At 44.7% G+C, this 71,169-nt stretch overlaps 1 protein-coding gene across 3 annotated transcripts; it reads right to left on the bottom strand.

Moving 5' to 3' along the window:
• Positions 1 to 37,983: 37,983 nt before the first annotated feature.
• On the bottom strand, positions 37,984 to 67,634 carry LRRC38 (leucine rich repeat containing 38). Of its 3 annotated transcripts, none has more exons than XR_014714451.1 (3): positions 66,870 to 67,594; positions 41,709 to 42,665; positions 37,984 to 38,914 (listed from the first exon to the last, which is right to left on the bottom strand). XR_014714451.1 is itself a non-coding variant. In XM_084651642.1 (3 exons), the coding sequence occupies exons 1-3, from the start codon at positions 67,492 to 67,494 to the stop codon at positions 38,894 to 38,896; spliced, it is 714 nt and encodes a 237-aa protein (XP_084507768.1). In that variant the 5' UTR covers positions 67,495 to 67,634; the 3' UTR covers positions 37,984 to 38,893. The 3 variants fall into 3 exon arrangements, 2 of the variants coding, with proteins under 2 accessions (XP_084507768.1, XP_084507767.1); XM_084651642.1 differs by having other exon boundaries at positions 42,598 to 42,665; positions 66,870 to 67,634; XM_084651641.1 differs by lacking the exon at positions 37,984 to 38,914 and having other exon boundaries at positions 41,437 to 42,665; positions 66,870 to 67,634.
• Positions 67,635 to 71,169: the final 3,535 nt, after the last annotated feature.

Genomic DNA, 71,169 nt, shown 5'->3' with positions numbered 1-71,169 from the left:
GGTTCCTCCCCCCACTCTGAACTCTAGGGTACAGATGTGGGGACCTGCATGAAAAACCTCCTAAGCTTATCTTTACCAGCTTAGGTCAAAACTTCCCCAAGGTACAAAATATTACCCCCGTTATCCTTGGAATGTCCGCTACCACCACCAAACTAATACTGGTTACTGGGGAAGAGCTGTTTGGACGCGTCCTTCCCCCCAAAATACTTCCCAAAACCTTGCACCCCACTTCCTGGACAAGGTTTGGTAAAAAGCCTCACCAATTTGCCTAGGTGACTACAGACCCAGACCCTTGGATCTTAAGAACAATGAACAATCCTCCCAACACTTGCACTCCCCCTTTCCTGGGAAATGTTGGATAAAAAGCCTCACCAATTTGCATAGGTGACCACAGACCCAAACCCTTGGATCTGAGAACAATGAAAAAGCATTCAGTGTTTTACAAGAAGACTTTTAATAAAAAATAGAAGTAAATAGAAATAAAGAAATCCCCCCTGTAAAATCAGGATGGTAGATATCTTACAGGGTAATTAGATTCAAAAACATAGAGAACCCCTCTAGGCAAAACCTTAAGTTACAAAAAAGATACACAGACAGAAATAGTTATTCTATTCAGCACAATTCTTTTCTCAGCCATTTAAAGAAATCATAATCTAACACATACCTAGCTAGATTACTTACTAAAAGTTCTAAGACTCCATTCCTGTTCTGTCCCTGGCCAAGACTACTACAGACAGACACAGAAACCCTTTGTTTCTCTCCCTCCTCCCAGCTTTTGAAAGTATCTTGTCTCCTCATTGGTCATTTTGGTCAGGTGCCAGCGAGGTTACCTTTAGCTTCTTAACCCTTTACAGGTGAGAGGAGCTTTCCCCTGGCCAGGAGGGATTTCAAAGGGGTTTACCCTTCCCTTTATATTTATGACAAGCCCAAAGAGAAACAAGCAATTGACAAGAGGTTGTTAGTGTGGCCAGGAAGTCTCCATTTGGAAGCTATAAATATTCCTTGTAAGTCTCTGAAAAGAGCATCCAAAGGCGTATTTGTTATTAAACAGTGCCTCTAGTCTGAACATTATCACCACCTTATTAGGGGACACAGCCAGATTCTGCCCTCAAAAAGTGCACATGGGACTCCCACTGACTTGTGTCTGAGCAATACCTCCAAACACGTGCACCCAGCGAACCCGATGCTGCTCCCACCAGGGCAATCGCAAAGCTTTCTTTGATTTCAGTACGCCTGAAAAATAAGGCCACTTATTTAGATGGATTAAGATGCCTAAATTTAGGCACCCCATGTTTGACAATGTTGTCCTATATATTTAAATAAATATAATGTTCTTCCTGAAAAACTTAAATGATTAACATGGAAAGAGTATTTTTAAAACTATTCTTTTCCCCTTGATGCTTTTGTATTTCAATAGGGGTGGACAGTCCAACCAGCCTGATCAGTTTCACTGGGTTTCTAGTCACTTTGACTGGTCGTACATTGACACAATCAATGCACGGGGAGGCAGCAGGTCTGAGCCACTAAGCGCCCATAAAGGCTTTAGTAAACATAACACGCACCCTAAACTCATTGTTCAACCTTTACTGAAATGGGTGAGCACTCACACAAATAGCCCCCTTTAAATCAATGGGACTACTTGAGTGAATAACTGCTTACCAAGAGTTGTACAATCTAACCCAAAATGTAGGGTATACAACAGTGTAAACACTCATAATTTTTTTAACCTATACTGTAAATTTACTTTTCAAAGCTTGCCAGTTTGCAGAGGTAGCTGCCATTTTGTGAGACAGAGTTGATGCTGCGTGTTATGAAGAAGAGACACACTGTGCTCTCTCTCTCATTGAGGCTTTATTTTTGTTCTTTCTCGTTTTCCCCCTCAATCTAATACAAGAGCCACACAGGCTGAAAAGGATAAGTTCATGGAAAACATATCACAAAGGAACAACTTGGGGGGGTATTGAGGATTTGCTGTAGAATAACCCTTTAAAATATATACGTATTTCTATACGTAACATGCTGGGCAAGTGTGATCACGTCTGGTCTAGTCCACACGTAGCATTAGAGCCCACTACTTACACCACATAGTGGAGTTACTCCTTCAGCTCATGGGGTAGAGGCTTGTGATTTTGGTGCTGTAAAATCCTAGGTTCTGTTATCCAATGACCCAGGGGATGGGGGGTGGTTGATAGATCTAAGTAAGATACTGGCTGGTTGAAGCCAATATTATTTGCTGTGAAGAAAATTCTATCAGTGTATTCACCATACAGGGAAACTGCTCTTTATTGTTAATTTATTTTTACTCTTTCTATTGCAGTCGCACCTAAGGTCCCCACCCTCTTTGTGCGAGGCAGTGTGCAAACACCACAAACGCCGTCCCTGGGCCAGAAAGCTCCCAATCTGGGGTGGCCTAAATACACGGACAGTGTTTTAGAAATATGTTTGGGCAAGCCAGCCGGGGCTCTCAAATAAGAAGCGTGGACTGGCTGCATAAACATGTACTCTTCTGCCTCCGAGCTGCTCTTGGGTAAATATGTAATTGAGGCTGGTGCCTCAGATGATATTTTGGGTCTAATTTAAGGGGCTGCATATTTGGTCGAGTGGGTCTGGATGACTGTCAGGTAAATGTTACACGCTGTGCATCTTTGGCAGCCGATTCAGTAAGGGCTTGATTTAAGGATAACATGGACCTGACTGTATTTTTTAAGTCATGGGCCGCATTTGGGCTGGGGGATGCGTAAGGGGTCCCCAAGCGGAATACTGCTGGCATTCTCCTGGGGCTCAGAGAGCGTGCACCCCGGAATGGCAGCGGACACCGGCTCACTTATTGCAGCATATCCCCCTCCGACCTCCTGCAGTTCTATTAGCTGGCATGGAGGCTCATGGCCCCATCCTCCCCAGTGCACCTGCTTTAGGAAGACCAGCGTTGCTGCTTGATTAATACAGTGCCTGCACTCCCTGGCCAGACTGTGGTGGCCCCTAAGCTAAGGGACTGATGCAGTACTGTTTCTCCCTGATTGCTGTTGGGTGCCATGTGGCCAGTTACAGACTCCTTCTACTAGCTGAGCTGGGGGAACTTAGCAGTTGAAGACTTGTGGGATTTTTTTGCATCCTGGTCTCCATTCATAGAATCTCAGGGTTGGACGGGACCTCAGGAGGTCATCTAGTCCAACCCCCAGCCCTGCTCAAAGCAGGACCAATCCCCAATTTTTGGCCCAGATCCCTAAATGGCCCTCTCAAGGATTGAACTCACAACCTTGGGTTCAGCAGGCCAATGCTCAAACCACTGAGCTATCCCTCCTCCCATGTACATGTACATGGCTAGCTGATGACAGATTGCCCTAGGTTCATCAGATGTACATCAGCAACTGCATCTTGGAAAGGGTATACTTTGAAGCATGTGTTCTGGGTATTTATGTTCCCTAAGGCAGCGGTTCTCAAACTTTAGCAACCCAGGAACCCCCAAGCCCCTCGCTCAACCCCAGGCCCCACCCTCACTCTACTCCTTCCCTCAAGGCCTCACACCACCTCTTCCTGTCCCCACTCCACCCCTGCCCCTCCTCTTCTCCGCTGCTTTCAACCCCTGTCCCCCGAGTGCACCCCCTCCCTGCTCCTTCTCCTCCCTCCTATAGAGCACTGAACAGCTGTTCCCCAGCGTGCAGGAGACACCGGGAGGGAGAGGAGTTGATCAGGGGGGCTGATAGCCCTGGACACAATTCCACCCCCTCTTCCTTCTCCCTCCCAGCTCCTCCTGCATGCTGCTGAACAGATGTTCCCCGGCGTGCAGGAGGCACTGGGAGGGAGGGAGAGTTGTTAAAGGAGGGAGGGAGAGCAGTTTTTCAGCGGGGCCCCCAGACCCCGCTCACGGACGCCTAGGTGTCCATGGATCCCAGTTTGAGAAACACTGCCCTAGGTGATAGCTCTGTGCTGTGGTGCAGTCTGAGTGATTTAAAAGCCTTTCTGACACCCGTGGCAAAGCCACTTTGCCAGAAGGCTCCAAGTGCAGAGCACTCATTTCTGAAATCAGCTTTGTGCTGGCAAAAGCCTCAGGATGGATGTGGGGATATAGATATTACCCTCCCTAGAGATGTCTTGGGAAAGATGAAGCGATGATTGACATAGGATGTTGGTCTCACAAACAGACTGGAGAATAAGGAAAAAGAAATTTAATTCAGGGGCATTCCTGAGAGACCCAAAACTTACTAGGATCAATTTTTGCCTTCACTTGTGTGGGTGAAACTCCCATTTTGAAGCCTATGAGAGTTTCATCCTTTTAAGGGCGGGCAGTAGTAGGCCTTTCTCCTTTGTCTGCTCAGCTGCAGCGTTTGGACAGCAGAGAGAGTCCAAAGTTTTGAATTGGACAAACAAGGTTCTTACAGAGCTGACAGGTCGGCTTAGCCAGCTTCATGCAGGGTTAACCAGCCTCATGCAGCTAGCAGATCTCTCACAGAACAGCGTGCAGTCCTGGACCCAGGGAAGTCAGGGGGAGTTTTGCCACTGTCATTGACTTCTGTGGGCCAGGATTTCATGCAGAGTACTGGGAAAAGAGAGATGCTGACCCTGGAAATGGAGTTGATGTCTCTCTCAGTATAAGCAATGGTCCTTTTCTCTAAGCTGCAGTGACACTTCGTGCTGGTATCTGCAATGACTAGATCTATGTCAACATCTGTGCAGGAGAAACTGAAGAGAAAGCTCTTAACATTGCAAGAACAGTTTTCCCTTTTCTCACAAATCCTACATTTATTTCAGCATCCAACCTCAGGCCAAAGGTTGGAGGATTATGAATGAGTCACCATGGTGATGATTTAATCACAGAGATGCACTGCACAGATGCACGTGCTCTCACAGGGACACCAACAGAATTCATGGAAAAGCCCCAGCATCAGGAGGACAAGGGGACATTGAGGGGCTCTAGCTTTCATAAATAGCGTTGCCGTCAGAGACTTCTCTTACAGAAGCAGAGGAGAAAACCAAACTCCATGTTGGCACCTAGCAGCATTCTCTCAGGATCTACTAATGGGAACATAGGGCCTAGGATCTGGAACTGGCTGCTCAGACAGCAAGTTTGTGATATTCTTCTAAAAATAATCTCCCAAAGATAGATCTTGAGGCATGAATGGATGTAAGGTAGCCACAAAAGAGGGGAATTTTTCCTAATGCATGAGTGGAACCATCTGTAATTCGAAGCATGGGTGGGCAATGCCATGGAGTAAGTAGGCAGGTGTTTAGGTCCAGCTCCTCAAAAGGTATTTACCTGCCTAACTCCCATTGATTTTAAAGCACATTAGAGTCAGTGGGAGTCTTTCCATTGTTTTCAGTGGGCTTTGGATGAGTGCAACTTCACAATTACTATGCTGTGCATTTTTAAAATTTCCTGTGGGGGCAACACTTCATGGGGTGTTGGCTGGCTACATATGTTCTTTGTTACACTTTGTATTATCACGCTCACACCACCGAATAGCACAAAAGAGAGACAAAAGACTGGGTTAGTACAAGCAAAAAGTCTCACTGATATAATTCAAGGACTGTGTTAAGATCATGCCTGGGAAACAAGAAGAGTGCAAGACCCCTCTCCCCCAAATCAATGAATGGGTGTGGCAGATATTAGCTTTCTTGGTGGACAGAATAATGAGGGGAGGGACTGTTCCACCCATCGCTCCCTTTTGGAGGTCTTTAAAGAAAGACTTAGGGGAGAAAAATTGGCTACTGGAGCAAGCCTAACCCTCATGGCTGCCAGCCCCGCCCTCCCCTAGGCCTCATTTATCCCAGTCCTGAAAGTCATACTGATCAAAGTCAGGGACCCAGAGTACATCTCCACTACCACTGGCTGATGCCTGACCAGCACCTGGGACGCCACTCCCCTCCACACCATGTGCCCTTTTCCTTCCCCACCTTATTTCTTCTCTTTCCCATCCCTCTCCTTTTTCCTTCTGTCTAATAAGAGTCTAGCTTAGCCAACCAAGGCTGCATATTTTGCAACACATCTGTAGTCCTATGTCCAGAAAGAGGCAGCTAAAAGCAACGCCCTGAACAGCCAGGTCTCAGAGTGCTGTACCTGTGTTTTTCCACCAGTGAGACTGCAAGTCAATATCAACACCAGAGCCAGAAGGTGTATTTTCTCTTTGTTGTTCTTCTCTCTTCCCTTTCATGGGTTCGTCTCTTAGGAAATGGGATCAGACCTTAACTACAGCCACGCTCCAGCCCTCTTTACCTCCAAAGAACAGTTATTACCAACAAAAAGTGTCAACCAAGAGGGTTTTTCTTAAAAAAAAAAAAATTAGCCCATGCAGTCCGTCTAAAGCAGTAGAACAGAGGAGAGATGATGACGGATGAAGTGCCACCCAGCACAAAGACTCGAGGACAGTTAGACCTAGAACAATATAGCACAAAGTAGCCTTGGTAGGTCAACAGATAGTGTGGAGAACTAGGTGTGTGTGAGCAAGAGGGGAAACAGAGCAGAAGTAAAGCTTAGGAGGAGAATGGGGGCAGAGATGGGCGAAGAGGGAGAGAGAGAGACACACACAGCAGCAACTAAACCACCAGGAGTAAGGACAAAGCCCTAACAGGTTAATGGGTCTAGATAACAAATATTGACAGGTTTCTAGGAAAGCTCTGAGCTCCTTTCTTTGGGCTCAGTAGTGCCCTGTGTGGCAGTAGCGAGGGAAGGCTTGCAACTCAAGGAGGTGTACTCTGTGTCGTGTAGGTAGTTTGTGGAACCCCAGACATAAGAGAAACACCATTAGCTATGATTGGGAACATTGCTTTCCCCTCAAGACTGTGAAAAGACGACAAGTGTGTGAGGGTGGCTCTGCTGGAGAGAGGTGCGGGGTTCCTCTCACTGTACCGGGCTCCTATTGGCCAATCTCCCCTTGTTCCACCATGTGCAGTGGGGATGCCTACAGGGCAAGTCACACTGGTCTCAGGGCACAGCCATGATAAAAGGAATTATTTGAAGAGCTGCTCTGCTTGCCCTCCATCTAGACAGATGCATGGTTTTGCATTCTAATAAATTTGGAACATTCTGAATACACTTGCCTGATGTCCTAGCTCAGGGCAGAAGCGGATGACTCTGGTCTCCACAGTTGTCAAATGAGAGCCATAAACCAGTGCTACCTTCACTTTTAAAAAAAAACGTGGAGCATGAGCACTTATCCTAACTTGGCAGCGTGACGGCCGATTATTTTAGTTTCATGGTGCCGACTCTCCGCAATTTAAAAAAGGCCATCTCGAGCCTCCCAGGCCTTTTTGATATTTCTCCCTGCAAAGAGGGCTGATATTTTTGTGGTTGTTTTGTTTTAAGCTTGAACTTTTAACACCTCGGAGCTGCCACCAGCATTCTGGGAGACGCTATTTTGATTTTGCTCATTAGCAGCTGTGAAAGAGAAAAAACAACATGTCTCGCCTTTGCTATTAATCAGAACATATTTTCGCCTGTAGCAGTTTCCTGAGCGCGGGTTGTGCGGGCTGCTGACTGAGGTGCCTTTGCAAGTCTTCCCCTATAAATCGAAAATAGCAAGCCCTAGTTGCAGAGTGACCAATGTGCAGGAAAAGAAACCTGTTAATCAGGCTAACAGGCACGAGCTGACAAGGCTGTCTAAAGAACCAAGAATCATTTAGGTGTAAGCAGAGTCAGGATGGGCTCCACCCTGACATCTGGTGGTGAGGTGTGGCAAGTTGTGGAAAAGAACTTCAGGGGCTGATCTCATTTGCATAGGCACACCCACCCCGCCTAGAATGAGGCCATAGCTGCCCAAATGGTCACTTTGGCTGTTGTGGGATCCCCAGTGTCTCTGTTATTGGGGCGGGAAGAATAAATTGTTATTACCCTGATTATGGGAACTGTGCTTGGAACTGTACTTGGCCTTTTGTTATGATGGAGGGACTCACCATCAACTAAGTAGCACTCGCTAGGCAAGGGACATGAGTTCCAAAACTCTGTGAATTGAAAGAGACTTGAGACAGGTATTAGTACCTGGTGGTGTGGGCCCCTTTGTGAGGGTCTGAAGCACCAATTGCACCTCTGTCTCTCTCCACTGTGAAATGTCAGAGCTAATTTTGGGTCTATTAAGAGTCTTGCTACAGGTACTGTGCTGCATTCACTTTGGCCTTATGGTGTACCAGCACTAAGGCTCCCACTACTATGAGCTGAAATCACTGAGCACTGTGTCAAGTAGTGGGGAGCCAGAAGCTCTAGAGTGCAGCAGTGCTGTTTGTGGATAGGCTGGTGGAGTGTTTGTGAGACGGCGAGCTGTGCAGAGCGGAGCCGGTCGTGGTGGAGCAGAGCCGTTCGTGAGACAGCGTAGCGGAGCAGAGCCCTGTGGGGCAGTCAGCTTCAGGACAGGTAAGGTGCCCCTTACCTCTTTCCCCCACACACAGGCACATTTTAGCCAGACTGGGGAGTAACACTCTGCAGATGAACTTTTGAACTCTGGGGCTGAACTTTTTGGACTTTGGGTGATTTGTGGATTGCTGGACTCAAGAACCCGAGGGAAAGGATGTGGCCCAATTTGCTGGGGTGGGTCTTTGCTCATGGTTTGGTTAATGAACACTAGTTGTGGTGTTTCCCCAATTTAATGCTGATGTTGTTTACCTCATGTTATTAAAGATTCTCTGCTACACCGAGACTCTGTGCTTGCGAGAGGGGAAGTATTGCCTCTTTGAGGCGCCCAGGGGGTGTGTAAGATTTTCCCAGGTCACTGGGTGGGGGCTCGAGCCAGTTTTGCATTTGCTTTGATGAGAGGGAACCCCTGTGTACTGAACCCGGCCCTTGCTGCTATCAACTTGGCCTGGCAGAAGGGTTACATAGGATATGCCAATGTTCTGTGCAAAACAGAATTTGGTCAAGTGGTTGAGCAGTGGGACTCATGATCAGAACTCTGCTCCTGACTTGCTTTTGGAAAATGCCCTTGACTCTATGCCTCAGGATATGTCCACACTGCGAGCTGGGGGGGTGATTTCCCCTCCAGCAGACGTACGCTCGCAAGCTCTGATCGAGCTTGCATGCTAAAAATAAGGGTAGCCATGGCAGTGTGAGGGGCTAGCAGCCCCAAATACATGCCTAGCGTCTTGGAGAGGTGTGTACTCAGGCAGCTAGCCCCTCCCACCACTGCAGCTATGCTTTATTTTTAGTGCACGAGCTTAGTCAGAGCTAGCATGGGAATGTCTCCTCAAGCTGGGAATCACACTGCCAGGTCCAAGGGTAGATGTGCTCTTAGTTTAACCATTGATAAAGGGCCACTGAGCAGGCATACCCCCAGCACGTGTGGTGTAGGGGTGATGAAAGGGTTAAGTAGCCCATGCGTAAAGCACAGTTGATCTCTGCCTGAAAATGCAAGATGTTATTCCTGTTTACAGAACTACATTGCCACTTATTTCAGGCTAGATTCTGCCACTTTCATAGTCCCTTATTGACTTCCATAGGCCTACTCCCAGAGAAACGTACAGTCCAAGGCAGGCAAGACCCATACCACAGTACTACAAGAAGGATGTGGAAAAATTGGAAAGCATCAGCAGAGGGCAACAAAAATGATTAGGGTACTGGAACACATGGCTTATGAGGAGAGGCTGAGGGAACTGGGATTGTTTAGTCTGTGGAAGGGAAGAATGAGGGGGGATTTGATAGCTGCTTTCAACTACCTGAAAGGGGGTTCCAAAGAGGATGGATCTAGACTGTTCTCAGTGGTAGCAGATGACAGAACAAGGAGTAATGGTCTCAAGTTGCAGTGGGGGAGGTTTAGGTTGGATATTAGGAAAAACTTTTTCACTAGGAAGGTGGTGAAACACTGGAACGTGTTACCTAGGGAGGTGGTGGAATCTCCTTCCTTAGAGGTTTTTAAGGTCAGGCTTGACAAAGCCCTGGCTGGGATGATTTAGTTGGGGATTTGTCCTGCTTTGAGCAGAGAGTGGGACGAGATGACCTCCTGAGGTCCCTTCCAACCTTGATATTCTATGATTCTATACCTTGCCAACAAGTGTGTTACCACCATTGTGTGCTCAGTGGGCACCGTTATTTGTCTGTGCAGCACATAAGGTCCTTTGCTCCTTGATGGACATTCCTAGGCCATACTGTAGTAACAACACACACTAACAACAACAACACACCACATTTGTATGGTACCTTTCATCCCCAGCATTGCCAAGTGCTTCACAACCTTTTAGAAATGCAGCCTCTTCTGGGGTGGAACATTTTTTTTTTTTTAAAGACAGTGAACAGCAACAACACGCCAGGTAGGAAGAAAGAAGAGTGGATTTAGCTGAAACTGCCGAGGGAATGGAGTGAATTAGGTATTACTCAAATTGGCACCTGGCTACACAGTACTAATCGCCAGCCTCTTGCAGAGAGTGCTATGGTGCTTTCAGAGCCACAGCTGATCAGAATCTCACTAGCACCTCTTACTCACATGGTAGATGGGAGAGTGTCATTTATACAACAGCCTGGGTAAGTACCGAAGCAGATGGAAGAGCACCCCCTACTGACTCCCCAGTATCATGAGCTGCAGTGCTCTGCATTTTCCTTAGGTTTCTTAGCCAAATAAAGATGAAGCCAGGCCCAGCTTTGCTAGTGAGACCGGTTGAGATCACAGCTTCCAATGGCATTGCTGCATTTAAAGCCAAATGACACCTGAAAAGAATAGACTAAGGGGCAGTGTGCTGCCCACTACATGCAAGTGAAACTGCACCATTGGGAGCTCCCCCCCCCCATGCAGGAATAGCAGCAAGACAAGCTCCTATGCAGGCTGAAGGCCATCCCTAGCTCCAGCTAGCAAAACAAGCAGGACCAGGTAAACTGTGTTGAAGTATCCCCCCAGAGAGCTACTTGTGGGAGCGCACTGGAGTCACGAAGCTAAAGGAACGTGGGATGCCTGGCAAGTTCATCAGCATGACTAGAGGACTCTCAGCTTCTGAGCATTTCAGGGGACAGACAGAAGTGTTCAGGCTTGCTTGTGCAGAGCACAGCTGTAGATTTTGATAGCACCCTTCGAGGTCTCTGGAACAGCACATCCTTACCCGAACACCCCTTTGGCAGCACTGGGCTGTGCAACAGTCGTTCAGACTTGGTCTGCCTGTTGGTCTTCCCCTGCTCCACCCAGCTTCCAGTGTCTTTTGGGTACAGTGTCATAGCCCTCCAGCAGGGTCACTGACTGCTCTACCCCTCCCAAAGCGCAAAACAAATGCTTCCCTTTCCTTTGGGGGACGCAATCAGCAAGAGCCTTCTTCCCTACGATGCATACTCCCCGTGTATTTTCCCTTCATATCTCTCCCCAACATAGCAGGAGCTTTCCCTTTTAGCTTCTCCCTGGGAGCCTAACTCCTGCCCCAGATGTTGGAGGGCAGGCTGATTGGGCTTCCTGTAGCCCATTAACCCTTTCCTTCCTTGTGGGAGCTTTGAAAAGCCCTTTGGGATATTGTGATGGGGCATACAAAGCAGAGTTAAATGCAGAAGAGTGATTCTGGGGGGGAGGAAAATCAGCCACCATGAGGCACTCAGCCATCCCTCCTGCACGGTCTTGGGGATTCAAGACGGTTTTATTTCTGTTAAGAAATTAAAACCAGATTGTGGTGCATAAGTAGCCTTCCCAGCCCACAGCCCTTGAACCCATGCACTAAACAATACATCACCGAAATGGAAATCCTGTTCTCTGCAAATGGAATACCTGAGGATGAAGCTATCCGGGGGAGGGGAAACAGAGAGAGTTGCTTTATATAGTGCTTTAACTGCAGGCAGTACATCCCATGCCAAGACATCCAATGTTGGTCCTGATCAGTAGAAGTGCTGAGCACTCACAGCCCCTGTTGAAATCAATGGAAGCGGTGGGTGCTCAGCAGCTGTGAAAAATCAGTTCCTCCCTGTGCTGTCTTTTATTCAGGAAGCCAAAATCAAGGCTACATGTGCCAGAGGAGTTTGTCAACAGTTAGATGAGGGGGTTGATGGTTAAGACTCTTGGGTTCTCCTCTGGTTGCACCTTGGATACACTAGGAAACTTAGAGTAACTCATGCAACTGCAGGTGTTGTAAGACTTACCAATTCATATCTGCATAGCACCATGAGGTCGCAGTTGCAAAGCAGCTATGCAGCATGTGTCCAAATGCATTAGGATTCCACTGTGACATGATGTAGCTTCTGAAATAATAGAGAGGGGACATGATCTGCCTGGATAGCAACCTCCATGCTACCACGAGGTGAAGCTCGACTGCTTGCGTACAATAAGTTTCAGAACCAACACCACACTGAAAAATAAAATACATGGGGTAAGAGGGAGTCTCTGAATTCACTTGTCGATCATTCTTTCCTCTTCAGCAAAAATGGAAGTAGGATTTCTATAGTGAAGCTTTGTAGGAAAAAAATCTATTTTTGTAAAACACAGGAAAACAATGGAGTCTCCCCTCACCTTGCACAGCAACGCCCAGGAATGTGAAGGACATCTTCAAAATAAATGAGTTTCTGGGTATAAAATATCAGAGGTCACAATTTAGCAAACTATCCCAAGTCAGGATACCTGCTCATAGAAGTCAATGGGGCTTAAGCAGATGCTTACAGTTAAGTGTGTGGTTAAGTGCTTTCCTGAATAGGGTTCAGAATCACCAAGCGGAAGTAGTAAGGTGTACGAACAGAACTTTTCCCTAGACTTAGTTTTGAATACGGCCCCTGATCAATGCTGAGATTACCGACCAGGTTGGTAACCAATGCTCACTATGATGTTGCTTTTTGTGATGTGGACAATTGACCTCTAGGAACTAGGTGGAACACATCAACTCATTTCACCCAGGCCACCCAAAGCAATGGTGTTTGGCCAAAAGAAACGATGCACCTTGTTTTGGGGAACCTTGGTTATCTGGCACGCATGGCTTACATAAGATTATCTCAGTTCAGTGACATTAAAAATAGATGGGAAATGTTCACCCTGAACAGAGATGCGCATTGCAGAGTGTTTGGGCAAAATGCAGATTCAGATCCCTTTTCCCCCAAGCAGGTGCCATTTACAGTTGTGGCAATGTGTAGTGGACATTGCATGTTCACAAGAGACATGTCCTTAATTGAAAAGTAGGGTTGGCCACCACAGTGGTTTTATGAGGGAAATAAGGGGATGCAATTACCTGAGCTTCATAACACCCTCCAATGGGCATGGAGAAGTTCAGACAAAATTATAAGAGCGTAGAATTCAGTACAAAGCACTGGAGGTGTCTGACTGCAGAACTGTGGTGTGTGTGTTGGTGGGAGGGGAAAGGGGAGAAGACAGAAGCGCCATTTACGGACTTCAGAATCGGGGGGGCAGGCACCAAGTAGGTTGCAAAATGCCAAATCTACATCAGCCCCCGTTACTTCTGCTAGTGTTCTGAGGCGTGACGCGCGGGTAGCAGGGCTACATCTGAACAACGATGTCTGTACATGTGGCAGCAGAGAAGGCGTTCAAATGCAGCGGATATGCACTACTAGGAAATACCGAAGAGGTTTTCTTTGGAATTTGTCACACAGTGCAACCCTACCTGCCATGACCTGCTGCCATGCAACATGTTTGCTTAAACAAAGGTGGAAGAGGCTAATGGAGTAAAGTAGCAGATACTTAGCGGCTGCATTCAGTGAGCAGCAGAGGAGCTGCTAGCTCTGCGGGGGCTTATTACGTGTTCATTACAAATGAACACGTCCACCGCCAAACCTACTGGAATTCATAACCCAGGACTTGAAAGAACCGAGGTCAGAGAATAATAATAGTGTTTTACATTTCGAGCACACCTTTTACACTGCAGTAACCCAAAGTGGGTTATAAACTCACATTTACACTGGACACATTTTCTGTCTCACTTTTGGGTGGATCATAGCAACTGTTTAACAGCACTCTCCACTATCTGCTGGCCAGTGTTGCTGATTGCGGTATCCATGGATCTAGGAAGGCAGACTATAGGTGTCTGAACTGGAATTTAGCCAGGCTCGAGCTAACCAATACCCCATCTCTTAGCTAAAGTATTACAATCTCTTTAATTACTGCAAGCCCTCTGGACATTGCTTATGTCTCATCGGAGAGAGGGTGGGAGAGTACGAATTCATTTGCTTAGGCAAGAAACTCCAGTCTGGGGATTTACCTTGAGCTATCACAAGTGAAAAGCAGTGCCACCTAGAAGAAGGCAATTATTATAACTATTGTTTATATAATAAAATATAAAGCCACCTGCATCACAACGCTATACACATGCCTAACGAACAACTGGGATCTTACCCTTCCCCTCCCTGCTGTCTGTTACTGTCACTTGTTGCATCATATCTAAAAAGGAGACTGAGATCATGGGGACAGGGACTGTGTCTTCCCAGTTCTATATTCTAGAAAGTGCCCAGCATGCTCTTGGGTGCTAACAATGGCTCAACGGGTGGGGAGGTATTGCTAGCCCTTATTCTGCAAAACACGCTTCTGTTACTGTCCCTGGTCTTCTCATTCCCTGAATTGTTTCTTCTGCCTATTGCATTCTTGTCATAATCCTAGGCAGGGCCTGTCCTGGTACCTTGTCTGTGCAGAGTCTAGCACGACGAGGCTTGGATCCTGGACCGGGACTTCTTGGGGCCATTGAAGTAATAAAACACCAGTCACAATATTAATAGTAGGTTTCAGAGGAACAGCCGTGTTAGTCTGTATCCGCAAAAAGAAAAGGAGGACTTGTGGCACCTGAGAGACTAACCCATTTATTTGAGCATGAGCTTTCGTGAGCTACAGCTCACTTCATCGGATGCATACCGTGGAAACTGCAGCAGACTTTATATACACACAGAGATCATGAAACAATACCTCCTCCCACCCCACTGTCCTGCTGGTAATAGCTTATCTAAAGTGATCATCAAGTTGGGCCATTTCCAGCACAAATCCAGGTTTTCTCACCCTCCACACCCCCCCCCCCCACCACAAACTCAATCTCCTGCTGGTAATAGCCCATCCAAAGTGACAACTCTCTTCACAATGTGTATGATAATCAAGGTGGGCCATTTCCTGCACAAATCCAGGTTCTCTCACCCCCTCACCTCCCTCCAAAAACCACACACACAAACTCACTCTCCTGCTGGTAATAGCTCATCCAAAGTGACCACTCTCCCTACAATGTGCATGGTAATCAAGGTGGGCCATGTCCAGCACAAATCCAGGCTTTCTCACCCCCCCGTTTTTTCCCGGGGACACACACACACATGCAAATAGTAATAGTAAATTGTGCATACATAGATAGGGAGGGGGCTACTAGGGTGAGAGGGCCTCTGTTTGTGGCTTCTTTGGAAGAATTCTTGAGCAAACACTTTCCACATGGGAGCACTGCCAATAAGTCTCAAATAAGATGGCAGATGTTTGCCTGTCCCCTAATAGATTCTATTTTATTTTATGACTTGGGAAGCTGCCAAGCTGTCTGGCGTAAAGCGCTCTGGCTCGTCTGTTCCGCTGAGTAAAGCATTACCATTGCTGCCACGGAGTCTCCTCCTACCCGCGCAACCCCTCGGGGAAGTCACTCCGCAATCAAACGTCCTGGGCCTTCAGAATAGTAATCTGCCACACTCAGAAATAGGCTTACCCTGCGGCTATCACTGGTGTCATGTGAACATCCCTCCCGCCTGTTGTGCCCTTCAGAGGAAAGCCAGCGCTCAGAGCCTGTGTGTGAGGGAGAGAGAGTTAAAGGACATTAACTCTTTGTCTTTCGAAGGGCTGGGACTCCTTCCGATATACCGAGCATCACCCCTGTTCAGGGCCCCTACCTCAAATAAGGTGACAGGGATGTCCTGATGTTAGGGGCTTTGTCTTATGTACACAACTACGACACCCAAAGAAAGTGTCCTGATTTTTCACTTGCTGTCTGATCTCCCTAACCGGAAAGGGCTATCATGTGGTTTCACTGCATTAAGAGGATATTTGTTATATCCTAGCATGTAGGATGCCAATTTTGAATGTCTGGCTGGCTCCCAGAGTAGGGGTGTCTCACCATACGTGGCCCTCCAGGCTCTGAATTGTGGTCATAAAATCATAGGACTGGAAGGGACCTCGAGGGGTCATCTAGTCCAGTCCCCCGGCCCTCAAGGGTGACTGTGTTAAGAGGAAAACATGCCACCGAGTATTAATTGAAGATGTTCTGCCCAGGCCACTCCCATGGCTTTTTAAGCAGAAGTGAATCAGCACCATCAGTGCAGGGAGACAGCAGGGGCTGCTGCTTCCGTGACTGCCTCCCCTGTAGCCTCGGAGCAGGTCTCGTGGGAGCCTGGGAACGCAGCAAGTCCAGCTGCTTGGAAAGTGGATTTTTCCCTCCCACAAAAAAGATGGAGATTGCTCAAAATGATTTGTCCCAAACTAGGGCAAAAAGCCAACATTTTTGAAGTTTTTCACAAAAAAAAAAAAAATTGTTGGGGGGGGGGCGGGGGAGACATTTTGGCTCAGTTGAATGTTTTGTTTTGATACTGACCTTGGTAAAAAAAGCTATAGAAAATGAAGTACATTTTGCTGAACTTGTCTGTGCAGCGCTCCCGCCATCCTGCAGAGCCCTTGACTTTAAGGGGGCTTCCAAGAGCAGCAGCCAGGGAAGCCAGATTAGCACAGTCCCACTTGACCCCTGCTGAGAGGGAGCTGGGGAGAGCAGCAGGAGGAGAGAGGGTGTGCGGCTACCACCCATGCCTACAGAAATGGGGGAGACAGACCCAGGGACGGCCCTGCTGGTTACGCAGGGGTGAGCCCTGCTGCCTGCGGCTCTCCACTAGGCTGGCAGCTCCAGGCAGCATTGCCTGCCTCTCCCGACCCCCACCTGCCTGGCCAGGGGCTCCAGCCCCGGGCTCACCTGGACTGACCCCTGCTTTGGCAGCCCAGGCCTGCCAGTTTGCAGCACTCAAACAGTGCCCCCTGACCACAGCGCCCTGGGTAGTCGCCCACGTCACCCACCCATAAGGCAGCCCCGGGTTAACACTTAAATGAATGCTCACAGAAAGCAGCTCACAATCAACCCAGAGACTGATAATGTTCATAAAAATTCTCAGCAAATTGTTTATTTTTAAAAAAAATCTCAGCCTGTTTACAGGCAGAAGATTGGGCCAACTGTAACTAATTTGATCAGCTCTCTCCAGGAAGCTGAAAACTAGAATCAAACACCCTTTACTTAGATCCTCCTTGAAGTTTTTGGGATTTTTGTTCGTCTTGAATTCTGTGGGGCATGCATTGAATGCATTTGTGTGACAAGGAAATCTTTTAGGTGGTTCCATGTCTACTTAGGTCCTGTAACTGGTTTGAGCTACATGATTTATACAGGTCATTACTGAGCAGGGTCTGAAAAGAAAGGGGAAAACAAGGTCTTTTAAAAAACACCAAAACTGGATAAAAGAATATTAGTAATGACTCAAATGTTTCCGTTTTTAGTTTTCCCCTTTAGGAATTATTTTTAGGCAAACTATTTTGTATCAGTTTAGGTTTTAAAAACAGGAACCAAGATTGTCAAGTGTGACTAATATTCTGGAGGTCTATCTGGTCATTCCTTCTAGGCTCCCAATTGCCAGAGTGGGGAAGCTCAGCACTCCCTGAAGATCAAGTCCTTTAGGGGAACCCAGAATTGGTAGTTAGTTTTGAAAGTCTTAATGAAGGATAGGTTTTTTAAATGTCAATAATATAAATTGTAACAAGGCACCATCAGTGCTAATTAAATCCTTTTGGGGGACCTTACTGGGAATGAATCGGCAGGAGTCAGCACTCAGAGTCAAACGGATGCCTTTTATAATGGCAGTAATGCTTTAGGGTGTATTTTCCACCTGAATTCTTTCCTTACTGCAGAACAAGCCATCCAGGGTGCTGAAAAGTCGAATTCTCCAAGTGACTTTACAAAGGGTAATGAAAATCTTGCTAATTATTATTTAATTAGATTATTGGCATTACTGTAACCTCAGGAATCCTAAGTAACTAGGGCTCCTAGGCACTGCAGAGATGGGCCAGGACCGAATTCTGATCGGCTCAGTCCTAACAGCCAACAGAAAGATGGTCCCTGCCCTAGAGAGGATTAATAATCCCACCCAGTGTAATGACTTCATAGTATAGCAGGTCTTTAGTCAGCCAAACCCAGATTCCAGTCTCCATGCACATCCTGCTTATCTATGGCTTAAAGGAACTTCCACTTTCCTGCTAAACACAGGTGGCACTAGGTGGCGACGTAAGAATTCGCCGTAAAGTGAGGTTCTCAATCAGAAGAGTGACTGTACAACCACCACTTTGGAGACCTGCGCTCAGTCAGACCTGCTGTGTCCAGTGACACTGGTTGGTCAGGGACAGAGTCTTCCGCTGTACCGCACCGAGCGCAATGCTCCCCCCCGCCCACGAGCACTTATGCAATATAATAATAAACATATAGTTGTAGTTTGACCAGTTTGAAGACTAAAGGGTAGCGCCTGCATAACTGAGGGCCTAACCTGGCACGTGGAACCTCTGTTCTGCTGCTAATGGGGTGGGGGGAGGCAGAAAACAGCTTAACCCTCTGATCCCAGTTTGCGGTTGTCAGCTTGTAAAAAAAAAAAATACCCTTCTATTTGTAAGCAGAGCACAGCTGGTAGGAGGTTTAAGAGACGATAAAGATGAAACTTCACAATCCTAGGTGTGCAGTCGCTTTTCATAGCAAAACTGCCCTTCAAACATTACACCGTGCTCTATACACAGTAATTTTGTGTGATTGTGGATGCTAAAGTACTGACTGACATTGTCAAGTTCGTTTAAAGACATTAGGCAAGCTTTGAATAGCATAGCACATAACTGGCAATTTGGCCATAACGGATTCTCTGGCTTCTCGGCTGTTACATTTAAGCAATAATATTTTACCCTAAACATAATTCCAGCACTGAATCAATTACTTTATTAGTACAATTAAATACAGTTACAATCCATTTCTAATTTCCTTGGGGGAAAAACACCCAGGATGGTTGCTCGTCGTGTTACATGAACAATCAGCCTGAAATGTAACTCCAAGCCCTTTCACAGGAATTATTCATAATGAGCTCTCCGTTAAGGTGTAACATTACTTCCTGTTCCCTCTCACTGACACAGGAAGTCTGTGTTGCGAATAACAGCCTCCTGTGGTTGTTATAGAGATGCCTTCAGCTAGGTTGTCCAGTTCCTGCTGATCCTAGGGTTAAATTAATTCAAAGGAACGCGTGCCAGGACAGAAGTCTCAGGTTGTGTCGACATGTTTTTAGAATTGCATTAACAAGTGGCTCCACGTGTATAATTAATAGAGAGGAAGGAACCCTAGACTGTCAGAGAGCTCAGCCTCCATCCAGCACATCTTCCTTCCCTAGACCTGCTTTTCTCTTCTATGCGGTTTCTTAGAATGTGGCCAGGGCTTTGTATATTATACAGTGAGAGGAAGAATGTAGCCGTGAACAAAGAAAGGTTGCACACTATCTGTGGTGCTAAAGAGAGGACAGTGAAACTATTTTGCAGCGCAGTAAAAGAGCATCTGTTACACTGACAGCTCAAAGTGCTGTACAAAGTTAAATTAAAAATTAAGCCTCACTACACCCATGCCAGACAGGCAAGTAGTCTCAAATCCGTTGTAGAGATGGTTAAAATGCAGCATAGAAAGGTTAAATGATGTGCCCAAAGTCATACAAGAAGTCAGTTGCAATGCTGGGAAAAGAACCCAGGAATTCTGGCCTCTACTCCACTGTTATGATCATTAGACTCCAATAGAGAATGAGTGTCACTGTTGTCCCGTGAAAATGATTCAGGGGACTGGTTTTTGGATGAGGGGTCTTTCACCATTGATGGTTACTGGTAAGTGGCCAGGACAGCTCTTGGGATTGGAATTGGGATGTAGTCACTGGCCTAGATCAGTAGTGAGCAAGAGTCCTTATTCTCTGTCTGCAATGTACCAATACTGTGGATAGAAAAAGAACGTCTCCCCCCATATCTGGGAATCTGGAATCTTTGAAAATAGATTCCAAAAGTTCCTGCTTGCTGGTATTGCTGTAAAACATCCAGATTGGGACGCAGCAAAGCCCTGAAGAACACACGCAGCTTTAAGCTGCACTTAAGTTCATCTCTATTCAGCAAAGCACTTAAGCACATGCCGTTGATTTGGGACCTCAGGGAGCAATTTCCAGCTCAGACGAGCTCAGCAGCAGCTTGGACTGCACCGTCTCACTCAGAAGCAGACGTCCCTTTCCTTAGCTCCCCTGGTAGAGCTGCCCTCTACAGACTACAAGAAAGAGTCTAGTTCTAGACTAGGGGCTTGTCTTCATGTCTAGCACTACACTGTTGCAGCTATGGTGCTTTAGTGAAGACGCTCCTATGCCGACAGAAGAGCGTCTCTGGTTGGCGTAGTTAATCTGCCTCCCCAAGAAGCAGTAGCTATGTCGATAGGAGAAGCCCTCCTGCCAACATAGCACTTTCTGCCCGGAGCGTTAGGTCGGTATAACTACATGGCTCTGGGGTGTGGATTTTTCACATCCCTGAGCGACGTAGCTGTATTGATATAGGTCTGTAGTGTAGACCTGGCTGAGGTGGGGGTCCTGGTTAGAGGGCAGACATGCGCACCCAGGAAACCCAGTCTCTGGATGAAGAACAGGAGGACTTGTGGCACCTTAGAGACTAACCAATTTATTTGAGCATAAGCTTTCGTGAGCTACGAAAGCTTATGCTCAAATAAATTGGTTAGTCTCTAAGGTGCCACAAGTCCTCCTTTTCTTTTTGCGAACATGTGATCATGTAACCCATACGCCCATAGTGTAACCCACACCTCCTGGGTGTGGGGTTCTGTCCCATCTTGTGGCACCCAGACCACTTAGAGAGAGAAAGAAAATGAGTTTGTTCTACAGCCTTAGCTAAACTTTTAGCTCATGCGGTAGAGGATCATGCACGAAGCTCCAGAGGTCCCTGGTTCGATCCCACTCACTGACAACCGGGGTCTGTTGGCCTTACAATAGCAGCAGCAATGGGGGTGGGGGACAGTTCTGGGTCCCAGCTGTACGTTAGCAAACATCATTCTCTTATTTGCGTTAAAAACAAAGCAAGCAAACAAACATAACCAGTGTGAGTTTAGTGCTGCAGAAAGGTGCCAGTCTCTTGGAATCCTGAGTCGGTAGGTAGAGTCCACCAAGATGACATGAATAGTCCCCCCCTTCAGATGAGCCACAGAGCCCAGAACTCAACAAAATAGGAGAATACAGTGAATGCAAAAAAACAGGTCACAGGATCAACGCAAAAGATCCAGATGGGGACACCAAGCAGAGAGCTCTGGACAGCAACCTAGGGAGCCCAAGGAGTCAGTGGTTGCTGCCCAAAGGAACTCTGCCTGGATGTGAGCATGGACAAGGGATTGGGGAAATGCCCCACACTCACAGAAACCCCCATACCTCCACCCAGCTTTGTCCTGCCTGGACTGATAAATGGTCCTCTTAACCGCTGCTGGGAGGTCGTCTTGGGACTTTGTGGGGCAAGGAATGGGGAGTGCATAGAGGAGCAGGTGCAGGGAGAAGTGCATGAGGAAAGGGGCTCCGATCTGCTACACTGCAGGTAGGCATATGCCAGGCTCTCCCTCTTGTTGCAGAAGGGAGATGTGTGCGGGCCTCAGTGCACAGGGCTAGAACGACAGCCCTGGAGACTGAACTTCTGCTTGCGTCCAACCAGAGCACAGATATGGCAGCAGACCAGCAAACTGTTCCCACACAAATAAAGGAGATATTAATAACTCACACCTCCGAGACACTAACAACTGAGTTCCTGGTCCAACATCCATTGAAGTGAATAGGAGCCTCGCCACAGATCTCAGCAAGCTTTGGAACAGGCCCTAAAGGAGGGAATGGTGGCCAAGCGATCTGAACAGAAAAAATGGAAGTCAGGACTCCCAGACTTATTCCCACCTGTGTCACGGTCTTGCTGGGTGACTGGCATGGGGTTCACTCACCGCTAGCCACACCTCCTGCATTGCGCTCATGCTCCGGCAGCGTCTTCCCCCATGCTGTCTCGCTCTCACTCCAGGGACTGCAGTCTCCTCTTCAGGGCTTGGCCCTCCAGCCAGTTCACTATAGTCCTCCCAGACCTGCTCTCTGGCTGGCAGCTCCAGCACCCCTGACACTTTCCAGTGGCAGATAGGGGAACCCAGGCCCATCCTCTACACTGGGTTACAGCCCAGGGACCCTATAACAAGCAACCAAATTCTCTGCACAGTCCTACCACTTGCTGCTATTTCCCTGTGCTTCTTCCTACATCACAGGCCCCTACCCTCTCTGGGTTTTGCAGCCTCTCAACTCACTGCACCTAGGGAGTCCCTGCACTCTATTTCCCTGCCGTCTTCCCCAGCAGCAAGTCTGCACTGCAGCCAGCTACCTGGCTTTATACAGGTCCTGCCTGTTCCTAATTAGCTGCTTTCAACCTAAAGCTCCCCTGTTTGCAGCCTCATTAGTTGATTGGGCCTGCCTGGCCTATTTCAGCTCTTCTTGGGCTAGTGTGAGGAATACACCCCATGACAGTGACCTTGGATGGGATACAGGTATAGCCTCATGCTTCCGTGTCCTTATTTCTAAAACGGTGAGAGTGATATTTGCCTGCTTCATATGAGTATGGTAAAGCTTTCCTAGCCAGGGCCAGGCCTTCCTTCCTTCCACACGTAAAGCCATTGATGTGAGTGAAAGCAGCAAGATTTGGTCCTAAATTTGCAAATTGTATTGAGACCCTGAGATGAAAAGTGTTTTGTCAATTCAAAGCATGCATGATCAGGATAAAATCATTTTATAAAGACATTCACAGGGCATTGTACTAGAGGGTTCTAACCCCGCCAGCCCCACAAAACAACCTTAGGCCAATTTGTGTTTTCTGACAGGTACTTCAGCTCCCTGGAACTTGGTGAGGGTGTCTGGCTGAAAACGAGATCAGAGTAATGGCCTCTTAGCTACAAATCATTTTCACATCCATCTATCCAATGAAAGGTCCTTAAAAAATCAATCAAAAAATCCCTCTGATGCAACATTCAGAGACGTAATACATTAAACCAGGATGGCAAAGCTGCTCCTCAGAGAGATTAGGCCAGACAAAACAATTATCTTCTGCTTTTTTATTTAATCTGAGATCAACCCGACACAGGAATATCCCTCCCTTTCATACGTCACAGAAGTTGGACAATCCCATAACCTAATGCATCCCGTGGCAGGATTAGTATGTCGTCTGCCTGTGACTTGGCTGAGATCCAGTCATGCTAAAGTTTGGGGCATATGTTCAGTAATACATATCCCAGGGAATTTGCAGTAAAAGAGAATGGGAGCAAAATTGGAAACACTACATTTGAGGGGCTCTGATAAAAGATCTAGGTAGCTACAACCTTGTAACGCTTGGGAGTCTTTCCATAAATGTCAATGGGCTTTAGATCAGGCCTTTCCCACACTCTTGCTACCCTTCTATTTGCTTATATGGCCTCTATCCCCAAAGTATCTGACCCACCACACAGTTATGGTCTTGGTTAGAGACGGACCTAAAATGTAAAATCCTCATCTGGCACCAGATTCTGAATGTCATGAAGTTCAGAGCTGGAGGTTTGGATCAGATGATAAAAGTGGGGCTCAAACGTGAGATCGGGATTCAGAATCTGAACGTCCCCTCCCCACAAAGCTTTGTTTTGAGTGCCTCTCTAATACGTATTTTACAAAATCAATATCACTCACTGCTTTGCTCATTTCTACAAACACCTACGGAAGGCCTCTTAAGTCGAGGAAATATCTAGATTCCGTTGAAACATAAGCTTGGATCCCGTCACGGTCAGTGACACAATTGAAAGGCCTTCCAGAGCCCCACTGTGCAGCCCTCATGCCACCCCTGAAGAGCATGCATCAAACAACCCCTTGCAAGCCTGACTGGTGCAGTGAGGAGTGTGGGGCATAGCCCCAGTCACATCCCTTTATTGTCCTTGATGAGATGCAAGCTACAGCAGTGCTATTAGCTGTCAGGAGCCTGGACCTGACTGCTCCTTGCATCCTGTCTGCTCGATTGGGCACCCACACTTGGGAAGGTCACAATCTTGCCCTATGCCAGGGAAGACCATGATTCAGTGCTTGTTTTGTCAGACCACAAGAAGACACCTTGAAACAAGAAATGGCTCTTGATGTGTCAGTCTGCCTGGCAGAGCAGATAGCTGGGCAAGGCTGAGGTCAAAGACGCTCAGCATAAATCCATCGTCAAACTAGGACAAGATACACAGAGGTACAATGATGATGAGATGTGGAGCATGTGCTTGGAATGGCAATGACTCAAGGATTTGTTCACAACTGGGGCCTGATCCCGCTTTCATTGACCCTGCGGTGACTCCACTGAATTCATTTTAAGCCCGTTGAGCATCTGTGCGGAGAACTGACTGCCATGTTTGTGCAGAACCGGGACCCTCTAAGCAGTGCTATTTGACATCATAAACAAGAAGACGCAACCACTCCATGGCAGTATGGAAATGACAGATGTATAGTTCATCGTTGTAAAATGTGCAAGCTATGGACTATTTGCTTCCTTCCTGCGACAAAATGTGCAGAAGGGAATAAACATACAAAAGCTCCTAAGCTCCATAAGGGTTTACATTTTCCAGCCTATGTCCTCATCAGCATAGCTCTGTACCACTGAAGTCAACAGATCCACGTTTGTTTATATCAGCTGAAGAATTGGTCCTGTATTTTAGTGTGAGGCTGTACAGGGGATATTGGTCTTCAGGAATTTTTAAAAAGTCCTATTTGAAGTTTAATAGAAACCAATCCTTGGTGAAGTGGGCTGTAGCTCACGAAAGCTTATGCTCAAATAAATTGGTTCGTCTCTAAGGTGCCACAAGTCCTCCTGTTCTTTCTGCGGATACAGACTAACACGGCTGCTACTCTGAAAGAAACCAATCAGTTGTTCTTTTTCTTTCTCACCCCCCGTCACACACGTACAGGCGTGCACACAGATATACGCACACACCTTCAAACATCAGTAAGTAATGTGCGCTCTGCAACATTACAAAGAAATCTGTCCCCATGATATATTTTCTTCTGGAAACAGCAAAAAGCTCTCAGCTCGAAGTGTATTTTGCTCTTAGGGGATGATATTAATTAGACCATGTTAAATTTTTATAGTCATTATCTTGTCATATCATAGTTTTGTGTTCATCAGACTATGGTTTCCTTTAAACCCTTTCATGCATAAACCAATCTCTCAGGGTGTATTTTCATTCAACTGCTTACAAAAAAAAAAAAAAAAAAAAAAGCCATTCCGGACTGAATAATGCCAACAGCTGCTTTTTCTTGCAGGTCTGGTTTAAAGATTATTTCTTACAGTTTTGAACAATGTTCGTGAAGTTTGGACACTCTCTAACACAACTTCAGCCGTGAAATTTTGTCCCGCAATTGGATTGTGAGAATTTTTGACACCACGTTATATGATGCTAAAACATTTCTGGCACTAGGTTTTAGAGGTCACTTTTCTTGTCACATTTGCCAAACGAGCTGCTAGCCAAGGTCAAAAAGTAGAATGGCACTTAGGATCTGCCATAAGAAGAAAAGAATTAATCCGGTTCACGGCAAAGTAACACTCCCTCCCTTCCCTTTTTAAAGAAGCAATGAACATTTTAAAAACAAAAGTTGTGAGTGTAATGATCATGAAAACTGAAGGGTGAATTACACCTGTTGAGCGGGAAGACAGCAAGGACAGGTGGACAGTTTAGGATTAGGAGTCAAGACACTTGGGTTCTAATCCCAGCTCTGCTACAGCCTTGGCATGTGACTTTGGAGATATCACTTTGGTCCAATTTTTCAGAAGTGGCCTCTGATTCTGGAGGTTTTAATATTGGCATATGCAAGCTGAGATGCACCCCAAAATCAGGCCACTCAAAAAGACCAGCCAGGTTTGAAAATGTTGGCCGTAAATCTCTTTGCGCCTCAGTTTCCCCATCTGTAATATAGGGATAATAATGCGTATGGTACCTGCCTTTGTAAAGTTCTTGAGATCTATGGATGGAAAGCCCTATAGGTGTGCTAAGGGTTGTTGTACACCCTTAATAAAATAATAATAATCTATAAGAAAAATAGACCACCTAGCTTTTATAGACATGATTTAGGTGTAAAATATGACATTTAATAGAAAAATCAAAACATTCTATTATGTTTCCCCTGTCTCAAGTATAAATAATAAACCAATAAGAAACTAGCTAACTTGAAAATGAATATTATTATAGCCTTCCATGGAAATAAATTAAGACATAATTGTTTAAAAATGGAACCAGACAAGGTAATAGAAATAGACCGAAATAGACTCCTTGGGGCAGAGACCATGATTTTGTACCTGCTTGTTCAATGCCCCAGTACATTGTGAGCACCACCAGAAATAAAGAATAGTATTTAAACTTTTAAAATGACTTTCCTTATGGATTTTAAATATGCAGTTAATGTGCTGACTCTGTCCCCCAATGCACCACTTCAAGTAAATGGGAAAATTCTACACTTTTTTGGACAGATTGATGGCTCAGAAGGTTGGTTCAGTCTTTAAGTAACCCAGGGTTTTCAAAAACCACCTGAGTCCATATTTATATGAGAGACTAAACAGGTTGCAAAGGAGCTCCCCAACCCGGCAGGTGCAGCGTGTACATTCTTAATAAAGGTCTCAAACATGTTTGCCCAGCTGATCAAAATGACCTTAAGGGATTTTTTCTGATCATTTTCTTCTGTGACCTAAATCCATGTTTGAAGCCAGATCTTCGAAGGATAAAGGGTAATACTTTAACCCGCCACAGATTGTGCGACCTAATCTACTCTTGAGAGAATGACAGAATTCCTCAATTTGGGGGGAAATTAGTAGGCAAAAATAGATTTCCAAACTGCAGAGTCATTTCATTCCCTATTAAAGGCTTTTAAGGACTAAACTTCATTTCTTCTGCAAAGCTTTTCAACAATGAACCACTAAAAAGGTGTACCTGAACTGTATTGCCTGTATCCAATCGTAAGAGACCAGTTGCCTGTAAGCTCTCATACAGTTGGGCAGTTTAGTTCAGTGCACAGGCATAGCGGGCTAATGGAAGTTCCCTCCTGCACAGGGGAATCACTGGGTGATGTCCAGCTGCCTTAACAGCTCCTATGTTACCATCCCCTCCCCTGGCAATGGGGTCAGGGGGTGTGACCAGGAAAAAGGAGGTGTGGTTAAGGTGTCTTTATACCTCAATGATTTCTGGTTGGCAGAATGACCCGTGGGGCCCATAGACCATTTATGCAACTTAGAGCAGCCTTCCGGTCTCATATTCTGGGTGGGGATTTGGACTCTTTCATTTCTGGGTTGCTCAGATCTGGAGTTTTGGTACAGCCCATTACAGAGGTAGCATGTCCCATTTCAGTTCCCAATTCAAACTTTCTTGAAATTGGCAGGTGTTTCAGTTCAGAGCGGTGTAAAGCTGAGATTTTGATTCAGGTCTATTTCTACCTGGCCTAGCCAGATGTGGCTACCCTAACCTTCAGGATTCACAGTTTGTAGCAGGAGGTACAAGGAAAGGCGCTCAGCAATCAAGCAAAACATGGCCTGTGGGACAACCTTGAATCTACCAAACAGTATCTTCTGTTTGCTGTTCGTTTCTGCAAACCTTCCTCTTCCCAAGATGCTAAAACTAAAGGTGGCTCTGCAGTGTTTACTCAGATGTTTTTGACAGCCTGAGAAAAAGCACATTATGCGCTGCTAACCCAATGTTACACATTTCCACATGGCTTCACAGGGCTGGTGGCGGGGAGTGAGTGCTGGCTGAAAGTGCACGAGCCAAGAGAGACTCCAGCTGCAATTCAAACATTCAGCATTGCAACAGGAGGGCTTTCTTGCAGGCTTGCACTGTCAGAAAGCTTGAAATCCAGTGGGTTTTCCCTCCAAACTCTTTGCAGGTATCCGTACATGGGCAGTCATTCAGTATAAACAAAAGCCTGCTTTATGGGGGAGCTTTCCTTAGTCTTCTGGTTAATGATTACTATTCCGTTTGATTGATCATTTATATCACTGTAGCATTCAGAGGTTTTAACCAGGTTGGGACTCCATTGTACTGGGTGCCGTACAAAAGTATAGTAAACAACAGTCCCAGATGCAAAGACCTTACAGTGTGAAAGATAAGACATAACCAATAGGTAAAGCAAACAAGTGAGCAAAGGGAGGGAGGATGTGGGATGTTGCAGCACAAATTAGCTGTATGCACAATCTGTAGCTGATCAGTAGCAGTGATCACAGTAATCACAATTTGTGATCTGAAACCCTGGTCCTTTCCTCTTCCAAGTTAGAAGGGAGCCTCTGACTAAAGCAGTCAAATTGCTCACAGGTGATTGACTACAGAAAGGTGGGAAATTTCCACCCTGCATGCTGATTTTCATGTGTGCCTCTGCACTACATCACAGCATGTTAAAAGTTCAGGCAACTGGACACACTGGAAGGGAATTACACAAATACATAAGTAAATAATGCTTTGCATTAATCCAGTCTGCAGCTGAGTCTGAAATAGAACCCAGATCTTGAGTGACAATATTCTCATGCTTGGGACACAAAACCATCCTTTTCTTTACACACTTGATAGAATTGCCGGTGGAACCAGGAAGCCTTTGATGGCTTGTGGTCATTACAAAGTGCCTGACACACAGAGCCCATGGCACTTCCTGTTCCACAAGCAATTTTACTGGTTTATTTGTTTAGCTTTCTCTCTGGAAAGGGAGTATGGGCATTCAACACCTCAATCTAAAAAACAGTACCATGAACCACATCACTCTCACTCCCTAGTAAAGCACTTCTATTGCCACTAGAGGTCACTAAAAACAGGTTCCAGGACAAATGATAACATTTTTACACAGTGAGAACTCTTGCCAGGAATGTCAGACAAATTTAGGGTGACCAGACAGCAAGTGTGAAAAATTGGGACAGGGGGTGTGGGGTAATAGGAGCCTAGATAAGTCAAAGCCCCAAATATCGGGACTGTCCCTATAAAATTGGGACATCTGGTCACCCTAGACAAATTCAGATTTAACATGGAAATAAACGTCAGTGTTCTGTTCCTTTATTTGTAGGCATGTGAATTTAGTGCTCAAGAAATATGCCAGATTGGCAGCTCTGGAGACTAATGGTAGACGGCAGGTAGAGAGATGGTAAACTTCCCCATCTGGCTCTGCCCATGTGCTCGGGTCCTTGTCTGGAGGCATGAATGGCCATTTCAGGCCCCATGGCCCATTCAGTCTTCAGACATTCTACTGAGACAGACTACAAGGGAGATAATTAGAGGAAGTTCTCTGCCAACTGCCGATGTAATTATTTTAGCCCCCAGGCAGGGTTGTGCCTGCAAACCAGCAGCACTTTGCTCCAATTTTAAGTCTACAAGATTTCAGGGAAAGACTTTGAGGGTCTTGTAAATTTTGAAAGCTATTGTGGATACCTCCAGACTTTCCCAGACTGCTGTTCACAGGGCACTTGGCATTCATGCTCAGTTTGTTGGGATACATGGTATTTTTGCTGTGTTCCTGATTTGTTGTCTGATAATTTGTTGTCTCAGTAGAGATTCATAGGCCAGAAGGGACCTTTAGATCATGTATTGTATTACACAGGCCATTACATTTACCTAGTAACCCCTGCACTGAGCCCAATAACTAGGGTTTGACTTAAGTAAATCTTCCAGAAAGGCATCCAATCTTGATTTGATGAGAAGAGATGGAAAATCCACCGTTTCCCTGGGTAGTTTGTTCCAGTGGTTCCTCACCCCCACTGTTTAAAATTTGTGCCTAGTTCTAATTTGAATTTGTCTGACTTCAACTTCCAGCCACTGGTTCTTGTTCTGTCTTTTTCTGCTAGAGTGAAGAGCTCTTTGGTACCAAGTATTTTCTCCCCACGAAGGTACTTATGCATTGTAGTCAAAACACCTCTCAATCTCCTTTTTGATAAACTGAACAGAATGATCTCTTTAAGCCTCTTTAAATGCTCACTGTAGGGCATTTTCTCTAGCCCTTGAATAATTTTTGTGGCTTTTCTGCACTCAAATTTTTCAACATCATTTTTAACATGTGGCACCAGAACTGGCTGTAATTTTCAAGTAGCAGTCTCACCAATGCTGTAAATAGAGGTAAAATCACCTCATACTCGCTACTCCCAGGATCACACTGGCCCTCTTTGTTCCAGCATTGCACTGTTCAGTTGCTTGTCCACCACGATTCCAAGTCACTGCTTTTCCAGTAGGCAGTCCTCCATTCTGTAGGCATGGCCTACATTCTTTCTGTCCCAAAGTAGGACCTTGCATTTGACTGTATTACAACATATTTTGTTTGAATGGGACCAGCTTGCCAAGCAATCCACAACGCTCTGTTTGACTTCCCTGTCCTCCTCATTACTTACCACTCTGCTAATCTTTGTGTCATCTGCAAATTTTATCAGTATTGATTTCATATTTACTTCCAGACCACGGATAAAAATATTGAATAGTACTGAGCCTAGTACCGATCCCTGTGGAACCCCGCTAGGAATACCTTCATCCAGTGATGATTTCCCATTGACAAATACTTCTGGTCAGTTAGCCAGTTCTTAATCAATTTAACATGTTCTTTACTGATATTGTATAGTTATAATTTTTTAATCAGAATGTCATGCTGTACTAAGTCAAATGCCGTACAAAGGTCTAAATGTATTATATCTACATAGTTCCCTTTGTCAACCAAAGTTGCAAATCAATAAATTTGTTTCATAAATCCATGTTGAATGGCACCAGTTAGACTCCCATGTTTGAATTCTTTATTGATTGAATCTCATATCATCATGGGATTATTAGTCCATTAGTTTTTCTGGAAATTATTTCCCATATCATTATTCCGTTATATTTTCCAGAACTGATGTCAGACTCACCAACCTATCATTACCCAGGTTATCCTGCTTGTCTTGTTGGACTATTGGCGTGACATTAGCACAGAAGGAGTCTTCCGGAGTTTCCCCCATATTCCAGGATTTATTAAAAATTAACGTCAGCAGGCAAGAGATCTCTTCAAGCCGAGGTGCACCCCAGCTGATTTTAAAATGTTGATCACTAGTAGATGCTGTTTAACATCCTCTTTAGTTACTAGTGGATTGGAAAGTACTTCATCATCCTCATGTATAAGTACATCATCATGCTTCTTTCCAAATACTGTCCATGGGCAATATTGTCCATGAACACTTTGGCCTTTTCTGCATCATTATTCACAATTTTATCATCTCTACCTAGTAATGGGCCTATAGCATTGTTAGGGTTTTTTTCAGAGGCTGCATTGTGTTGGAATTCTCTAATCCAGATGGAAAAATGAGGGGGAAAACATTTTCTTTCAATCCTAGCAGCTGGGTCTGTTTGCTTCCATCAGGTAGGGGCCTAGTACATTTAGGGGCTTCATTAATTCCTCTGGGAACTGTCTTATTTTTACTTTATATTTGCCTGGCCATAAACACAGCACCTCCCAGTTTATGTAATCTGTTTTACTGGTATCAGCGATTTCTCTTTTGCCATCAGACCAACACTCTGTATATTACTCATGAACAGAAGGGGGTGGCAAAAACTTCAGTGCACTAACATTTTACTAGCTAATGTACAGGTTATAATTTTTGCACTCTCTCTGTGCTTCACAAGTGCACTGAAACACACACACATGCACAACCTTTTGTATTTGTGTAGATACAAATGCGGATTGTATCAGCTATTCCATGATAGGAACAGAAAATTCTTTGCACGGGGGTGGCATAGATCCATTTTTCACTTTGGGTCTCATTACTGAAATTTGACCTATTACACAAATGTGACCTGCGTTTTTTTCAGTGGCATTCTGCTATGGAGAAGACCAGCTTAATAATGCTGCTGCTTCTACCAAGCAACTCTGTTCGTTAGTTTATTCGATTTTCATGTGCTCCTTCTCAGTGCTGTGTCTCTCTCTGGGAATGGAGCACAAGGTCAGATTCAGTAATGTGGGATCCTGCAAACTCAAGTGAACTCACAGGTAATGCCAGAAGTTCTCATCCAGCCACAAATGATGGGAATTTGCATTTATGCAACGCAGACATGGGATTTTGCTTGAGCACAAATATCAGCCGTTTGTGAATGCAATTTGCATGTGGACTGGCCCAATGACAAAATTCACAGAATTGTGGGAGAGCCAAACTGGAGGATCCACTCAGCACTGATCAGAATCATGTGTGGTGGCATTTTACGTGGACAGCTGGTCATTGGCAAGTTAACTAAGGCCACGCAATCTGTTGCACATAGGAAACTTCACAGTGGGTAACAAGTTTTTGTTATTACTAGGTGTGTCCTGGACAGGAGTCAAATTAGCAGCCTAGGACCTACAGGCCGTTGGCTTCAATTAGACTATACGTCTGTGACTGGCAAGCAGGATTTGGCCTTTACGTTGCCATTTACCAGTTCTCAGGCCCATCCCCTCAACTTGCTTTCCCAAGACATGTTTATGTTGCTCCAAAAACTGGCCCATTCGTATCCATCATTGAATATGATCCACAGCAAGGAGAAAGTCAGCTTCCAACACCTTGGCTGATGAAGAATAAAATGCTGGCCTCATATAGTCACTCCAGGTGATATTTTACTTAAATATTCTCTATGTTGACCCAATTTTTTTAACCAATGTGTATATTTCTAAAAAGCCACTGCCTATTTCTCACAATTTCATCGCACAGATGTGCTTCCCTGCACAATATTTTGGATCTTTATGCACAGCCCCATGATGCTGCAGCATTTCGTCAAAGAGATATATCCTCAGGCAATTTCACAGCTGCTTCCTGGCTCTTTCAGCTTGCAACATTTTATCTGGGTCACGTGAAGTATCGCTTCTTCTCCTGAAGCAGGTAAAATATTTGCTCATTTCAGGTGACAGCAGGAGACAATACTGCGAACTCAAAGCCATTTTTACAAGAGAAATTGTAAATTAGGATGCACCCGCTCCACTATTACACAGGTGTTTGTAATAAGCTACTGATAAAGCTTCCTGTGCATTGTTTTGAATTGGTTGCTTAGGGAATGAAAGTTAATGCTCTTGGTTGTATTGGCGACATGCTTATTTTAATAGGGTTTAACTCTAGATTAACACCAGTGTAACTGAGAAGAGAGGGCCCAATCAGACCCCTCCACAGGTAAATATCCCGCTTCTGCACAGAAGGGAAGGGATTAGCCACACCCTACCAGCCGTACAGAGCTAGGGATGGAAAAGATAATACAGGCTCTTTAATCATCGTCACTCTCTTCATGGTGGGATTCCCCCGTAAAGAGGGGGCGGCTCCCCCATGGGACTCCCCTGCAGCTGTACTGTCAGGAAAGGGTCGGGAAGGCTTGCCAAGTGCCAGGACAGAGGCATGGTGGGCCTGGCCTCTCTCTGATCCCCAATATCTACACAGAGCCCAGAAGACCGACATGATTTGATGGCTGGCTCTGCAGGGTGAGAATTGGTGTTCAAACCCAAAAGCTGGCCTTATGGAGTCAGAGCCTCCTTTCATTGTCACTGGTGTAAACCAGAGTATCTCCACTGTGGATCCCATGGGTATCTAAAAGGAAGTAGGCTAGAGAGAGCCATGCAGACAGATAGAGCTTAGGGGTTCTCTGCATCGATGCTGAACCCAGTTTCATCCATTATGATGTTGATGTAATTGGTAGGTAAAAGCCCCTCACTGACACCCAAGGCTCCCTGATCCTCGAGAACACTACACCCACCACAGTCAATGGAGTTACTCTGGGTTTACACTGGAGTCACTGACAATAGAATATGTCCCATTATCTTTACCTGCGGCCAGAGTGTCTCTCAGTGCACTTCTGCATGACAATTTTTCCTACCCACTCTCAAATGCCACCAGTCTCCCCTGATTAATAAGCCACTACTCCATGCTCATTTTTTAGTAAGTCAGAGACAGCATAATCAGTCATTTCAGTTATGGGGAATAAATCAGAGTAATTGGCTGGCAATTAGTACAGCACAAATGGTTCTGAAAAAGCGAGTGATGACATAAGAATGGAATGCTTTGGACTTTCACAGCACCTTGCATCCAAGAATTTTACAGTGATTTACAAACATTTTGTTACATCTCACAACCTCCCTTTGAGGTAGGGAAGTATTCTTCACCCGGTATGCAGGTGAGGAAACTGAGCAATAGGGAGGCTCAGTGATTTGTCCAAGTTCCCATTGCAAGTCTGTGAAGAGCTAAGGACGGACTCCCAGTTCCTGACTGCTGGTGTGCCACTCTATCATGCATCTTCCCTTCCAGGTGCAATTTGTAGCACAGGAGGTGATTTCTAGTTAACAGGGGAAAAAATTGCAACTGTACACACACACACACACACACTTATCATTGTGGGTATATGCATTTTCATGACATTAACATGGGTTTCACATATTTTACCAGCTAGTTAATATATGTTATACATACATATGTACAACTGTGCATATTTGATTGTAACCCCCTCTCTCCACCTGCTCCTTATCCTCATAAGATCGTAAGATCTTTGGGGCAGGGACCATGTCTTCGTATACGTTTATTTAACACCTAGCAAAAAAAGGCCTGGTTCTAATTGGGACCATGTGCTTCAGTGGTATTATTATTAATGTTATCCTTTCATATTACATTCAGGACATTTTTTAAACAAATAGCCTGCACAATGTACAAGATCTTTACGCATAAAAAGGAGATCTCTGCTGTCTAAAATTTATCCCCATGAGTCACCGATAAATCCTGATCATGAACTGGCTCTGTAGGTTTGAGTAGTCAGGAGTTTTGTTAAACCCTCTACAGAATTCTTGCATTTTAGGGGCTCCTTGACTTTCCTTAAAATTCTCACAGTGCCCAAGTGCGCTGTCTTCCAGTAGTCACCGATCCTGACGTCTTGCTCTCCCAATTAGTTCTTGAGCTGCTCATCCGTATCCTTAGGGATCACTCCAGTTGCTCCAACAGTCACTGGGATTGTCTTTATTCTAGTTTTTCATAATCATTCCACTTGGTGGCAGAGTTATTCATACTTCACTATCTTCTCCTCTTGTTTCTTTTTTTACGTTTCTGTCTGCTGGGATCGCAACATCAATGGACACAGTCTTTTTTGTCTTCTTTTCTACAACAACGATGTCCAGCCTGTTTGACAGCACCATTCAGTCTGTGGCAATTGCCAGACCTCATAAAATCTTGGCCTCCTCGTTCTCTAGAGCAGTTTCAGTTAGGTGGTCATAATACTGCACGGTTCGTTTAAATCTGTATTTGCCACAGAGGCTTGAGTGCAGACACTTGGTGACCTCATTGTGTCTGTTCAGATATTCTCTCCCAGCCAGGCTCCAACAGGCACTCGGCACATGCTCCACCATCTCTTCCTTTTCGGAACACAGTCTGCAGTTCAGGGAGCAGTGCTGTCGGTTAGTTTTGCTTCGAATATAATTAAGCCTGAAGATCTGCTCTTGTGCACTCGTAATGAGGTTCTCTGCCTCTTTTTTGAGGCATCCTTCTACAAGCCATGAACAGGTTAGTTTTCGATCACTAATGGGTTCAATCTCTCTCCACCACTGTCCGTACCATGATTTCTGTGTACCTCTTCTGAGTCTTTCTTTGGTGATCTGCTTTCTCCTTTCTTTTATGCTTTCTTGGGCTTGGATGCACTCAGTCATCACTTGTTATCATGACCAGTTGATCTTTTACTCTCTCTTGCTCGTAATATATTTTGATCTTATACTTTACATTGTCAGATGCTTCCTCTACAGATAGCAGAACTTTTCTTCCATCAGATGGTCGGACCTCCACACCTTGGCTGCCAAGGCTGTCGTACATTGTTCCCCCATCCATTTGCTGCAATGCCACAACCCTTCAGGAATTCTAGAGGATTCTGGAAAATGAACGTCTTCCCATCCACCAGGACCTTAACAACATCCCTCACCCCCGCTTGAAGGCACAAGAATTGGACCCAGGCATTTAACCTTCAGCAATGCAACGTCAACGCTGAGGCAGCTTGGAAAGCCAAATGGACTTCACAAGAAGTCACAAATAAACATCCAATGAAAGACCCGATGCAGTCGATCCATGGCTTCGATTTCCCACGAAGCTCCTGAGCAACCCTAAAACGTATCTGCACAAACCATGGCAGATGCAGATACATGCTGCACAAATGGAAAATTAAAGACTCTCCAGTGTGTGACTGTGGTCACCCAGAACAGACCGTGGAATGTATAACAACTCAATGCCCTACTCACAAATACAAAGGAAGCATCACAGCAATAAACTCTGCTATTCCAGATGCAATGATCTGGCTTAACCATCTAAATGTAAAATTTTAATTGTTGCTCCACATCAGTCATGTGAAGAAGAAGAAGTTGGGGGTACATCCTGTCAACATCTTAATTGATATTCATTTCTCTATGCATCGCCAGGAGCTTTCTTGTTTGGATTCCAAATTTTTTCTTCTCCCCTTGATTCCACTTGATCACCCCCACAGAGTACTGTACTACTGGTATCACCCACATATTAATAGCTCGGATCAAATTCTTCCAGTTGAGTTTTGTCCTTAGAGTAGGTCTTATTTGTCTGTATCTTTCCTCACCTCTTCATTGACTTCCTTATGTTGTAACTCCGACAATTCCCTGATTCCAGCGTATTTGTAGGGGCTACTCTGAGAGATATCTTGGATAGCACCTTTGTTAACTTGTATGCCATCTGTCTGTACCAGTTTGCCCTTCTTTTCAGATGCGGATGCATGTTTAGCCAAGTCAACTTGTAGATTTATATCTTCGCCAAATGCATCGACCACATCATCAATTTCTGTGTCTCCTTTTGTGATAGTCCATAGATCATCCATGTATAACAAATAGTCAACTGGTCTTCGCCCTTTGCTGATATGGTAACCACAATTGGTCTCACGGGGCATCCAATGCACCAGCATTGCTACAACAAGCAGCACTGGTGATAAGGGATGCCTTTGAAAATTTCCTCTTTTAATTTGGACCTCACCAGTGAGAATCGAGTGTTATTATTCATTATTATTATTATTTATATTACAGCAGCACCCAGGCACCCAACTGAAATAGGGGTCCCAACATGCCAGGCACCGTACAAACACACACTAATAGATAGTCCCGGCCCCAAGAAGTTTATGGTCGACACAGACAAAACCGACCAAGGAAATTTGACTACCTACATTTTACAAGTGGGGAACTGAGGCACAGAGAGATTAATTGACTTGTTCACAGTCAAGTCTGTGGCAGAACTGAACCCAGGTCTTCTCTATTCCAGCCCAGTGTTTTAGCTTCAGACCACCATTCCTTTCAATATAGATATTAAATAATAATAATAAAAACCCAGTGAGAACTAAGTCCAAGTTCTGACACATTAAATAGCAAGTAAAAATATGTGAAACCCATGTTAATGGCATGTGAGTGCATATGTTCACAATGCAAAAATGATTCCAAACAGTTGAGTATAATACCGACGTATTACATATTATTCAGCAGTGTACTATGTTATGAAATGCTCTTATCTTGAAAATAACATATTTTGCAAAAATCACTTTAACATGAGACAGTGACAGTGTTATAAACAGAGCTTTGCTAAACTCTACCATTGGTTTTGCAAACTATTTTGGGTTTCAGCTTGGTTTGGTTCTCATCCCCTGAGTTTCAAGTGGGCTCAGGCCCTAACCAAAACCAGTGTTTCAAAAGACTTTATCTTTACAGTGGGTTGAACCAAAATCTTCAAATGCCAACAGCCCTAAACCTGGGATCATTCTCAGTCCAGATCTTCCTTTTGTGAAGCCATCTCTAAAAAGTTAGAATGAACCTAGAAATTCAAATCAGAACCCCATCAAAATGGCCAAAGTTTTGCCTAGTTTGGGTCAAAAAGTACACAGAATTGCTGAGCTTCACAGGACATGGAAGAAAAACCATAAATCCCTCCCTTGAATGGTATTATGAATATTATTTATTATTTGCATTACCGTAGCACCTATGAGCCCTCATCATGGGCAAGGATCCTGCCAAGCCAGGCACTGTACAAACAGAAAAAAAGATGATCCCCATAGGATTTTCCCCCCAAACCCAGTGAAGGTTCACTTGAAAATTTGCCAGAACAAAACATTTGGTGAATCTGAACCAAGCTTTAGAGCCATAATAAAACTTGAAAGCAGAAAAGTGTCACCTTGGTTCATGTATCACTAAAAGCTGTTTGCACAGCTCTAATTACAAACCTGTTGATGACGTATCTGTGTATGCTGCAAATGGCACATTTTTCATTAATTGAGTGTGTAGGGCAATGGAGTTGTGATTTTCCACTCATTGTGAAAAGCATCCTTTTAATAAGAACAGAATCTGGTGCTTGTTTGTGGGTGGGTGGGGGGATCATTTTCATGTACAAATAAACAACAGCAGCAATGTATTCATTAGAAATATATTTGTGTAATTTGTAACCATGGCACTACATAGTGAAAACTATGTCATTTCATTTTCTTGAAAGAGCAAGAAGAGAGTAAGAGAGAATTGATGCAGCATATTCTTTCACTGGACCACTTAATTTTGTTTCAGTGCATTTCCAGAAAGAATAATCTTGTGATTACAATTGTAACATTAAATCAGGTTGAAGAAGCTGGAGAGATAGAGTGGAATGAGAAACTGAATTACACTAGGCTTGATTCTGTTCTCACACTGGTGTACATGAGAAGTAACTCCATTGACATCAATGAAATTATACTGATGTAAAATCAGAATTAGACTTACTGTATATCTTGTGCTCCAGCCTCGCTTATGTAATAATAATACATAGCCCAAGATATAGTGCTTTTCACCCACAGATCTCAAAGCACTTTGTAAAGATAAATAAGTATTAATCCCCCTTGTACAGATAGGGAAACTGAGGCACAGAGATGGAAAGTGACCTGTCAAAGGTCAATGGTAGAGTTGGAAACTGAACGCAGGTCTCTTGAGTCCCAGTCTTGTTCCCTATCCACTGACCCACACCACCTGTCAAAATAGGAAAATTAAATTTCACTTCCATCATCTTGAGCAATTAGTACACAATATAGATACAAGGGATTTGGGTGATTGCAATAAAAATCAATCCACATGAATTGTGCAAGGCAAAATCATAGCAAAAAAAAGTTTTACAGAAACAATACCAGTTTTTACAGTAGTTAGATGCTACTTATGGTCACACCTGAGTCTTCTACAACAGAGCATAGTTCTTGGCTTGCTTTGACTTTTTTTGTTCGTTTTTGTTTTTTTGTACTATTTTCAGTCTTCCTAGCTTTTCTAAATAATATTTTCAGTATGTACATTTTTAAAAAAATATTTCCATGACAAATTTTTTAAAAATATACTTGTCCAAAAAAGCTATCCAGTGCTATTCCAAAAATCTCCTGTAATAAATGTTCATTTATCTTTTTAACAAAAATATCTGCCCTTTTATAGATGAAATCAAGTTTTGACAAGACCTATAATACAGTCAGAATTGATATATCCTAGAGCCAGATTCCACTCTTGTTTGCACTGGTGCCAATCTGGATTAACTCCATTGATTTCACTGGTGTTATTCTGGATTTATACCAGTGCAACTGTGAGCAGAACAGAGCCCTTAGTATTTCAAAACAATAATTTAGAGCCAGATTCTGCAAGCAGACCCTTGCTTTTGCTTGAAGTCCAACTGAAGTCAGTAAGGGGTGTGTGAATGCCAGGATCAGCCTGCCTGGATCTGCTTGCAAGATCAGGAACTTATTGGCCAATAATTTTCATTGATTATGTCATGCTGCCAGACAAGAGTAGGAGAAGATCCCCAGTTCTTCTAATATCTCACCCCAGTTCCATGCATTGCAATCATAATTTTTCATCATGTCTATTTATTCAATATTGACTCACTGGAGAAATAAATGATTTAAAACATTCTTTAATAAACTCAAACCCCTTCCTGAACAAACTCCCTGGTGATCCCTGCCTCATGGAAACATAACATAAACCTTCTATCCAGTGACAACGCTGCTGGGATGACTGGCAGAGAGCGGGCAGAAGCCATCTCTTCTATGAGAGTACCTCCTAAGACCCTGATTCATCAAAACATCCTTATTCAGGACAGCACTTAAGCATGTGCTTCAATTCTACTGAAATCACTGGGGCTTCAGCACATATTTAAATCCTGCCCTGAATCGGTGACTAAATATGGATGGGGATTTGTATTCTGCACCAAGATCCACAGCCACGTTTTACCCTTGGCCTCATCTCAATGCTGGGCCAAGCTAAAACCTCCATGCCAAACTCTCCAATATTGTGGGTATTCACAATCCAGATCCAATGATTTCTCAACTTTCTGAGAGTGAACCATTGCACTAAGTATGAATGTTTTAATGGTTTGTTTTGTATTTCATAATGAGAACTTCGTATACTCATACTTGGAACCCACCTCTAGCTTGACCTAGCCTTGAGCTTCAAAACTCAGAGACAGACCTGATCCAGATTGCAAATGCCCTGAGACTGCGGATTTTTCAGTTCAGCTGAGGGAACCAATTTTAAAATGCAAGCTCAGAAGAAACCTCTCAATCTTTGGGGATGTTCAAATCCAGTGTTCTGTTTCATGCTCAGGTCTCATTGTCATGAACTTGGGTATAATGAAGCTCTGTTTATACTGAAGTAGAATGAATGCACCAGAGTAAAATCATAGAATCATAGAATATCAGGGTTGGAAGGGACCTCAGGAGGTCATCTAGTCCAACCCCCTGCTCAAAGCAGGACCAATCCCCAATTAAATCATCCCAGCCAGGGCTTTGTCAAGCCTGACCTTAAAAACTTCTAAGGAAGGAGATTCTATCACCTCCCTAGGGAACACATTCCAGTGTTTCACCACCCTCTTAGTGAAAAAGTTTTTCCTAATATCCAACCTAAACCTCCCCCACTGCAACTTGAGACCATTACTCCTTGTCCTGTCCTCTTCTACCACTGAGAATAGTCTAGAACCATCCTCTCTGGAACCACCTCTCAGGTAGTTGAAAGCAGCTATCAAATCCCCCCTCATTCTTCTCTTCCGCAGACTAAACAATCCCAGTTCCCTCAGCCTCTCCTCATAAGTCATGTGTTCCAGACCCCTAATCATTTTTATTGCCCTTCGCTGGACTCTCTCCAATTTATTCACATCCTTCTTGTAGCGTGAGGCCCAAAACTGGACACAGTACTCCAGATGAGGCCTCACCAATGTCGAATAGAGGGGAACGATCACGTCCCTTGATCTGCTCGCTATGCCCCTACTTATACATCCCAAAATGCCATTGGCCTTCTTGGCAACAAGGGCACACTGCTGACTCATATCCAGCTTCTCATCCACTGTCACCCCTAGGTCCTTTTCCGCAGAACTGCTGCCTAGCCATTCGGTCCCTAGTCTGTAGCTGTGCATTGGGTTCTTCCGTCCTAAGTGCAGGACCCTGCACTTATCCTTATTGAACCTCATCAGATTTCTTTTGGCCCAATCCTCCAATTTGTCTAGGTCCCTCTGTATCCTATCCCTGCCCTCCAGCGTATCTACCACTCCTCCTAGTTTAGTATCATCCGCAAATTTGCTGAGAGTGCAATCCACACCATCCTCCAGATCATTTATGAAAATATTGAACAAAACGAGCCCCAGGACCGACCCCTGGGGCACTCCACATTGCTGTATGCAGACTGCAATCCAGTTAAAGTGGCCCTCTGCTGATTATAGTGAAGTTGTTCAAGTGGCTAATGACACTCAGCGTTGTTCCAGGATTTGAATGATACATTAGGATAAAGAGCCTGGTACCCAGTACTGCAGTGATAAGGGTTGTCTTTGCTTCATTACACCTGAAACCAAAAAGGAAATCTATCATTATTTATTTACCCTGGCCAGAGGTTTGCTGGGCAGCTGCTTAACAGCAGCTAATGCTTGAGAGGGTTTTTATTGTTGTTGAGACCTACAACAGTATTGGCTTATTTAAAATGTTTCTTTGCTTGAGTGAGGCTCATAACTCGGATCACTGACTTGTGGGAGAATCTTTACAGAGACACCATGTGTAAAGAAAATGTCAAACTTCCTATAATGGTTTATACAGCTCTACGAATCAATGTAATTGAATTTGGGAAGTTGGGTACATTTACCTGACTCTCCTCCTCCCCAGGCAGAGGGAGGAGACCATATGAAATTGCTTCTGTATTTCCAACTGAAAGCTCTGTATCTATGCTACATATAGTGGGCCCTTTTCAGGGTGCAGTTAGAACAATCTATTAAGTACATATGCTATCATGAGGACAATCTTTTTCAAACACCGGGACTTCTTTTGGATTCATTCCCCTCTTTCTTCCTCCCCTAGCCCCACCCTGAGTTTAAATGCAACATTTGACTGAACTCCACAGAAACAGATCCAGTGTCAAGAGATCTAGGTTTGCTTTTCTTTCTTTCTTCTTCTTCTTTGACATTGGCTGTTGATCAAGTAATCTATAAACGAGGGATATTTAAATACAGGAAAGGTTCAGTCCTCACTGTCTTCTTCGTCGTCGTCGTCTTTGCTGGGAGTGCATCTCTGGAAGCAATGCACCAGCGTCGCCAAGAGGAAGCTTGAGAGAATGGCAGCGATGGAGACCGCCACTCCAGAGAAGATGATGATCAACAGGTCCGTTAACGACAAACTAAATTTGCATTCACTGAAGCTGACCTCAGATAATTCGTCCAGAAAGATTCTTCTGTTTTGAACAGGCAGGGAACACTGGAGTTCACGTAGTCCTGCAAAGAAAAAAAATAAAAGAGGGAGGAGACGAGAAGCGCATTGGCCGACCGTTTACTTGGTTCAGGCTGGGACCCGGACAGCTGGGGAGATTTGTATGGGGATCACCTTTAGGTTTCTAGTTTGTATTCAGCAAGTCCAGGAAGGAAGTGACTAAAAGCTGATATCAACTGATGGCTGTTGTTACGCAGCCTGTGCAAAATAAGCTTTGGGAGTATCTGGACAAGTGTCCACATCCCAAAAACAGAACATTCGTGTTGACCTCAGCAAAGAAGGCAAGAATGGAATGGGCCATGGAGGTTGAGTTATGCACTCCTCTTTACCCCTTCAGGCCAGGCTTGAGACATATTAGTGAGTCAGAGTGGGAAAGCTTTCAACATGCATGTTCTGTAAATAACAACAGGACTTCAGTCTTCAGTACTGTCTGTTTTGGGTATGTTTCTTTGTGATACAATCACCTATACAAATAAAACACAGTCTTAAATGTAAGCCTCAAACTCTACATCATAGTATTATTTTCATATACCACCCTATAATTCCTGTGCATTCTCCTGTGGGACATTTTCCTCCTGTGTGCAGCAACAAAAACCAACCAAGAGGTTACTTTGGGTAAAATTCCCCTGTGCACAAAGGGTGAGCAATGGTATGCACCATCTAAATCCCAATTACACTTTATTTTTAGGGCTAAAGTGAGGTCTGGATAATGCATAGGTCTTGTGCGGCCCTTTGCATGAGGGTAAATTTCACCCTTTGTAATTATCTTGTTTGAAACAGATCATTGTTCCTTTAAGCCAAAGGACGTGCAGAAAGATGCACAGGGCTACTGCTCTTGGTACTGATGTTGTGAACTTTGCCCTCCCTACACCCCCGCTTCCTGTCGATAAAACTATAGTGATGTTTTTCCTTCTGATCAAGATAACAGATTGGGCTTAACTGATGCTTGATTAACTCTGTGATCTGCTTTCACCTTCTCCTTTACACTTTGTTATAAGATAGTATTCCTCCATGCATTATTGAGGAATGCCTAGAGCTGCCTAATAGTTTGCTTTCTTTATGATGAAATTAGGAAACCAAATTCAGAAATGACTATGAATATAGCTTGATAAAGACCGTGAGGACACCAGTAAAAGTAATCTCCTTGCAGAGCAAGAAGACTAGAGAGAGTATTTCTAATGATGCCAAGGAAGTGCTTTGATGGACTGATGGGTAAACTGAGTGAACTCTTCAGGGGTCGTTAGCATGATGGATCTACTTGGCTACTGAGGATAGGAATGCAAAGGGGAGATACGAGGAATGTGTATTAATGGCCAGGGAGCCCCTACTGGTCTATTTGACACATTCTTCCCTTTGTCTGCTGGTGAGCACAGAATAGCTGGAAAGGCACCTGGCCTCTCAGGTTTTGACTATGCATCATTGCGTGCTCACAGTTCAAGGTGTGTTTCTGGGGAAGTACTGCTCATTATTCTATGAACACAGTTCCCACTTCATTTCAATTACATGGACAGTTGTTACAACAGGACTACATGGGGTGTTTATGACTATCAGATTGGGACGGTTGAAGCTAGTGATCTAGATGTCACAGACAGTCGGGACTCAGCCTAGCTGTTACATGTTAGTTGCTCCATTTGGGATGTGGTTAGGTTGAAGTCCATCCTAGACTCATTGTTCCACTGTCTTTTTGACCCTATCATGTTACAACCCTGGTTTACCAAATTCTGGCTCCTAAGCCTCTCGGCACAACCCTGGCTAATCCTCCCAAGGTTCTATGATCTTCACTGTGCCCCATGTTCCTCTCACCCACAGCACAATATGCAGCTGCCTGCCAGCTTCTCCAAAGCAAGTCAGCAAAAGAGGACACCAGTCTGCATGCTCAAGGCCAGGTGGCAGAGGAAGATACTGAGCGGTTTCCACCTGACGAATTGCTACCGGGAGCATGAGCTGCATGTTCTAAGCCTGGAGTGCAGTGGAAATGTGTGCCGGACAGCCATGCAAACTGGTTGGCTATGTGGACCTTTTGAAAGCATCCTGTCTGCATCACTAGCCAGCATCCTATGAAGCTGTGGAAGCCAAAGGTTTCAAATGTCCTCTGAGACCTTCAGCAAATTGGGGCTGCTCTGTATTTAAACAGGTTCATAAATGTTCTCTAGAACTTGTGCAGGCAGGGTGATGGATCGGCACACTCAGCTAGTGGGAGGAGGGTACAATTTAATTATAATGTCTGTGACTAGTAGGGGCAGCTGGAGGAGGTAGGAGAGAAGGAACTGCGTCTCCATAGCTTGCAGGGGTGTTTTCTGTACCCTCCAGGCACCTAGGCAGACCTTTCTAGTGCACAGCCTGTTCACTGGAGCTTTGCACTGGGTCTAGCTAGCATTTGCCTTTAATGATGCACTTGGGATAGACAGTCTAACCTAGTTATTTATTCAGTGGTAACAAGAAGGGCGAAAAGCAAAATAAGATAGGAACAGAAGCCCCTCCCATCCCAAGATCCCTGGGAAAGAAACCGGGGTGAAGAGAAAACGTGGAGGTCTTAGCCAGGGAAGCTAAGCCCTAGGACCTCTCTCTCTCTCTCAATTCTATCAGATGTTAAAGCCATGAACAGTTATAAAATAACCCATTGCCATTTACACACACAGCTAGTGATTTACATTCTTCTCACCAGATTGTCACAAGTAAGAATTTTAGTTGCACTCAGATGGATAAAATAATTACTACCAATAATATCGTGTATGTAAGCCTCATTTCCATGCAAGAGCCACTTAGTTCTCTGGGACAATGCAGCTAAAGAAGTCCACGATGAAGCACATGAGAGCTGGACACAAGGCATTCGTGGAGAAGGTCTGGCTATGGAATGAGCTACCAGTGGGGATTAGACTATGCCAAAATTTGGCCACATTTAGAACACGTGGTCCGACACAAGTTTTTGCTTAAGCTTTTCTAATGGAACTGGAAAGGTTTTTTCCTATATTGTGAATAAACAATGCACCTGTATACTCCAAACAGGCTTCCTAAAATCTGGGAAAGGAGAAGAGCAGAAGTCTGCTATATAACCTAATTTACCTATGTGAGGCTTAACTAACACAGGGCCAGATTTTCAAAAGTGCCCCCTGCCTACAGGGTTCTGAGCATGACTGAAAATCAGACCCCAATTTTGGACGATGAACATTTGAAAATCTAGCCCTGAGCTGTTTCGAAAGTCTGCCAGTGAAGTCCAACCTAGAAAACCCTCAAATAGATTTAATGTTATGCAAGCATCTTAATATGTTTTATGAATATTAGTGTTGTGATTTTCAAAAGCATGTAAGTGATTTAGGACCACATTTCCCATTGACTTTCAAAGGGCCTTGTGCTCCTAAATTGCTTAAGAGCTTTTGAAAATCTAACCCTAAATTATTAAACTCCTTAATACCCTTGTGAGGCATGTATTATTCCCTTTTAATATATAGGGAAACGGAGGCACCAAGCTTTAAAGAGCACACCACCTCCAGTGCATCATGGTAGACGAGAAGTAGATGCCAGTGGCCCTGAACCCTGCAAAACTTTTGCACACATTTGCACCTAGAAATTAATTGTCCGCTGCTCAGGTAATTTGCAGAGAAGGCCTCATATGTTGTAAATTCAGTTTTATTCTCTCAGAAGCAAAAGGACCGCTTCTCTCCTTCTGCTTCTGAGAAATTTCTTTGCTGTTCGGTTGTATCCTGAAAAATGCTTCATGTCAGGCTGCTACAATCACATTTTGTAACATAAAAGGACCTGGCTGACCAACTGTGCTGGAAAATCAGACTTTCATCATCTGAACCTTTGAGAAAAATCCTGTCTTTTAAAATTTCTTGGCTGATGCGTCACACTGGGTCAAAAGAATCAAGTCACGAATCATAAGGTGATATGGCCAGGAAATAACAAAGGGAGAGAAAGAAACTTTCAGAAATGAAACGGGGTGTTGGAGAGTGCTGAAAGAGAACTTCTTTGAACAGCACTGCAAGCTCATAATGGGTGCTGTAGCAAATCAGTGGCGAATCATTTGGAAGGCTAGGAGTTTGAGCCATTATGCATTTCATTGCAAATCGAAAGTCAGTCCTGATTCCATTAAATTATCCTGCCAAAATGGGACCATTTTCAGAGCAGAGCAGCATGTACGATCCCTAAACTGCGGCCCCATTCACACACTGGTTCTCTGAACCCTACCTGATCGAAACTCTTGGTTAGCCAAAAGTTGAGTACATTCCCCCAAGTTCTGAGGGAAGCTCTGGTTCCTGGCATGTGGCTGAATCACAATTCACTTTTTAATTTGAATTAATATTCACAGATATTCTTTTTCCATGATTCCCTCAGTTTTAACCATTCAGTCTCTGCATCCATTTATGAGGATGTCATCTTGCAGGGTGCTCAGTGCCCTCAATTTGCAGGACTGACCTTTACTCCTGGGCCTCTCTGCTGGGACTGCAGAGGGTTAAAGTAATGGAGAGCAGCAGGGTGGGAAGCATAGCTCCCCTTCTGCTGTTAAAATTAGCAGGAGCTCCCCAACTACTGCTCCCAGATACTGGAGTTACTTCTGAGTTATTGGCCTGAGACCATCAACTCATCACACACAGCCCATCAAAATTGTAAAAACGTATGGATACTTTTTACATAGACTAGAGTTGAAACAGGGACCAAGACAGCAAAGGCTACATAAGCAATTCCCCAGAGCCATCCAGTTTCCTTTTGATTTATTTAATACAATTTGTACACTAGAAATAATGAAATCTAGTTGCTCTTTGCTTCTCAAACACTAATTATATTTTAACGGTTAAAACACGTTGGAACATAATTAGGGAGCAGCCAGAAGCGAATCAGGGTAACATATTGCAAATTAGAATTAACAGGAAGATGTTTGCTATGGGGAGGAGATCAGCACCATGCTGTGACAGAAAAGTCTGCTCAAAGGGGACATAGGAAGGTTTCAGTTAAGTACAGCTGAGAAAATGGGGGAAGGGCGGAAGAGGGGAGAGAATCTGCAAATAGTCAAATGTGAAAGCGAATTTCAGTTTGAATATGGTTATGACCCTTTCTGAGCCTTTGGGCTTTACTAGTGTGAACACTCGTGAGCAGCCCATTGTTTAGCTCAAGTGCGTGAATATTCACTGAGGCTGAAACTTACCCCAAATTCAGAGGGCAAGTGTAACCCGTGCTTGCTTGGTGTGGTGCTCTGTCCCCCTCTAGTACACTTAGCCCTCTGGGAATTGGAGTCTGCTATAGCTGAAGCTAAGAGGCACATGGCTTTTAGCTCATGCAGTAGAGGCTCATACATAAGCTCTCGAGGTCCCAGGTTCAATCCCACCCGCTGATGATTGGGGTTTGTCGGTATTACACAAGGACCATGTCTATGCACCTCTTAAATTCCACTGGACTTAAATGCAATTTAAGTAACTGACGAGCTTTGTGCTGGGGCTCTGTACAGGGGTGAATTTCGTCCATGGAATACAATTCTGCACTGACTTACTGATATTATTAGTGGTATTCCAGAAGTGCCCAGAGGCCCCAAATCAGAATCAGGGTCTCAATGTGCTAGACATGGTACAAAAATGGAATAAAAGTCAAAGTCCCTGCCCCAAGGAGCATACAATCTAACATCTTTGCAGTCCCACTGAAGCCAGTGGTGAGAGTCAAGGCCAGATATGACCTCTTAGGTCAAAACTTGTTAAGAGTATGTTATTTTGAAATGTGTAAGCCTGCTTTTCCTGTTTTCATTTTACAGATACAGCCTTATCAAGAGCATTATCTCTGGTGCCATGAAATGAATGTTGTTGTAATTATAATTCTTAGCATATGCACACACCTAGGAAAATCATAAAGTTGGGATGCACAGCTAGGTGGTCAGATCCGATGTCCTAGTTTGGGCTGACTATCTATCAGACTCCATAGCTGCAGTTAGCATGTGAATACCATTCAGAGAAACTAGTTCCAAACGGCTAAGTTTTCCCATACACAAAATTCAAGGCATGTATTTCTCAGCCTCGATTACAACTGTAGCTACTGGAGTCCATGAATATTGACTCCTGTTTGTTGCCAGCACGCCTTTCTGTCATGCCCTGACACAGACAACATTTATTTCAGACAAAGAACAAAAGAAAGAATGAAAGAAAGAACAGCACTAAAATCTCCAAGTAGAGACAGAACACAGTCCTGCCCTCTGGACTAAAATTCAAACCAGCAGCTATCCCATACAGTAGGCAAGGGAACTCCAATCCATTTAAGGGGACAGCATGCAGAAAACAGAGTGAAAGCTTTCCTTTCCAATTGTAGTAACACAGAGCAAACAGGCAAAAAAATAGGGGCCTGGAGATACAGTGTTATGGTAAGTGGTGCTATAAAAGAGGTTTCAGAGGGGCAGCCGTGTTAGTCTGTATCAGCAAAAAGAACGAGGAGTCCTTGTGGTACCTTAGTGTCATTATAGTGGGTATGGCAACACCCATTTTTTCATGTTCTCTGTGTATCTCTCTTCCTACTGTATTTTCCACTGCATGCATCTGATGAAGTGGATTTTAGCCCACGAAAGCTTATCCCTGTATAATAAAGAAAACTCCTATTTTCTGGTACATCTGAGTTGTAGTCAGCATAAGTCTAGAGGAGGGGTGCAGAAGGTGACTTTAAGCCACCCTTGTGCCCACTAATCCTGGGCTCCAGAGGGGGTACTGACCTGGTTCTCAATTTAGCTTAGAACAGCCTAATTTATACTGTTCTCGGAGGCGCTGTTCCAGCAACCAGAGATCAGCCTGGCATAAGTACATCCTGGTTGCTCCCCCTAACCTGGCATGTAGCAGTCTCTATACAGGGGGAATCCTTCACGGTCTGGATCCACCAGCATTAGGGCTGTGTTGTGTGCTGGAGTTAGGGTGACCAGATGTCCAGTTTTTATAGGGACAGTCCTGTTTTTGGAGGACTTTTTCTTATATAGGCGCCTATTACCCCCCACCCCCTGTCCCAATTTTTCACAGTTGCTATCTGGTCACCCTAGCTGGAGTGGCACAAAGCAGCCCCCATGCACAGGCGTATTGGAGCCAAGATATACACTGTATTTTCTTGAGAGAAAAAGAAATTGAGAGAAACAGGAGAAAGAAACATTGTTCCTAGGTGCATCACCTCCTGGAGCCTGGGAATAACTCAGCATGGTGGTGCATCTCGTATCTACAAGGCAGATTTTCTTTGTGTGGTACCGGGAAAGATTGGGGCCCAATCCTGCACAACTGATGTCAATAGTAGTTTTACTGTTGACTTCAGTGGGAGTAGGACTGAGATCACAGGGAATATGTCAGCTCTGTTCCTTAACCCATGTGACATTCCCTGTCTTCACCTTACATCAGGATGTAAAGCATCCAAATCAAAGAGAGTTTGTATCGTACTGAGCCCGGGGGGAATATTTCCTGCTGTGTGTGAACTAGAGTGTGCTGCAGTGATGGAAAGCCTGATTATAAAATGAAACACACACACACACACACAAAGTGCTCCTCTTTGTGTAGCTGTGGGTCCTGGAATCTAGGTCAAACTCTCAAACAAACCAGATTAGATTGGAATTTTCTACTTGTTTTATTCTCACACACTCCAACATCTAATTTAGCCCGGAGTTTTCACAGAGTTCTTAGTCATGGAAACTAATAGATGCCACGGGCAAAGCTCGACCTGAGACAAAAGAGGTCTTGCTAGCTCCCAGCTGTGGCTCACCCGCACTGTGTATGTGCCTTCCTCTGGGTGAGACCAGGAGGGGGGAAAAAACAGGCTGCTAAAGCTCTTTTGGGAATAACCTAACGTGACTGCATTAGTCATTGGGAGCTGGAGTCGGTGGGGTTGGGAGAGAGAGAAACCATGTATTGTTCCATTCAAATTGGTGAATTAACTTTGTGAGGCTGTTCCAAAGCCCATTAAAGTACGGGAGTTTTCCTGTTGACTTCAAGAGGATCAGGTCCTTCATTTCTAACAGGAGTGATAATAATAGCAACATCTCCAGTTGCGCAGCGTGCTTCTCCTCCCCAAGGGATGCGTGGAGTCCAAGATAATGCAGTACACCAGTGGGTTTTCAACATTTTCATTTGCGAGCCCCTAAAAAATTTTGAATGGAGGTGCAGACGCCTTTGGAAATCTTGTACATAGTGGGTCTGCGGACCACAGGTTGAAAACTACTCCAATACAAATTGCATCATATCTATTGATTGCTGATTGGAAGTTCTATATACCTGGGCAACACATGATGAATTTAGTAAGATGCGGGGACCATAACAATTCCTTTCTTGCCTTTCATAGCTTGGTGTCACACCCTTCACGCGATTTAAATGTGAGTCGTCTTCATCATCATGAAACTTGAGTCCACTATACCGGAAGGACAGATGTTCTGCGTTCCAGAAGAGGCCCTATCTCCCATCTAGCAACAGATCCACGTGGTGGATCTTAAATCCACTGGTCTGTCTCCTCTCTACATGGAACTCCCTCCCACAAGTGATCCTGGGGGTTCTGTGAAGGAAGGAAGGGCAAGACAGCCTGCTGCAAAGTGGTCAGCATTAATAACAATGGTTATTTCCTGGCAGGGAGGCTGCTGCACAGAGTGGCTTCCCCACCTAGTCCGTATCCTCTCCACCCGCCTGGGCCAGAGGGACAGAAGAATGATGACATTTAAGCTCCGCTCCTCATCTTCTGACCGATGTATTGTCCATTTGTCTATGATTTATTGCTTCTTTCTTCCTCTCTGCAGTGAAAATCAGCAGGGATGATTTAACCCTTACCGATCTATTATACCATGATAACAGAGAAACACTGAGATACTTTCCAGCAATGGGTCGCACAGGTATTAACACCTACTAAGCCACTCGAGCAAAAGCATAAATACAAGACCAGGACACTTTGCAGTGCTTATTTTCAACAGCTTGTTACTGCAGCCCCTGGGATTCGCACACATTTAAGTGACAAAAGGATTGTCTAAAAAAAGTTCCAAATCCTTATGCACCCCACACCTTTTATTTAATCATCATGTTTAAAATTTGTTTAACAACAGAGCCCAGAGCTCCAATCAGGATTGGGGACACACCACGCAAACATGTCTGAAGATACAGTCACCATTCTGAAGGCCTAAAAAATTAACTCAGTGGGAATCTCAGCACATTGGCTGGAATGCAAGCACAGAGCGAAAGGAAGGAAAGAGAAGCCGTGCACCACCAGGTAGGGCTGGCTGTGCCTGGCCCTACATGGGTGTGCAAAGGAGGTGGGGGGCGACAGCATGAGGAGCTATTTGTTTGTGCCCCCGATGAATTCCCCCTGGGTGCAGCAGCCTCCCACAATAGTCACCTCCACCAGCTCTGTGCTTCTCCCATCTCCCTGCATGTGAAGCATGGTCTGGGCGGGCTCAAAGAGAGACGGGCGTGGTCAGTATAGGCCGGAGCCCCTGTGATTCTTCACTCCTGTTGCAATGGTTGAAGACAGGGGTCATTACAACAGGGATCCAAGTTAGGGCTTCCCCGGCCTATATCAGATGCTTCACCCTCTGAATGTGGACGGTGGCAAGCTGACTCCCTTCTGTACCTGTGCCTGTGTAGGCACCAGGACAAATCTGCCCTGAGGACTCTCCTAGGTTCCCCAAAGTGATTGGGGAAGGGTTGCCTCCTGAAACAGCCAGTAGAGTCACTCAGGTCAAAGGCTGGTGCTGCGGTCATGCTTTCTAGGAGGCACTGGAGAGGCTATTGGTATGGTGTGTCTGCACACCGTCCCCACCACGGCATATGACTTAGAGCCACAGTTCAAGCCCAAACACCTCGACTGCACTGTTTCCTATGCGTGATTCCTGGTGCAACAGAGAGGTCTGAACATAGGACATTAGATAACAGAAGATCAAGACATGCACAGCTCGCATTACTTATGTGCTTGCATAATATGAAGCTTCAGTTTTACATGCGGATCGTTTAGACTAGGTCTTTCCATCACCAGATGGGAGATAGGATCTTCTCTGGTGAGTAATAAAAATCCTTTTGAGTCTCCTAACAAATTGTAACAACCTTGCTAGAAGACAAACTGTACAGAAGTGGGCAAAATGTGTGCAGAGATGCTCAACAGAGCATCATTTGTGCTCCGGAGCCCTAGGGAACTTGCCCCACTGCAATGTCTAAAACCTGACCAAGAACAGGTCCCATTTATGTTTTCCTGCTTGACACGAATAGTAAGCCCATAGTCAGGTACATCAATAGACTACACAGTCACCAATCTCAGATGCTGACCTGTCCAAGATTTTAGTGATTTTATTAGTGCAGCACTAGATTTTGGTCCAAGAACAGGCACCCAAGTTATCCAGCCCCTTGAAGATAAAACCTCAGTTAATGGGCAAAAATGGAAAAGCCTAGCAGTTGAACAGTTTCTTTCTATAAGTCCACAGTCCCTTAAAGAAAAGTTCTATAGGATGTAATAGAAATGTTACCTTTTCTAGAGGTTTTTGAACCATCCTATTCAGTTTAATAGAGAATTCTACCCTGGCTACACAATTCTATAAGGTAAGGTCCCCCCGAGCCATTGGCTCATGTGACAAAGGCACACCAGTTTTCATGGCCAGTGGCACACATGGGAGGGTTGTGGCCAGCACTATGTCCAATCGCACTGGAGATGGGGATCCAGTGGGAAAATGAGTGAGATCTGAACTGGCAACTTTCAGGATTGTGATCAAGATCCTGAACACCCAGCCACCTCCTACACAAGTCCATAAAATGGTTAAAATTACTGGAGAGAAGATCTCATTCACTGTTAATTTCTATAGTTTTGAGAGTAACTTCTATAGAACACTGTTGATTTCACCCCTTTTAAAATTCTACCAGGCTTTCCCATAAAAGGTGTCTCATGGGGGCTGTGGAAGTTTGAAGTTGAAAAATTAGCTGGAGCTAATAAAGATGACCGTTATATAAATCAACTTGCTCCCACCCAGTGTTCAGAAGAGCCGCTTCTTCATACCACACACAAATCTGTAAATTAAATAAGTGTTATAAATATGTCACGTACGTTATTTTGGTCAGGGTCATCCTTTATCTTTTAAACTCCAGCTGTCCCAAGGACAAGGTCGTACGTTCTGTATCTTTCTGGTGTTTCATTTGCAGAGACAGATGTATTCATGTTGCAAGCAGTCTATTGTTTCTCATTCTTGTTATTATGGGAACCCCAGGCAGAGATCAGGCACTAGGCAGTAGCTGGGCATTGCACTCGGGCCTTTATGTACACATGACAACAAGGTTGGGGTCTGTGTCTTAAAGAGCTGACAGTGTAAATAAAGTGGGAAGCTTGGGACTGATGGAACTCTAGAACCATATTTTGAAAGGAGGTGTGTTCCGAGGCACGTCAGGATATATGTACTGTTTCTTTAAATAGCAGAAAGTGAGGAAAGATAGTGCTGAGGGAAGGGTCTAGGCCAGGGATCGGCAACCTTTCAGAAGTGGTGTGCCGAGTCTTCATTTATTCACTCTAAGGTTTCGCGTGCCAGTCATACATTTTAACGTTTTTAGAAGGGCTCTTTCTATAAGTCTATAATATATAACTAAAGTATTGTTGTAAGTAAAGTAAATAAGGTTTAAAATGTTTAAGAAGCTTCATTTAAAATTAAATTAAAATGCAGAGCCCCCCGGACTGGTGGCCAGGTGAGTGCCCCTGAAAATCAGCTCACGTGCCATAGGTTGCCTACCCCTGGTCTAGGCAGAAGCTGTACTTATTTTAATAAAGTTCCTTGTTCAGTGTTCAAAGAATGGGACTCAGGGATGCTTTACTATTGTCACACGACAGCGGGGGAAGTGTTAAGGAGTCTTGCTGGTTGTTTTGCCTCCAATGGGGTAACGCCCTGACAATCTGCTCACTGCAGCTAATTCCTACCTAAATGTGGAGGGGGGCAGGAGGACTATGCATCTGCTTAAGTGCTTTGAAAATGGATACAATCTGGAAAATGGATCTATATCCCCCCATATTTTGGGAGGGATGAAAAATGGAAGAAAGTCTCAGCAAAATATTGTTTCTCTTTTTTAAAAACAGCTCCAGTAGAATATTGTGCCACCCAAAGAGATGTGACCCTGCCGTCCTACCCGATCCTAACAGCACACAAAACACCCAGATACATGTAAGCTGTGTAGAAAATCTGCAACACTCGATATCCATGATTCAATCATGTTTGTCACTGGGGCTGGTTAGCCAAACAAGTTTCTAGCTACACACCAATTGGCCCACTGATTGCTTTGAAATCACCTGCTCTGGGATCTGAGGTGAATATTTCCCCAGACATCTGCAACGAGTGATGTTATATTGTACGCAAAAAGGAAAGGAGTACTTGTGGCACCTTAGAGACTAACCAATTTATATGAGCATAAGCTTTCATGAGCTACAGCTCAGCTCACGAAAGCTTATGCTCAAATAAATTGGTTAGTCTCTAAGGTGCCACAAATACTCCTTTTCTTTTCGCGAATACAGACTAACACGGCTGCTACTCTGAAACCTGTTATATTGTACGGTAACTTCTGATTTGGATTTATGTTCCTCTGGCTCAAGATAAGCAGCAAATAGCACAACTGGCCTCAGGTTAACTTGACTCTGCTTTAAAGGACCTTCCGAGTACATGCTGTGTCCTTGGTTATTCCTAATACTTAGGATGTTATGGGAAGTATTTGTATGAGTTATACCTTTTATAAGGAATATTTTGAAACCCATTAGTATTGCAATACCATTGCTTTAGTCTGTTTTCCCTTTTGGGCTGGGATTGCCTCTTTTCTTTATACAGCACCCTACACAAATCCCAATTGGGCCCTTTGGGTGCTACCATAATATAAATATTTACTACTTCTTCTACTAATAATTATAACTCCCTAATACAAGAAACTTTCTGTTGCCTTAGTTAATATTACATGTAAACTATCCATTAAATAATTGATAAATTTGTAAAAACCAACCTATGTCAGCAGGCAATTAGCCAGCAGAAAGAGGGACTACAATTATTGCTTACTGTAAATATTTTCCTCAACTCTATTTTAATCTGCATGAGTGAGTTACTGAAGATTATTGCAAGAGCATTTGAATATTCCATAGCAGCTTTTCTAGAAAAAAAGTAAAATTGATATTTGCCATTTTGGGTAAAATTGTAGCTGTTCGCTGATGTTACTGAGGTTACAAAGCCTTGAAATGTTTAAATGTGGCATTTTATTCCTTATATTGTATTTTGCCTCTAGTTACATATCCCTTTCTTCTACTTTAACACTGTCACTAATGTCTTAGCTGTATTAATAAGCACTGAGAGAGACTTCTGCTCTGAAGAGATTTGAACTGCCACTCAGCTCCTGCCTACGGCTACTAAAAAAGAAAGGCAAAAAAAATTCAAAGCTGGGCGTCTAAGGTTAGGCACCTAATTCCACGTTTAGGGACCTATAAATAGCGTACTTTTTTTAAAGGAGGTGAGTGCCCACAATTCCCACTGACTTCAGTTTACCTTCAGCTAGAGCTGGCTGCTCATCACCTTTGAAAATTGGACTATTTTTTTTGGATCCTAAATGTAGATTTAGCCCGAAACTTTTGGCCAGAGTGAATTTGCAAAATAGGAATGACCATTATTCTCCTGAAAATCCTCAGAAATGAGGAACACAACAAAAGAAGCCAGTGACAGATCATTTAACTGCAACTGAGCAGAATTCAGTGTATAGATAAAAACCAGTGCACGGCGCTTGTGGAGGAAACTTATTTCTGTTAGGGGATTCTGCATGAATAAACTAAAAGCTGCTGAATGTGAGATGTCTCGGAACTTTTAATTCCATTCCTGGCCTTGGATATTACGTACTAATTTATTGATGTGTTAGTATATGCATTGATACCCGATGAAACACTGTGCTATGGAAATGGACTGTAGTCTCCTGCCTTTTCGGTGGAAGCTTGATCTAATTCTATAATAGCACGCAGTGTAAAGGCAGCCTTGTGTGTACAGCAGATAAATAGGTACAGGTGCTACTGGCAGGAAGATACGAGTGACAAAAAATTCAGTAGTTTCACTGACTTTCCACCTGGCTAAAAATTTAAATAAAACTTTACATATAGGGCACCTTTTGAAATTAACATTTACCATTTTCATCGAGTCCATTAGGGCTACGGATGTCAATGTGGCCAGGATTTGGCTGCTGGCAGCAAGAACCTACATCAGGAGTGCAGATAAACTGAAGCATACTGTTTTAGGTTACATACCATGACTTGGTCATCTCTTGACTCTCATCCATTGTAACCTTTCCCTCTGATCTCTCCCCACCCCATTCTACAAAAAACCCACCGTTACTAAAGTTATTCTTTTCCATTGCTCCAACCACATTGCTCCACCCCTGGAATCCCACGTTGGTTTCCTGTTACTACATTCAATTCAACCTCCGCTTCCTCACTCCGGAAAACTTGCCCATAATCTCATCTCCACCTACTGTGTATCACGGCTCTCATTTTCTCCTACTCCCTTGTTCCTTCTTAGCCTTCTTCCCAGTTCTGTTGCACAGCTCATCTCTAAGCGGTCTATATTGGGGCAGTAGCTGACGACAAAACTGCTCATGGCAGTACCACAGCAGGGTGTACGTCAGCTGCGATACGAAGCCAATGCCCTTTGGCTCTCCTCAGGTCATACGTGACTCCTGTGCACACAACGGAGCAACAGCTGATCAAAAGAATGCCTGGCAAACAAGAGAATGACATGGCTCAGGCCAGGGCCTTTCCTTTGTATTTTCACGTGCGATTTCCTGCCACCAGTGGGGTCCCTTCCAACAATTTTCAAAGGGAACCAGAGAGCTATGATTCCATTGTTACTTCAGCACAGGAGATGTGGCTGTGTCTCTACTAGGCTTAGATGGGCAATCTCCCTCTGTTGCTCTCCCACTGAGGAGACCATTGATAGAAGCACAAGTGTAGACGGCATTGTCATTTAAACCACCGTGTCATCTAACCACGTTCAAAGCAGTGGTAAATAGTGCAACAATGAAAAGCAGTTCCCTATCTGCACTAGGGCTCCCTCTGTTGGCACCGTTGATTTCCTACATTTATAACCACTGAAAATCGGTTAGCGAGTCTGTGAGTGGCCAACACAGTAGACGTCTTACCCCAGAAAAGGAAGTGGTGAATCACAGGGATTATACCAGACCATATTGTTTTGATAGTAGCCATTCACAGTCTCTACCTTCTGCTTAAATTGGTGCAAATCTTTCACATAGTTCCACAGCTGCAGCATTTTAGCAAATAAGACCATAAAGCCTTTTGTTCCCATAAAGTGTAGGAGGGACTTTAAGTGGGATACGCATTAAATAGCAACAGGATGAGAATGCCCGTACTATTGACGCTAGTTTTAGTGGCACAGTGGCTGCTCTTTGCAAGACCAATGCAGCTCACCAGCTTCCTCACCCTTCCTGAAAAGGCTTTTTCCTAAGACGCTGAAAGGAAAAAAAAAAAAAAAAAAAAGAGGGCAAGATGACAGAAAGGAGACACCACAGTCACACTTCAAGGACTATTTAAACTCTAATTAAAAGTCATGTTAAAAATGCATTAGCCATTAGTAAACAAGGTCACGCTCACGGCTACCCAAGGCATGTCCATGCAAGGTATAAAATAGCAATAGAGACCGCTACAAAGCACTTAATTAAATATGGGCACTCCAGGCTACTTGAATTCCCTTCAGGACTTGCATTTCATCGGAACCCACCTTTTGCATGCAAGTGGGGAGACTCAATGGGGTCCTTTTACAGCCTTTAATTTTTCTTCCAAGCTGTGTGCCCAAAAGGCTTTATGGGTTTAAATGATGAAATGGCAGAGTTAGGCCCCAATCCTGCAGTTCACGGAACATCTGCAAGCAGCAAATTGCCGCATCAGGGCTTGCAGTAGTAAATAATACATTGGAAGAGTGAAATTAAGAAGTTTAGGTCTTTTCAGCTGAGACCAGACCTGAGAGAGAGAACAGATGAAGTCTGGAGATATAGGAAGGTTTTTACCGATAGCAGGAACAGCAGGGTTGCATTTTCATGGCATTGCTAGCTCTACATGAAGCAGCAAATTCCTTAAATCTCATGAGACTGTGGACGAAATCCTGGCCTTACAGAAGTCAAGGGCAAAATTTGCTTTGACTTCAGTTGGGTCAAGATTTCATCCAATAGTTCCAAGATCTCCCTAGACCAGCCCTGCATACCCAACAGACTTGGGTGATTTGAATAGGCCTCTGAAAGTTATTCACACCAACCCTCCAAATGCCCTGCATTCGTTCTTGCTTTTTTAATAGCACATTTCTTACCCTACTTCTAAAAGGTTCCTTAAAGGAGCCTATGTGAGCTCCTTCCCTTTTAAAGTTTCCACTCCGGTGAATCTGGACCTTGTCAATCAAACCCAGCAAGCAAAAACTGAAATGTGTTATGGAGTCAATAGAATGAAGCCGAGGGAATGCCATAATGGTATAGGCCTCAAATGTGCACTTCCCTTGACTCCCTCAGACAACAGGGTCAAATCCTGGCAAAGCCAGCTCAGCCCTTGATCCAAATGAGACCTTTAATGAAAGAGACCCTGTCTTCTCTGCATAGACTCTACAGATCTGATGGAAGATATCTTAAGAGCAGATATTTGCCCTGGTTTTCTCCCTCACTATTCTTAGCATTCTGTGCACCCGTCATCTACCTGGTTGCTGCAATGCAATGGTGCCACATGTATGTACAATGAAATTCACCCTCCGTGCAGAGAGCCTGCACGAGATTTATACATCAGGTTGAATGTCCACCATAGTTTGGACAGCACTTTTTGGATCCTTTCAGATAAAAGCAGCTATACAATCAAAATATTATTACACTGACCTTCATTTCTTCTGACAGCTTGATGCATTGCACAAGTTCAGCCTTCACTAAAGCTGGAACCATTTAGATGGGTAAAAATTGCCCTTTGTTCTGGATTGTGATAAAAATTCAACATTGTACATTTAAAAGAAAGAAAGTACTTGCCTTCCATAAAACTGGTAAAGTGATCAGCAGCCATTTGTTTTGAGCATAGAACATTTTATACAGCTCCTGTCACAAGCCTGCCTGTAATTGAGGGTGCAAGAAGAAGCACTTTTTGCTGAGTAATGCTTTATTTAGAAAGAAAGGTTGGGTGCATAAAACTGAGATCTGTAAAAGGAATCAAATGGCAGATGTTTGTGCGACACAACAGAGCCAGATAGGCAGGAGCAGCATAACTGGGAAGAGACTTTCTGGTCAAACCATCAAAGACAGAGCAGCAGAAAAAGTAACTTTAGAGGCCTTTTCCCGTCATTGCCCTGCTAATTAGAAATCAGACACAACGGATGCAGGTTTTGCAAAATGTCAGGGGTTGAACTGTGGTTCATATCCAGGCCACCGATTTACCCAAATATTTGGAGTGTAGGGGGAAGAAGGATGTTTCGGATGAATTGTTCTGGGGTTTGGCCCTTATCTGCTGCAGCAGAATGGAATTTCTATTCAGATGGGCTACACTGCAGGGTGGTTTGAATTTTTTTCAAACCTCGTCAACCAGGGGTTGAACTTCATCAGCTGGGTGTCTATTTTGCTATGTTCAAACCCAAGGCACTTTTTGGATCAGGATCCCATTTTAAGGAAATGCCCAAATTTCAGGGATGGGGTAGTTGGTGGACTTGATACACAGTTCCAGTTTGTGTCATTCTCTGCTATACTGGAGAGGCAGGGCACATTAAACTGCATTTTCAACAGTCTCTTTTTAAGCTCACGATCAAGAGTAATTTACAGCGTCTGACTGTATCCTGAAGTTTCTCTCCCCCAGCCACTTAGTTTCTGTTTCTTTCCACCTGTCTCTGATCCTTACAGGGGCCATATTTCACAGCAGTATCCGAAAGCTGCAGTCCTGGGCCCCAGTTCAGTTCCCTAGTGCAGGTTAGGGATTCCCCTACGGTTGTAATAGCAGCCACAGAATAGCAGGAGTGTACCTCTTCTGACATGCTTTCTCCTACTCCAATCCACCCTTATGCCCTGAACCAGCTTTGAGCCTGCCAAGGATGTCCACTGAAATGGATGGGGCATTATAGCTGGTGCAAATAGGCACAGGGCACTGATGAATCAGTCCCTCCCCCCCTTAAATTTCCACCTATATTTCAGGAGGGGATGTTTTCCTTTTCTTTTCTTTTTAAACAGGAACTCAGTATTGGTGAATGAAAGGCACATGAGATTCCCAGGCTCAATAATTTTACAGCTCGGTCCCTTGACAATCTGTGTTGTTAATGCCGCCATATACCTAAACGATTTCAAGTGGAGATAGTCACCAGCCAGTTCCCCACATCTCAGCTTTCCCCATTAACATGTGCTGTGATATTCAAGCACTGGAATTGCTCTAAATATGGAAAAGGAAAAGTGTGGTGCTGAATTCAGACCTTTATCTTGAAACCTGCACAATTTGTCCCTGTCTTTCCTTTCTAAACTGTTTCCCGGCATAATGCTGGCTGCCCTACTTATCTTGATGTGCTGACAGCAAGAACACACGCCTCTGTGACTCCAGACTTGCAGCAGCACATCAGGGAATTCAGTTCGTCTGACTGCCAAATGTCCAGGTGGATTGCTGTTTGCATAGACACTGACTCTCTGGATGCTCCAGGGCTGGAGCATCCACGGAAAAAAATGATTGGGTGCCTAGCACCCACAGGCAGCCAGCTTCTCCCCTCCCCCACGGCGCCTCCCTTCCACCGGTGGCCCCACCGATCAACTCTTCCCCAGCCCTCCCAGCACCTCCTGCCCCTCGCGATCAGCTGTTTAGTGGCATGCAAGAGGTGCTGGTGGGTAGAGGGAGAAGCGGGGACAGGGCGCACTCGGGGGAGAAGGCGGAACTGGGCAGGAAGAGGTGGGGTCTTGGGGGAAGGGGTGGGACCTGGAGCAGACTGGGGGGAGGGGGCCCAATGATTTTAAAGTATAGTAAAGAAAATCTTGCCCTTTGTGGCTTGGTTTTGCCCTCACCTCCTTGAGTAATACTTTCCTACGTTTAATGAAATAGACAGCCTGTACTTTTAACAGCAGTAACTTCGATGAGGCAATGTGAACTAGGGCTCCAACCCCTTCTGAATGTATGTACTTAAATTCACTCATGTGAACTGTCCCAGTGAAGTCAATGGCACTGCCCTGTCAGGCAAGCTAAGCAGCTGTTCACAGGATTGGGGTATAGGGACAGGGAGACCATTTCAGATAAAATAAGAACCTGCCCAAACCTTTGCCCCAAAGTCAAATAAAAGTAAATCTTCTGAAAGCTTGAAAAAGTTTAGTGAATTTTTTTCGGTAAGTTGGTGAGCTCCTCTGCTCTGTTGATTCATGAATCATGGAATCATAGAAATGTAGGACTGGAAGGGACCTTGAGAAGTTATTAAGTCCCGCTCCCTGTGCTCAGGCAGGACCAAGTAAACCTAGACCATCCCTGACAGGTGTTTGACCAACCTGTTCTTAAAAACTTCCAGTGATGGGTAGTCCACCAGCTTCCTCGGAAGCCTATTCCAGCGCTTAACTGCCCTTATAATTAGAAAGTTTTTCCTAATATCTAACCTAAAACTCCCTTGCTGTAGATTAAGTCCATTACTTCTTGTCCTACTTTCAGCAGATTTGGAGAACAATCGATCACTGTCCTCTTTATAACAGCCCTTAACATATTTGAAGACTGTTATCAGGTCCTCCTCAGTTGTCTTTTCTCAAGACTAAATGTGCCTTTCCTCATAGGACAGATTTTCTAAACCTTTTATCATTTTTGTTGAAGAGAGTCCAGAGAAGAGTGATTTGTCCTCATTTCCTAAAGTGTGGTGCCCAGAATTGGACACAGTACTCCAGCTGAGGCCTCACCAGCGCCAAGAAGAGTGAGACAATTACTTCCTGGATCTTACATACAGCACTCATGTTAATACGCCCCAGAATGGTATTAGCCTTTTTCGCATTTGCATAACATTGTTAACTCGTATTCTATTTGTGGTCCAAAACCTTACCAAAATCAAGATATATCACATCTCCAGCTTCTCCCTTATCCACTAGGTCAGTAACCCTATTGAAGAAGGAAATTAGTTTGATTTGGCATGATTTGTTCTTAACAAATCCATGCTGGCTATTCTCTTACAACCCTATTATTCTCTAGGAGCTTACAAATTGATTGTTTAATCATTCGTTCCAGTATCTTCCACATATTGACATTAAACTGGCTGGTCTATAATTCCCCGGGTCTCCTTGTTCTCCTTTTTTAAAGATAGATACTATGTTTGTCCCTTTTCCAGTCCTCTGGGACCTCACCCATAGTCCCTGAGTTCTCAAAGATAGTTGCTAATGGTTTCAAGCTTGCTTCAGCTAGTTCCTGAAGAACCCTACGATGAATTTCATCAGTCTTTGCTGACTCGAATACATCTAACTTAGGGCATGGCCACACTTGCCGATGTAGAGAGCTGTGAGCTAAACCAGCCCTCAGAGAGCGCAGCAGGGAAAGCGCTGCAGTGTGTTCGCACTGTCAGATTCAAGCCCACTGGCGTGGCCGCGTTAGCAGCTCTTGCAACACCACAGAGAGCAGTGCATTGTGGTAGCATTCAAGTGGCTGCAACGTGCTTTTCAAATGTCGGGGGGGAGAGGGGGGAGTGTGACAGGGAGTGTGCTGTGTGTGGGGAGAGAGAGTTGGTTTTGGGGGGACTGAGAGTGTGTCAGCAGGCTGTCTTGTAAGTTCAGACAGCAGCAGACCCCCCCTCCCTCTCTTTTACGCACTCACAGCAAGCAGCAGTCCACAGGAATGGTTGCTTTGTCCCGGAGCAGATAAGCAGCCGGCTGTCAGAAACGGAGCTTTGAAAGGGCCTATCCGCATTGCTACAGCCGAGTTCAAAACAATGACAAGCACGGCCACTTGACTTAAGGGGATTATGGGACGTTTCCAGAGGCCGATCACAGGGCAGTAATGCAACACCTCGTTCACACTGACACCCGGGCATTTCAGCCGGGGCGCAGCAAGCGTTATGCTTCTCGTGGAGGTGGATTACCAGGAGCGCTCCAGCTGCAGAGTCCAGGAGCTATAAGTGCCTTGCCAGTGTGAACGGGTCGGGAGTTAGGGCGCCCGGGGCTGCTTTAATGCTCTCTAACTTGCAAGGGTAGCCAAGCCCTTATTCTTTAATCTGTTCTTTCCCTATTTTGGCTTTGTTCCTTCCCCCTTGTTGTTAATATTAATTATGTTAAGAATCTGGTCACAATTTACCATTTTAGTGAAAATTGAAGCAAAATAGGCATTAATACCTCAGCCCTCTTGATGTCATTAGCTTTTCTTCCCCATTAAGTAGAGGTCCTATACTTTCCTTTGTCTTTCTCTTGCTCCTAATGTATTTACAGAACCTCTTCTTAGTGTCTTTTATGTCCCTTATGTCTCACTTTGTGCCTTAGCCTTTCTAATTTTGTCCCTACACGCTTGTGCTGTTCTTTTGTACTCCTCCCTAGCAATTTGTCCATGTTTCCACTTTTTGTAGAATTCCTTCTTGATTTATAGGCCATTAAAGATGGAGCCATATTCTTTTACTATTCTTCCTATCTTTCCTTCACATTGGAATAGTTGGCAGTTTTGCCTTTAATATCAACTCCTTGAGAGACTGCCAGGTCTCCTGAAGTCTATTTTCCCTTAGATTTTCTTCCCAGGGGAATCTTACCTCGCAGTTCTCTTAGTTTGTTAAAGTCTTCTTTTCCGACGTCCATTATCCTTATTCTGATGATTTTACTCCTTCCTTTCCTTAGAATAATGAAATCTATCATTTCATGATCACTGTCACCCAAAATTCCTTCCACCTTCAGATTCGCTACCAAGTCCTCCCTGCTGGTCAGAATCAAGTCTAAAATGGCTGCCCCTTGGTTACTTCCTCCACTTTCTGAAACAAAAAAAAACTGTCCCCAACACATTCCAACATCTTACTGGAAATTGTATTTTACTGTATTACTTTTCCAACAGATGACTGGATAGCTAAAGTCCCACATTACTTCCAAGTCTTGTGTTTTGGATATATCTGTTATTTGTTCTAGAAATGCCTCATCCACCTCCTCTTCCTGATTTGGCAGTCTAGAGTAGACCCCTATCATGATGTTACCCCTGTTATTTACCTCTTTTATCTTTACCCAGAGACTTCCAAGTGGTTTTCCTCTCACCTCCTTCTGGAGCTCAGAATAAATATATAAATATTCTTGGGTTTATCTAGGGTTGAAAATGGCTGAAACAAAACATGGTGACAAAGTGTTTCTAGCCTCACTGACCCCAGGAAGCATGGGGAATCCTGTAAGAAAACTTGATCTCTGGGATTTCTAGGCCAAAGAAACACAGGTAAACTTAGGAACAGGCATAAGAGCAATGGGAAGGTGAAAGTGGAGTGGTGGAAGGTATGCTGGGAAGGGAGGCAGATTGGGGAAGGGAGGGTCATATTATTTGAATATTTTTAAGGTGGAACAGATCGGGTTGGGTTGGGGGGATGATGGAAATGAGGGATAATGCTGGCTCAGATAAGGAGGTAGGGGGGAAACTGATCACAACGTATGCTCAGTTAAAGGTTAAAGCAAAAGAAAATGTAAATGTCATTCAGACAAGGAGTTGGGGGAAATGGGTGAAGGTTCTGTTGGGACACAGAGGGGCAGATGGATGAAGGTTTGGCTTGGATCCGGGGAAGAGATGGGTCAGGGTTTGGCTCAGATACTGCCGGAGAGGTGGGCCAACACTCAGCTCAGAGACAGACTAAAGGTGGCCCAGGCATCGTGGGGGACGTAGGTCAAGACTCAGCTCATGCCTGGCACGGGTGGGGAGATCAACCCTTTGTCTCCCCAAATCACTTCATTCATCTCTAATAGGAACAAAAAGAAAAGGAAAGCTCATGCTCAAATAAATTGGTTAGTCTCTAAGGTGCCACAAGTACTCCTTTTCTTTTTGCAAAGACAGACTAACACGGCTGTTACTCTGAAATCTAATAGGAACTGATTCCATGACATCCTTGAGCAGCTAGGGCACACAAGATTAATGTATCAAAAATGCCACCCAAGGTCACGAGCACAGGGAGAGCTCACATACATGATGACAGCCTCTCTGGTGACAAAGAGGAGGGAAAAAGCTTCTGAAATCATTTTCTTGGCTCACTCTGTGTTTTCCTCCCTCTGCCTCTGACACTCCATGAAATACACAGAGATGCTCTTTACAGAATGGATTCTCCCTCTTTCTCCACCTCCTCCCATTCTCCCTGGCTTTCAAGCCTCAGCCTTTTATCATCCCGCCCCCCTTCCCAGTCAAACACAGTCCTGCTCAGAAGCAGACTAGGCAGCAGTGACCTCATTAGGGGTGCTACTTTGTGGACCCTCAGTCACACTGTTAGCGCCTATGCTCCTAGCAGTTTGTCTTTCACGTGCATCTTGGGGGCTCAGTGGCATGAGTATATGACCCGGTGCTTGTTGGGAACCATGAACTGTGGTTGATCTCCAGCTAAGGCTGGTAAGATTAAGAGGAGCTTTGGGCAGGGAGAGTCTGGATTCCTGCACATGGCTGCTTTAATATTATTTCAATACACATCTGAAAAATAACCAGCCAAAACCCCAGAACCAAGTGCTTTGCCATTTGAAGTGGTCCAGATCCAAACCCGGATGCCGTTCCAAATTTTGTAGCTTGAGCTCTCATGTAAATTGGCTTCCAAAATTAAAAGCTATGTTATTTGTATGAAAACCAGCAACAACCAAGCTGGAACTGGAGATCCCAATGCAGGCAATCAAAAGCAACTAATTCCAGGAAAGGGTCAACAACCACAGTGTATAAAATGGGATGCAGGGACTGAATTATCCTATGCTGCTTCATAGAAAATCTAGGCAGGGTAAAATAAGGTTCCCCCATGTACTGGCACACATATTCAGCCATTCAAAGGGCTTATTAAGGGAAATCTATTTATTTACTTAATAGAAACCAAAGCCTGGAAGAGAATCAGTGCTGGGTTACCCTATTTGAAAAGGCTCCTTCTCAACCTGGATAGGTTTAGTCTCAGGACCAAAATATCCCATTTACTGGGAGGGGATGTTGTTACTAAAGGAAACCAGCTTCATTTTAAGGGACTCACTGGTTCAAATGTGTAATTGTGGTAGGACCAGAATTCACAGGTTGGATCACTGCAGGCAATACACCCAGATGGACAAGCTGACCAAGCACACACACACACACACACACTAGCTGCCTTGCAAGTCATTTAGCTTTACCTTTCTGAAGCTTGGATGCATTCTCTTGTATCCAGCTGAAGAGGTTGGCAAAGTCACAGTCACAGACCCATGGGTTGCCCTCTAGACGTATAGTCCGAAGGGATGGAAGTGCTTCCAGGGCAGCCACGTTGAGGCTCTGCAAGTTATTGTCATTCAGTTCTAACACTTGGAGCTGTTCCAGGTTCTCAAAAGCAGCCTCGTCCACATCCACTAGGTTATTGTTCCCAAGGCTTAATTTTATCAGCTTCTCTGCCGACTTGAAGATCCCAGCATCAAGCTGCGTTAAATTATTGTAGCTTAGGTCTAAAAACACCAGTTTGGTGGAACTGCTGAAAGTTCCCTCTTCTAAGGAGGTGATTGAGTTATTCCTGAAGTCCAAGTAGACTAGATCTCCATAAAATATAAAGAAATCAGCTGGTATAGCCTGAATGTTGTTGTCAGCTATGAGAAGTTTCCGTACATCCAGTGGAAACAGATTAGGAACACTGGGGAGTCCTTGATCCCTGCAGTCTATAGTGTGGGAGTCCATACAGCTACAGAGAGCAGGGCAAAGATGCCCCAAGGGTAAGAAGAGCAGGCAGAAACAGAGAGAAAGTAGAAGGCAGAGGGGAAAGCATGGCCACATCGTCAAGGATTTGAAAGCTATGATGAGCAACGCTGCTAGGAGAAAGACATTTTGCTCAGCTGGGTAGCAATGCCTGGTGGTTTTTGTGTGTGTGTGTGTGCGTGTGTGTGTGTATCCAAGAGATCACATATCATCACAGATCAGATAGCAGCCGACTAGGGAGGAGGGGGAGAGAGAGTGTGTGTGATTGAGGGAGAGAGGGAGGGAAGCAAATGTGAGGATTTACACTATCAGGGATTTAGAATGCTGTAGAGTGTAGGGAAGAGAGAGATGACTGAGCGGATGGATGAGCTTTGAAGGACTCCCCTGTTTTTGCAGGTTAAAGGAAGCAGGGAGCCTGTCTGTGTATTTGCTGCTTATTCCAGCAAAAGGGAAATCAGACCTTCTCCTGTGACTCTGTGAGCAGCAGTTAACCGGTAACCAGTTCATGGTTAACTAGTCGTGAATGTAATGAAAGCTGATGAAGTCAGTTATTTTATTTCTTTCCGAACCATGCTGTGTTCCTAGTTCTAAGTGCTCCCTGCCCAAAAGAGAGCCAGACAGGGGGAGGGGAGGGAACCAGCCTGGACTGCTGCTAAGGTCTCTTTCTTTTCCATTTGTAAAGCAGGGGGGCAAAGACCAGCTGGGGCAGTGAACTGACTATCTGAATACTCGTCCTGAAAGTACTGCCTTCTTTTGGTTCGGATCAAGTATAACATCGGTTAAATGCATGTCAACCTACCTTCCACAAAGGGGATAGAACCCATAATAGCAAGGAGGGGCACTTGATCTGTTAGGCATTTTACATGGCTCCTTTTTTATGATCCACAGCTGCTACTTTTTAATGTTGCACTGGCCATGTCCCTAGGAGGCCAGGTACAAACATGTCTTCTGAGCCAGATCCTCTGGTGGAGTAAACTGAAGGCAGTGGAGCGACATGGAATTACATCGGCTGAAAATTTGGCCTTGGGGTTTTGAAATATCTGACATTTTCCCCATCCCCACCCCCAGCAGACAAGCCTTTGTACAGAAGCATGTGTGTCTTCGTGACACTCTCCCCAGTATCACTGCTCCAAGGACATACCCTCCCCTTCAGCTGCAGGGAGCTGCGTGTGTCCTACAAGCAGGCAGACGTGTGGCCTGGACACTAGATCAGCAGTTTAAGGGCTAAGGGGGAGATATTCCGAAAGCACAGCTGATCTTTAGGCAGGGCCGGCTCCAGCTTTTTTGCTGCCCCAAGCGGCGAAGGGGAAAAAAACCAAAACCCCAAGCCTGGTTGAGCTGCCGCTGAAGTGCCACCCAAGAAGAAGAAAGGGACTGCAGCGCCTGCCGCCGAATTGCCCCCGAAGACCTGGACATGCCGCCCCGATGATGGACAGAGTGTCGCCTCTTTCTATTGGCCGCCCTAGGGACCTGTTTCCTTCGCTGGTGCCTGGAGCCGGCCCTGTCTTTGGGCACCTAACTCCCATGGAAGAGCAATCGGAATTGGGCACCTAAATGCCAATTTTGCCTTTTCCTAAACTCCCAGGGGAGCTGGCCACGTTGGTTTATTATCACATTAGAGAAACATGTTTAGAGTCACTGTTACCCAACTTGTGAGGCGCTTAGAGCTAAATCTGACTAGGGAAAGCAGAGTTTGGGGAAGGAGTGAGGGTAGCAGCATCTGTATTTGCCAGGTCTGTGCTACTTGTCCCATAGAAATAGACACCCCATTATCCTTTCATTTAAGAAGCCTTCTCCGTGTAGGACTGCCTGCAGTGGGGACTACTCCATGCACTCTGCTGTTTTACACTGAGGGCCCTGCTTTACCATATTATTCATTATTACGCTAGTTCTTGTGACTATTGGCGGAAGAGAGTGGGAGTGAAATGGCAAGCAGCTGGGTTCTACGTTGCCCTGCTCAATCTGCCTTGCTGACACTGCAGAGTAGTTGTGTTTTACGTTAGGATTTGAGGTGTTGATGATAACAAAGGGATTAGCCAGGTGCACTGACTTACCGTGGAGGGTTGTCTTGTTTCATATCACTCTCACTAGCTCTGGGTTGTTTTCTGTAGCTGTTGTAATAAGGGTGCAGAGCGGAGTAGAGTGCACCATTGCACAGACTGGTGATGAGACCTAGCTGGGGGAAGTGAGTTTACAGCAGGAATTTGAAGGAGGCCACGGTAGGGCACAAGGCAGCCATAAAGCCCCCCTCCCTTGCGAATACCCCAGCAAAGTGGATTTTTCCAGCAGGCAAAAAGACCATTCAGTCAGCTCTGCACCAATCCCCACATGCACCCATGCAGGAGGTGTGTTGCAGGCAGCAAAGAGAGGGCTGTGGGATGGAGGAGGCATGAGTCGGACATCCCAACACTCCGGCTATTCCCTGATTGCGAACAGCCCAGTGGATATTACAGCTGGGGCACAAGTTAGGTCAGCCCTCTGGGCTGCTCTAGCCCACACTAGGGGCCATATCGGCCCCCAGCAGCCCTAGGAAGTGGAAGGCGCAAGCCACTCCCCCTCCTTGGGTTCAGCACCACCACAGACATGCTGTCCCCCCTCAGGGTAGGGGATGGGAAAGGCTGTTCAGATGTAAGAGGTCATATGGAAAGAGACAGAACCGCAAGTAGGAAGAGGAGACAAAGGAGGGGCAAGGTGCCATGAACTGCTACTCTGTTCTGCAACGTCCTCTATTATTGCACTTCCTAGGCCGCTCTGCCAGTGCTATTCCATCCCTCATTCTAACCCCTAGAATTTCCTTTATAAAGCCACCCAGAGTGAAGTGGGCACCGTTATCTCTTTAAAACACTAGGCTAGAAAGAAGTTCAACAAACTGTTACAACTATGATTTTAAAAATTCCATAACCAAATTAACATGTGAATGGACAGCTGCTAACTTACCACAAAATGCACGTCCCTTCTGGCCTGGAATTCCTCCACAATCAGCATCAGAAAGGAACTACAACTGATATTTCTTACGCAGAATTGCAGGCTTTTAACCTTTAAAGGCCCAGTCTTGCAAACAACTGCTACCAGGAAGTAGTCCCATTGGGATTTACAGGTACCTCTCTATATTTAGTCTCACATGTGTGTTTTAGGTCAGAGCTGGTGCTGTTCCTGTTTCCTTCAGGTACAAAAGACAGAGCTGTCACAATACCTGGTCATGTAGTCCCTGTAAGCAATAATAAAATAATAATAATAATAATAATTAATTAACTTCTTTCATTTACATAGGGCTTCTTCCTATGCTCATTGACGTCAATATTGACTTGCATGGTGCAGAATCAGGACCATAATTCTTTTTATTTAAAAGACGGCTCAGTAATATTAGTCCTATTTTACACAGGGGAAATTGAGCTTGGAGACATTAACCCCTGATTTGCCAGGGATCATGGTATTAGTAGAGGCAGGAACAGAACTCAGTTCTCCTGACTCCTAAGGCCCACCACAGTCCTCTTCCCTAAAGAGACTTCCTTGTTGGTCATTAAATCAGGAACTTTCTTTACCCAGCATAGAAGATGCTGCCCATGGTGAAAGAAGATTTCCTTAGCTTGTGATTTTGTGCCTCACGCACATAAATGTGGTGTGAGATTTCCATGTGGTCTGAAGGCAGACTTCACATCTGAGACATTCCGTATGCAGAGCAAGGCAGAAGCCTAGAGATTACAATCAAGCTTTGGATCCCATTGTGGTGTGATAGCAGACAAGAGAACACTT

The sequence above is a fragment of the Lepidochelys olivacea genome (genome assembly GCF_965140295.1).
Source record: "Lepidochelys olivacea isolate rLepOli2 genome assembly, chromosome: 18".
Classification (NCBI taxonomy): domain Eukaryota; kingdom Metazoa; phylum Chordata; order Testudines; family Cheloniidae; genus Lepidochelys; species Lepidochelys olivacea.
The sequence above is the reverse complement of the archived record's forward strand: the minus strand, read 5'-3'. Positions and strand labels throughout refer to the sequence as shown.

What these genes read in the sequence shown, in the direction of transcription:
- LRRC38 (XM_084651641.1), bottom strand. Translation starts at nt 67,494, where the DNA reads ATGTGGCCATGCTTTCCCCTCTGCCTTCTACTTTCTCTCTGTTTCTGC. An exon ending in TGCATCCAAGCTTCAGAAAG is followed by an intron (nt 42,666 to 66,869) that starts GTAAAGCTAAAT and finishes TTTTCTTTGCAG; the next exon opens with GACTACGTGAACTCCAGTGT.